This window comes from Silene latifolia, chromosome Y (genome assembly GCF_048544455.1).
Source record: "Silene latifolia isolate original U9 population chromosome Y, ASM4854445v1, whole genome shotgun sequence".
NCBI lineage: Eukaryota > Viridiplantae > Streptophyta > Magnoliopsida > Caryophyllales > Caryophyllaceae > Silene > Silene latifolia.
The window spans coordinates 45,103,750-45,175,838 of NC_133538.1; the positions used below are offsets into that span (position 1 = coordinate 45,103,750).

General features: G+C 38.1%; 2 protein-coding genes, 1 long non-coding RNA gene and 1 other non-coding gene across 8 annotated transcripts; 1 reads left to right on the forward strand and 3 right to left on the reverse strand.

Moving 5' to 3' along the window:
* Positions 1 to 14,062: 14,062 nt before the first annotated feature.
* Positions 14,063 to 19,587, reverse strand: LOC141633975 (chloroplastic import inner membrane translocase subunit TIM22-2-like). Its single transcript, XM_074446317.1, has 5 exons — positions 19,323 to 19,587; positions 16,199 to 16,263; positions 16,032 to 16,104; positions 15,888 to 15,941; positions 14,063 to 14,610 (listed from the first exon to the last, which is right to left on the reverse strand). Exons 1-5 carry the CDS (start codon positions 19,486 to 19,488, stop codon positions 14,267 to 14,269), a joined length of 702 nt encoding a protein of 233 aa, XP_074302418.1. The 5' UTR covers positions 19,489 to 19,587; the 3' UTR covers positions 14,063 to 14,266.
* Positions 19,588 to 22,262: 2,675 nt separating this feature from the next.
* Positions 22,263 to 27,024, reverse strand: LOC141634128 (uncharacterized). Of its 5 annotated transcripts, XR_012538877.1 has the most exons (12): positions 26,768 to 27,024; positions 26,437 to 26,515; positions 26,247 to 26,333; positions 26,113 to 26,155; positions 25,704 to 25,973; positions 25,477 to 25,617; positions 25,325 to 25,388; positions 25,109 to 25,238; positions 24,472 to 24,585; positions 23,857 to 23,959; positions 23,212 to 23,276; positions 22,263 to 22,652 (listed from the first exon to the last, which is right to left on the reverse strand). It is a non-coding gene; the product is annotated as an uncharacterized LOC141634128 (long non-coding RNA). The 5 variants fall into 5 exon arrangements; XR_012538878.1 differs by lacking the exon at positions 23,212 to 23,276 and having other exon boundaries at positions 26,485 to 26,515; XR_012538876.1 differs by lacking the exon at positions 23,212 to 23,276.
* Positions 27,025 to 37,208: 10,184 nt separating this feature from the next.
* LOC141627977 (uncharacterized) lies at positions 37,209 to 37,859 on the forward strand. Its single transcript, XM_074441172.1, has one exon. The coding sequence runs from the start codon at positions 37,209 to 37,211 to the stop codon at positions 37,857 to 37,859; it is 651 nt and encodes a 216-aa protein (XP_074297273.1).
* Positions 37,860 to 40,510: 2,651 nt separating this feature from the next.
* LOC141635344 (small nucleolar RNA R71) lies at positions 40,511 to 40,617 on the reverse strand. The gene has a single exon (XR_012540040.1). It is a non-coding gene; the product is annotated as a small nucleolar RNA R71 (small nucleolar RNA).
* Positions 40,618 to 72,089: the final 31,472 nt, after the last annotated feature.

Sequence of the window (72,089 nt, forward strand, 5' to 3'; positions counted from 1 at the left end):
TCCTTTTCAGACTCATTATTTACCTAATAAACTTAACCAATGGCACGATGTCAGAAGTTATAGCATTAGAGCTGGCAGGGAACACACCCCCTGATCTTTCCCAAAAAAAAAGAAAAGAAAAATAAGTATTAGGTACCTGATCGGCTTTAGTTGTTGCAACTTCAGAAGCATTAGGTACCTGATCTTTCTGTATCTCGTTGACCGATACTTCCTTCTCATGTATTGCCAAGGTAGTAGTGTTCTCGGCCTCTTGACCAATCTGTTGTACCTTACCCCCTTTAATGACATCCTCCATCATCTTTAATTCTTCTTCAGAAGGCTTGCCTCCAGCATTCATCTTTAGTAGTACGGATGCCAATAACTGAACCTGCGTGCCAAGAATGTAATATTTCAGTAATTTGTATCCCAACAATAACATGTGCATTGAACTTAAATGAAAATAATAAAATAAATGGTACCGTGTCAGCCTTCTCAGCCTTAGTCTTCCTTTTCTTGTTTTTCGGGGCAGTTGTCCCATAATATTTCGTTACTCCAACCTGTAACGGGATGCCCCTCAATCGACCTGGATGTTCGGGTCGACCGATCGCTCTAGCAAGAACGTCATCACGACCATTGGGAGTGAATTTCCCTTCTTCTACCTCCTTCAATACCTTGTCCTATAATATATTAAATAAACTTCAAATTATATTTGTGACTAAAATAATAAAGTTAGTAATGAACTCGTCTTAATAAAATAATGCTTACTATGTTGGCCAACACTTCCTCATCATATTTGTCACGCGACTGGGATCCTTTAGGCGTGTGCCCTTCTTTATAAGTTACATGCCGATCCAAGTCGGTCACTTCCTTTGCCACCTACACATTAACATGGTAACAGTTATATATGTAAATGTGTATCAAGTCCAAGTGTGATTAAAAAAATAAAATCTCACAGGGGAATGCATGCTACTTGCGAGGTTGTCTTCTATCAATCTGTAACCGCCTCGAGAACCATAACATTTCCCCTTCTTGCATGAAATGTTAGCACGATTTCTTCTGCTAACGGCTTTCAAATTATATAAAAGCGCAAGTAGATGAGATAATAAAAGATTATATAAAGAACTCATTAATTAAAAAAATGATAGGTAAATCGTTAAAAGGTGAGGATATTTAACCTGAAACTCCTCACTAGTTCTCATCGCTTTGAAAAGATCCCATTGTTCCTGACTGATGGTGGGACACTTGTTTGCCGGTGGGCTCTTACGCATCTCCCCCGTTGCCTTGTCCACATACAACCAATCCCTAGCAACGTCACACTTCCACTGCCTTAAGACACCCCCTGCCTTCTGCATTAAATACTTATCATGGCATTCATCGGTAATATCAAAGGCTTCCTTTATATGAGCCAAGTATAACTCCCCCAATTTTGGATTCAAATTTCTAACATCATCTAAATGGATAGGCACAAACTGTCTTGTGCAACATCCAATCCAACTGGATAAAAAAACCCGCATTTGGACCAGTAGGGAAACCCTTCGAGCTCCATGTTATTTTAAGCGGCTCTTTAGCGGCTATAGCTGCAAGGGCTGCAGGGCACTTCGTACCACCCCTCTCACCAGTCTTATTATCATCCCTACGCTTATTATTCTTTTGACTTCTTTTCCGTTTTTCACCCATGATAATCCTAAAACCCATGAATGAAATAGTAAATGAACAACTTAACAACGTCATGCAGAGTATTATCTAAAACCCTAAAGAGGAATGGAAATTTAAAACAACAGTTTGAGCTTCTAAAATCCTAAACCCTAATAAGAGGAATGAAGTAGATGATGCGGGATGATAAAGATAACAAAGAAGACGAAAAACTAACAGATGCATGAAAAACAAAAAAGATGATTGTCTTAAAATCCTAATGACGAAACACAAAATTAAAGTGAACATACATACCTGATGATGATGATGATAAAGAGAACGAGCAGGATGATAAGGCAAGGTAACAGAATCTGGGCGTCGAAAACTGGGCGACGGCCGGCAACGAGAATGTAGAAAGCGGGGGAGAGAGAATAATAAACTCAGGATACCAACGGTTGAACTGATGTTGTGTGTGTTTGTGTGGTATGTTGTATGTGTTTGTAAATTAGTTTTTTATTAAGACAAACTATTGACAACGGGTCCTCAAAACAAAACCGTTGTTATATGTTAACAACAACGGGTTAATAAAAGTCAACCGTTGTCATAACTTTATTACAACGGTTAAAATATACCCGTTGTAATATATTTTCACCAAATTTGCGCCAAAATGAAATATGTCTAAAAAATCATTGACAACGGGTAGAGGTACTACACCCGTTGTTGAAAATAATAACAACGGGTAATGTCACTATAACCGTTGTTGATAGTAATAACAACAGGTAATTTCAATATAACCGTTGTTGAAAGTATTAACAACGGATAATTTCAATATAACCGTTGTTATTGTTTAACACTTTTTTTTTTAAATTAATGTAATTCCATTACAGTCCAAACCTGTAACAATACATACTGTAACAGCAGAAGCACTATATAATGCAACATTATTCAGCAATTTCAACAACAGCATCCACATCTAACAATAAGATCAAGAAAATAAGACAACACCAGCATGCATGCATACTGCATATCTACAGGATTTACCATGCCATGCAAATTTGGGAATCTTTAACAATGACCATTGGTTCTATTGGCTTTTTAAAGCTACCAAAAGCTAAAGATATACAACACATCTCAAACTTGCTATAAATTCAGAAAAGAGGCATCCCATTAGCTCCCCACAACTCACAAATAAATTAAACCATCAAATTACTGGTCTGAAAATGACTCAAAATGTTGGTCTTCCATATCACTGTGTCTTGATGAATGCCCCAGGCCACATAGATATAGACAATGGAAAATTTGTTGCCAGGAGCTTTAATCCTTTGAGGAATAAGCTTATTGAGCTGGGATACTCGGTCAGCAAAGTTAAGCCACAATGGGGGGCCATGGGGATTCAAAGGGAGTCTACTCATTTAGTTTGGAACATCACCTACACATGCAGAATCAACATTTAAGCTTGACATGATGTTTCAACTCAGAAGCCATGGCAGGAACGACTGGAATGCTCCGAATAGGTCAACACTCGAACCATACCTCTGGGTAGCCACAGACTCGGATGCTGAGCTTCTGAAGAATACCGTGGACTATGTCCTAGTGCCGTATGCGACCATCATTGATGGGCAGCAGTCGGCCAGGTCATAAATCGTCGATGCCTACAACCAGGTTGTGGCTGTTTTCAAAGTAATGTACCCCTATAACCCCTACAAAATGTGTCCGTGTCTGTGGCTGAAACTTCCAAGCAACGTCGTGTGTTATTTGTTGAGTGTCAAACTGTGTGTGTCTATATTCGCCTATCATAAGCAGTGTCGTGGGCCTGTATGAAAAGGCAACTTAAATAAAGATAATGTGCAACCTTGTGGTCTTGTAAGATTTCCAGTACGTTTGTATTAAATATGCAGTTCCTTCTACTAATTTGTTCAGTGGAGATAGTTATTTAAAAAAAATAAAAAAAAAAAAGGAAGATATATATATATATATATATATATATATATATATATATATATATATATATATATATATATATATATATATTTAAAAAATAAAAATAAAAATAAAAGCTACTATTTCATTATAAGATACAGTGGGTAGATCATATGAGAACAGAGGAAGTAATAACTTACATTATGGACCATCTCAGGATCGGGGACGTTTCTTGGATGTCATAGTTTCTTCGTTAACCCAAATACCTTCACCATGGTCATCACGCATATAGATGATTTCAGTGTCCTCATGATCATTGTCAACATCGTCAAAATAAGATGTAGTGGTAGAGTGATCTATTCCCTCAAAAACGACATCTTGATCATCATCACCGTTATCGGATGGACTACTCCTTCTACTCCTTATAGACAGTACAACAGACCACTTCTTATCCATAGGATCGGTGATATAGAACACTTGTTTAGCTTGGGATGCCATTATGAAAGGATCATCCTTATTATTGCCAACCTTACTCAGATTGACCAACGTAAATCCCATCTTATCCTTTCGGACACAATGGATGTTGTTATCAACCCAGTTACATCGAAACAAAGGCATTATTAAATCAATGTAATCTATTATCAATATTTCTTGAATAACACCATAATAAAGGCATTTTCCCCAAATAGGCTTTTTATCTTTTGAAGTAGCAAAGTGCATTGCCTCAAATTCAGAACTCACACCACTATTTTGCATTGTGCTCAACTCATCTTGCTCGCGGGTGTAAAAAGTATATCCATTAATGGCAAAATTTCTGTAAAAGGTGACCATGGCATTTGGACCTAAACCAAGACGTAGTAACCTAGGAGAGATGTCATCACCAGTTTGATTCGTACACTCTAAGACAATATTCCTAAACCACTCTGCAAACGTCTTCGTATGCTCGTTTGCAATCCACTTCTCGGTCTTGTTTGGATGATCGTATTTGAGCTCATCTTTGTGTTGTTGAATATAAGGTTGCACCTCATCTTCGTTGTTTAGCACATAAGTATGTGCTAAATGCAACATTTCACGTGTCACAATTTTTTCAACCCGGCCCCTAATACCTTTTCCGATCATCCAGTCACTATGACGATTCTTAGGAACGCCAATCAACTCCTCAGGGGAGAGATGAGCGTAACAATATGAAAGAGCTTCATCTAAAATAGCGCGTTCAGCAATACAACCTTCCGGACGATACCGATTAGATGTATAGTCCTTGTAGACTTTCATCAATCTTTCGAAAGGATACTGGTATCTCAAGTACACGGGCCCAAGGTACAAAATCTCCCTAACCAAGTGAATGGTGAGATGAATCATGATAGTGAAGAAAGAGGGTGGAAAATACATTTCCAACTGACAAAGAGAGGTTACAACGAGGTCCTGCAATGAATCCGCGTCATCAGGATCGATGACTTTCTCGCATATGGACTGGAAGAAGAGACAGAATCTAGTTATAGCATATCTTACCTTTTCAGGTAAAATGGAACGAATAGCCACAGGTAGTAATTGTTGCATCAAAGTGTGACAATCATGTGACTTTACCCGGTGCGTTTTAGGTCTTGCATCGACACTAGGCTTTTGATGTTCGACGAATAACCATGTGGCACTTTAATTCCATTCAAACATGCACAGAACTCTTTTTTCTCATTCCGTGAAAGGGTATAAGCTGCTGGCGGTAAAAATGTACGATTACCTCTCTTCTGTGGTGCCAATTCTAGCCTAATACCCATCATTTTCATATCTTCCCTAGCTGCGGCGTTATCCTTTGTTTTACCGCGAACATTCAGAAGGGTATTGATAATATTATCACAGACATTTTTCTCAATGTGCATGAAATCGAGGCAATGCCTCGACCTCCAGTCGTGCCAATATGGAAGTTTATCAAAAAATATGGATCTTTTCTTATACCTACGAGTAGACAATTTAGAGCCGCTCTTCTTCCCATAATCTATCTCAATATGCTTTACTTTCTGATAAACTTCATGCCCACTCAAAATTCTAGAAGGTTGACGAAGTTCTTGTCTTCCATTGAATGCTTTCTGCATCTTGCGATAACAATGGTCATGATACAAGAACCTCCTATTTCTCATATACACATACTTACGAGAAGATTTCAAGTATTCAGACTCGATATCCTCCCCACACAATGGACAAGCCTCTTTCCCATGAACTGTGTGCCCATAAAGGTCGCCATAAGCCAGATAGTCAGATATTGTACACAATAAAATCGCTCTCAAATTGAAAGTTTCGTTCTTATATGCATCAAATACTTCTATCCCACAACAATCGCAAATCATCTAGAAGAGGTTCCAAATAGACATCTATACCATTTCCAGGTTGTTTAGGGCCGAAAATTAACAACTACAACATCAAATACTTTCTTTTCATGCACACATATGGAGGTCAGTTATAAATAGCCAACACTACTGGTCAAGTACTATGTCGGCTAATCATGTTTCCGTGTGGGTTCATTCCATCAGTGGACAGCGCTAGACGTAAGTTTCTAGGTTCATTGCCTAACTCGGGATACTTAACGTCGAACAATTTCCATTACATACCATCTACCGGGTGTCTTAGCTTTCCATCATTTATTATTCCTGTTTCATGCCAAGTTAACATTTTTGAATCATCGGGATTCGCAAAAATCCTTATGACTCTTGGTATCAATGGAAAATACCACAACACCTTAGTCGGGATCCCTTCCTTATCCTTATAACGCAACTCCAAACATTTAGGGCAATTGGTTAATTTTTGATATAATTTCCGATACAATATGCAATCATTTGGACATGCATGTATTTTCTCATATTTCATATCCACTCCTCTTATTATTTTTTTCGCCTCATATGTCTTAACAAGTAGAACATTACCATCTGGAAGCAACTCCTTTATCAAGGCTAAAAGACTAGTGAAACACGTGTCACTCACCCTATTTGCCCCCTTGATATTATACAACTTCACCACAGCCGACATTTTTGTGAACTTACAACCAGGATACAGAGGTGCTTCAGACTCACACAACTTCTCATACATGTTGTTAAGGTCATCCCAATTAATAGTGTCATCACCTACATCTTCAAAAGCATTCGACTCATCATCATTCTCTTCATTATCTATAGACCCAACATTCAACTTCTCTGTTTCCAACTCAAAAAACTCGGCAAACTCGGGATCATCAGTTGGCCTTTCGAGTACCTCAACATCATCTTCTTCAAAGCTATTCTCGTCCTCTAATGGTTCCCCATGAAAAATCCAACGTGTATAGGATCGACTAAATCTCCACTTTTCTAGGTGTATTTTAACGTCCGGAAAAGCCATATACCTAATATTACCACATCTTTCACAAGGACATGCAATACTAGAAGAACCTTTCAAATTGTTCGAAACGACTTCATAAAATTCAGCTAAACCATCCTTATAGTTGCGGTCACTCATATTTGCATCAATTATCCAAGTTCGAGTCATTTTTCTACATTCGTAATATATAGGCAACTAATTCAGAAAATCCAATAATAGGCAAACAAATAAACGAAATTCAGGAAAGCAATTAAGCTAAATTATCAACAAATTAGATAATAACCCAAAAAATTCACAAATTCAAAAATTATCGACATTCATAGGCCGGAAAATTGAACATACAATCCTATATCTATAAGCGTTGCTAAGAAATATATATACCTGATTGATAAACACGATGAGGGAGAGAAGACGGTGACAACAGTGACGGAGATGAAGACAGAGGGACGATCAGGGAGGAATGGAGGATGATAATAGTGTATAGTAGCAGTATTAGCTTGTGTTTGTGTTTTGTAGCATATAACAGAATAAAGAAATCTGTTGTTCTTAAGATTTGCATAACATTATTAACAACGGGTATTCAGTCTACAACCGTTGTTACAACCTAATAAAAACGGGTTCTAAAAAAACCGTTGTAATTACTTTTCCCTAATTTTGCGCCAAATTATTAACAACGGTTAAAATGTATTACAGATTCAACCGTTGTTATTAGTTTTTATATTAACAACGGTTTTTAAAGTATGACCCGTTGTTAAAACCAATAACAACGGTTAACAACATAGAACCGTTGTAATTAAGTTTGGTAAAATTCGCGCCATCCATTCTACAACGTCTTATGGTGATTTTCGTGAATAAGCGTTATTAAAGGACCGTTGTAGTTGCCTGTATTTGTAGTAGTGTATGGAAAGAAAAGCTATGTTAACTATGCTAAACTAGGAAAGTATTTACTAAAAATATACAAGGGAAATGAAATTACATATGCATGAATAAATCTAAGGGTTCGAAGTGTGCGGATCATTACACTCTCACCCACCTAATCTGTTGCCGCCCTCGGCAACACAAAAATCTTGAATGGTGCTTCTGTGAGACATCCACGGTGAGCTGTGGCCGTCCATGCTGCATTGAGGTTTGGCTTTCTCTTGAGTCCGGCTTGTAGATACTTCTCGGTCCACACCATGATCGGATTCATCGTCCCTTCAATAATAGATTGCATTTCCTTGACGGTGAGACTCCCGAACATCATGTCCTCCAAGTTTATCACTTGCCTGTGGTCATTCTGGGAGTCCAAGTCCTCGTTGCTCGAGTGGAAACTTCACGAGATCGTTCCAGGTGCTGGCTCCGGCGCAACTTCACCTTGTCTATCACCACTTCAGTACCTGCATTCAAGGGTAAGTGAGTTCTCCAGGATGCCGAATCAGCACTTCCGCGCGGCCCCCTGATGGTACGAGGCCTTCTTGTTTGGGTCGACTGACCCTCAAACCAGGACGTCGATTCAGCACATCAACGCGGCCCCCTAATGTCACGAGGTCGTCTTATTTGGGTCTCACGACCCTCATTGTTTACTCCCCTTTGAGGTGGGAGACTCTCATTTGGTCTCTCGGGCCACTTAGCAGCGTAGTTAGCCCGAGTCTTGTTCACCCTCGGTTCCGATGAACCATTGGGTACTCTCCAAGATTGCGTCCCCCGTCTCGGCATCGGTATCACCCTCGTTGACGAGATCCGAGGGATCCCATTATCCTCGTCCCCATCCACGGTCTTCACTACGAAAGACCCCATCAGCAGCATCGAACCGTCACTTGGCTTTATCACTACTAATGCTTTCTTAAAGAACTGCATCCCGAGTACTAACTTGAAGTCGTCTAACGGAGCGGTGGTGAAGTCGAGCTCCCCTGCCCATTCACCCACCTGAACCGCGACCTTCTTAGCCACTCCTTGGACACGCCTCATCTTCCCGTTAACTGGCTTGAGGCAGTTGTTCGTGTCGCTCAGAACCAGTCCTAATCGATCAGCTTCCTGTTTAGTCACGAAGTTGTGGGATGCGCCCGAGTCGATCATGGCTCGTGCTTTCCTCCCATTCACCATCATCCACGTACATGAGCCCGGTGGATTTCTTGGCGAGGGGTTCTTCCAACTTCCTCATCGCGCTTATCCTCTGTAGTGAGCTCATACGCGGCTGGTCTTCCTCATCACCCGAGTCTTCGTCATACTCTTGGTGATAGTCGGCCAGCGCCTCGTCAAGACGCTCTTGAGCCCCCTTTCGCATCTTCTGAATCATTGGATTGAACTCGGCCTTGTTGGGACATTCGGCCATCCTATGTGGACCCTTGCATACAAAGCACGCGAACGGTTTCTTTGTTGTAGACGCAGTTGAGTTTCCCACCTTTGAAGATGAGCTTCTAGGCGAGTTCGAACTGCTCGCCACTTGAGCTTGGCTCCCCTGTGAGCGAAACGGACTGTTCCCAACCAAAATCGAACTTGCTTGTGGCTTCCTTCCGTTGAACCCAATTTGAGGCGCAACCGTATTCTCCGTTGGTGTCACCTCTCGAGGTACCTCTCGCTCCCCGTGGAAATCGAGAAGACGCTCCGCAGCCGATATGGCTGAAGACAGAGTCTTGGGGTTCTGTCTCATTACCTCTTGTTGAGCCCACCTCTTCAATCCATTGACGAACTCGAAGGTCCTGTCCGTCTCGGTCATTTCCGTAATCTCGAGCATGCACGCTGAGAATTCTCTCACATAATCCCGGATTGATTTGGTGTGCTTTACTTCCTTCAGCTTCCTCCGAGCGACAAACTCGATGTTCTCGGGGTAGAAGTGGTCCTTCAAAACCCTCTTGAAGTCGGTCCACGATGTTAGCGTGATCGTGCCCGCTTCGATCTCCTTGTACCTAGCCCGCCACCACATCTTGGCATCGTCCACCAAGTACATACTTGTTGTGTCGACTTTCCCTTCTTCGTCGAGCCCACTTACTTGGAAGTATTGCTCCATATCGAAGACGAAATTATCTACCGCTTTCGAATCTCTCGCCCCATCGTAGGTACGAGGTGGAGGTGCCTTCACCTTATGGCTCCTCACAAATTTTCCGTCATTGGCCACCGCTTTCACGAGCGTGGCGCAAGTGTTCTCTAACATCTCGACCTTTCGGTGGAGATGGTTAATCTCTTCCTCCCGATCATCGGGGATCGCATCACTGATCGGTTGGATGCGGGTGTTCATCCCGTCCACCTTCGTCTCGAGTTCACAAACCGTCTTCTGCAACTCCTCGAGGCTCGCGGCCATCCGCATAAAAACACCTTTGAGTTTGGGAAGCTTGACGTCGATTGATTCCTCTAAGGCATCCACTCGATCCTCAATTGTTTCGCTCATTTTCTCGATCTCGATAAACAAATGCGGCGTGCATAAACCAGTCCGAAGACCGGGCTCTGATACCAAATTTCACGGTCCGGTACTTTTGCCGGATCGTGGCGCGCACCCTTGCCCGGCTCAAGGCAAGATGCAAGCGACAAGGATCTTCGTACTAGTGAAGGATCGCTCACTAGCACGATACTCGGGTCTCGGCAACACTCGACGGGATTGCAACGAGAGCCTCTAGCACTAGTGTTTGTCAAGCACTAGGCATTCGTAATCGGTCTCGGGTGTGTGAGTCGGGATCCTAGTGTCGATCCCACAAACACGACTTGTTAGAAAAGTGAAGGCAAAGAGTCGTTCACAACAAAGCAACAACAAGCAACACGAAGGCACAAGATAGGAAGCAAATTTTCATTCACCAGTACTCCCTAAAGAGGGAAATTTGATATTTACATCTGGTAGCAGGAAACATTGAAAGTGTAGAATAGCGATATACCTATTTATGGAAAGAAAAGCTATGTTAACTATGCTAAATTAGGAAAGTATTTACTAAAAATATACAAGGGAAATGAAATTACATATGCATAAATAAATCTAAGGGTTCGAAGTGTGCGGATCGTCACACAATTCATGGCCTAACATGTAGAAGTCATGAATGTTTGAAGTCTTATACCCCAAGACATAACAATCACCTTTGTTCATTTTTCCTAGACGGGTTTTTCGCGAAATTATTGATGATTAACTGAAAATTAAGGTTTTGTTTTTAATATTATCAGTAGAAATATGGCTTTTATAGGACATCTACAATACTTCCGGAGAAATGCAGGAAGTCTTCCATAATAATAACACAAGTACAAGAAACAAGGAGTAAACATCACTAAAAGGACCTAAACTATCACTAAATATAGCTATAAGGACCTCAATTTACATTGCGTGGCTTTAAGGACCTCAATTCATTATTTTTACCAAAATACCCTTGTGTATACACATGTACTTAGTTTGTAGTGTTCATAGGTAGATTTTAGTCTGAACGCACAAATTTCGTGTTGGATTATTTCCGGGTCAATAATTAAGCGGATTGGGTTATTTTAGGTCAGCTCATTTTTCAACTCGCTTTTGCTCGAGTTGGGTCATTTTGTACCTTCTTGTTTTTTAAATACAAACCAATTTTTTTCTATTCCTTTACTTCCGTTAAATTCAGGGGTTAATTCGCCGTTCATTTTAATTAAACTCAAATTTTTGTGTTGTAAAAAATTAAAGGGAGCTAACAAATGTGCTGCAATTGAATCTGTTGGAGAATATGAAGTTTTCAACTTTTTCATTTGTTTTTTGAAGTCTCAACTATTCAATAATTTACAAATTCAACTATGAAAAATAAATGATTAAAAAAATCATTAAAATAATGTGACTTCAATTTAATGTGACTTTAAATTAGCTACTTTGGATCATTTAAATCGGGTTACTTTCGGGTTAGGTGGTTTCGGGTTGGGTGATTTCGAGTCAGGTGGCTTTCGGTCGGGTCAGATACGGGTCTAGGAAAACTCGGGTTAAGTTTGGATCAGGTCGGGTTAATTCAGGTTTTAGGTTGTATTTGGGTTCTACAGCTCGGGTCTTGGGTCAGCTTTTTCAGTCGGATCATTTGGAACGGGTTGATTTGCCCGGTTACGTAGAACCCAGGTTTGACCAAATGGAGTTAACAAAGTTGTCTACTTACAATCCAATTAAATGATCATGTATTTGAACCAAATCGAGTTAACAAAGTGTCATTACTATCATAGGTACGAAAAAATAAGCTCGCCTTTTTTATGTCTTGAAATAATCTTATAATAAATTAGTGTAAAACGATCTTATACAGCTTTTGTATAAAATAATAGCGCCACTTTTTTAGGACTCGTGATAATATTTTGGTAATTTAGTTTGAAAATAATCAGCATGTATTTATTTACGTAAATTTACAAGTTATTTCTTCAATTTGTTATTTAATCTGATAAATCTGTCTGATCCGACTAAAATCTACCTACTAACTAACGTTACAAAATAAGTACATGTCTATGCACAAGGGTATTATGGTCAAAATAATGATTTGAGGTCCTTAAAACCACACAATAAAAGATGAGGTCCTTATAGCTAGCTACATTTTATGATAGTTGAGGTCCTTCTAGTGATGTTTACTCAAGAAACAAGTGAAAGAAGTAGAGAAGGAATATTGCTTATTATAAAAAGTTAATGGTATGTCCACCTATACGGCTACTGAACGCGTTCATATCAACTTGGTTGTAACAAATTCGCGCAACATAATGCATGGACCAAATAATCGTTCGGCACTATTCATCTTAAGCTTAAGACGGGTCAATTATATGTTATTTGTGTTATATACACAAGTGGTATAATACTTGACCCGCCTTAAACTTAAGACGGATAATAGAGTCTTAAATGAGAATTTGTGACCATGGTTGAGTTTAAGGGTCACTGTTTAGCTTGCAACGTCTTTTGAGTTTTTAAAAGGCGTTAAACTAGACATTCAATGCTTATTGTTCTACTCATCCAAGGTCCCTTCAAACACTATAGTTTCACATTGTTTTATTTGCAAGGATATTGACTCTATGCTTCGCATCATATCGCAAATAAGATTGTTGTTATACGTGTGTTGAACACCTCATTTGATAATTCCTTATGTTTTATTGGGAAAAAAAACTTGTCCGGTTATTTGTTATTCTTTTATTTTGGCATAAAGACCAACAAAAGAGGAGGAGGGTCAATTATTAAATGACAAGTGGACCAAATTGAGTGTGTAGTATCAAATTACTCATCAAATGCAATCCTACAATAGAAAGGACAACAATTGACTGAGACACCCCAAAATGAAAAAGGACAAGAAATGACCGGGACGGTCGGACGGAGGGAGCATTTCAAAGGCAACTAATGATTCAATATCAAGTTATCGACGTAACTAGGGGTGTTTATTGGTTCGGGACCGGACTGGACCGGACCAAACTCTTTGGACCGAAGACCAAATAAGGGTTAAGAGGTGGACCGAGGACCGGACCATATTAATATTGGTCCGGTCCGATCTGGACCATAAAAACACGTGGACCAGACCGGACCGGACCAAATATTGTTGTCATTGACATGTTTTACCATATAAAACTAGAACTCGAGAAGTTCGTAACGATCAAAATAAGCAACATTATTTTCTTACTAAATTTAACTACATAATTACACATCTAATATAATACATGTAAACAAAGTAGAAAATAAAATCAATAATATTGCAATCTTAAAAATTCTTTTCTTATATAACTTCGATCCATGATCCGGTTCGCGGTCCATTCGGTTTGGTCCAGGACCGGACCGAAGACCAAAGTAGAGTAAATAAGTGGACCGTAGACCGGACCAAATAAAATTCGGTCCGGTCTGGTCCGGACCAAATGGTCCGGTTCAGTCTGGTCTTTGGTCCGGACCACTGAGTGAACAGCCCTAGCCATAACACGCCGATTAGAGAACAAAAACTTCATATCAGAACACTGAATGGATTTAATACCAAAACTAATAGGGAAATACGACGATGTATTTGAGTGCATTATAAGTCAGGAAAAAAAAAAAAAAAAAAAAAAAAAAAAAAAAAAAATTTATACGCCCACAAAAGAGTCAAAAGGGCATTGATTGCCATGGTTGGAGGTCTATTCTCTTGCTAATCAACTCGATGAGCACCCCAAAGACGCAACTAGCACGGTTGGAGGTGGTGTTACGGCAAAAGTCGACTAACTCGACTTGCATATGAATAATTGAATACCATGCCAAAAGCAAGTAAACTAAATGGAATAAAAGGAGCAATACATGAATGGTGAGAAACAAACGGCTCATGAATTAAGGGAAAATGAAATATACCAGCTACATCTAATGCCAATGGAGAATAGAATACATTGTGAAGCTCAATACTAACATACATATACAAAAAAGGTGATTCGTGCCTGCATCATAACAGAAATCAACAAGAGCAATTGGTTCATGGATTTCCGTTCATTACAGAGTACTACAGCTACAACCATGCTAATTCTTTGGCTTTCTCAGAGATTGACAAAAAGACGAGAAATTTTCATTAAGTTCATCAGGGATTGGTAATGCAAAGGGAAGGAGTGTACTTGAGTTGCCTTGGTGCTGTCGCAAGGAACTCACCAATGCTAATTGCTCTTGTTTCCTGTTTAATCCTTCCAGAAGAAGGTTAACAGCTCCAAAAGCAGCACAATTTTCGAGGAATCCCTGAGGGACACCCGAGTTACTAGGTCTATCTTCTGCGGAATGCGCTAAAGCTGATTGTTTTCTGTTTAAGCCTTCCATTATTAAGTTGAACGCGCCAAAAGTGGCACAGCTTTGGAGAAGGGCCTGAGGAGTACCTGCGATTAAACAGCAAAATTGTTTTACATACTTAGTAGATTACAGTTTTGAAATGAACTTGTAGAATAATCCTCAGTCAGAGTGGTATTTGAAACCCAAACTCGTAGAGCAACCAACAAGTAAAGTTGGTTAGACTAAAGTCATCACTCATCAAACAGTCTTGGTATACAGAAAATGGTAATAAATTGTGAACTGAAACTTAATTTCTAAATGTGTCTTCACAGCCTATTTTCAAATGTTGTGCCTCAACTTAAAGTTACGTAACCTCCAAACCTTGACAAGTCAGTCGATCCGGTATCACCGTCAATACTCCAAAGTCTACAATGAATTTTTTAAGACCGATAACAATAAAAGTAATGATGCAAAATCATGAACGTTAAAAAAGTAGAAATGTCATGATAACATAACGGGAAAATGAAGCCGATAAATCCTGGGTAGTTGCCAATAGACGACTCTTTTTATGGCAAGGCTATGTGATAATAACAGTTACATTGACACTTCACTTGGTCATCGTGTCACATGTCTGATACGCTAAAATCAGACACACCACCAACACTTGACGACATCAAGTTGAATTTCAACGACGTCAAATAAGAGCAACAAAAAGAAAAGGCATAAAGATTTACATGTAAAAAGAAAAAAACAAAACTTTGAAGAAGAATAAAGCAGAGGGAGACATGGGGAGGCAAGGACCTGGTTAAAACAAATAGTAAAATTACCTCTTTTTTCTTTAATGCATGAGCAAGGAGAGTCTAAATTATCGGTAATAGCATTGAACTTTTAATGCTTTATTTTTAGATCAACTATTTATCATGTAACCTTTTATTTTTCCCTAATCCATTTCTTTTATTTTATTTAATTAACGTAACTGTACATTGACGGTTCCAAAGGATGATTCATGTAAGTAGATACTTATTTGACCTTTTTTGTGAGTAGCTAATTTTTCAACAGAGAGAGACTCTTGTCACAATGTCAAAACACGGTGTCTGCGAGTCTGAGTCACTTGGGATAACCAGGAAGCGATTCCATGGATACCAAAATGACATCGCGAAACTTGGAGAAAATATAGCAATAGAATAAACACTCCACTATCCAGCAACTAGGTCATTCAAAATAAGCACCAGATGACCTACAAAAGCACAGGCGAGCAAAAGGGATAAAACACATAAGAAATTTGCTAATAAACCAGCACTCGAAAAAAAAAACAACAAAATCATAAACTACAAGGTCACATGATGGATATAAGCAATTAAGCATTGTCTTCCCATATACGAACCTGGAAAGCTTAGAGCAATGCCAGTGCAACAGCCAGCCACTCCTGCATTAATGACTTCAGACAGAAGGAAAAGTGTCATTTTTAAGTTACAGCATAATTAATGGCAGAGCGATGCAAAGGACTCCAAATTGTGAGGTTCCTTACCATCATCCTTGCCTCGTATCTTCTTCATCAAGCACATCACCAGACTATTAACCCCAGATAGAACTGCAAATGTCTGTTTGAGAAAAAATACACCCCCACATAAATAAATAAAAAATAAAATAAACACTTGAAAATGGAGCCACGTCAATGGAATACTATAATCATACCTTGGCTGAAGCACCGGCATCTGCAAAAGATCCCTTAAATCCTTTCTTCTTGAACAATCCAGCACCTATACCATATAACAGTAGCATTGAAAGGGTTATTTCATGGGAATAATCCGAACTATGCCTCTTCTTCTCATATTAATCCAAACTATATTTTAACTCAGAATAATTTGACTTACGCCCTCATTTTTCTTACAATGCTCCGGGTAACCGGCTACCTATTGATCAGGTCACACTTTAGAACAAAAAATAAAAAATCATAAATCAAATTATCTCCTTTGTTCCTCACCAATTTAACTTCTTCATCAGATCACCAACCCAATTTGACAAAAATCATAACCCATTACAATTTTAAAACCAAAAACAATTTTGGTGTATATTAAAAACAGCTAGTCTTGCTTGTGACGGGCTAATCCCGTCACAAGCTTGTGACCTCTCACAAAAAGGGGAGAGGGGACAAGGTGGGGCACCCCCCATGTGCTTCCCACTCACCTCTCCATGGGCATTTTGTGAGAGGAAACGGTACCCATCACAAGTTTGTGACGGATATCGCCGTCACAAATGAGAATTTGTGTATTAAAAATTACGCAAAGTCTACTTATTGATTGACCTTCATCTCTTTTTTATATAGGTTGGCAAACAAAATGATCTCACATCATGCACACAATCTGACAAATTACCAAATCAGGGAAATGAAAGACCTAGCTTTGAAAATCACAAGCCCCAAAATCAAAACCCAGAAATTCAATTCGACGAAAAATTCAATTAAACCCTAAACCACAAAAAATGTCAAGAGAAATCATAACATTGAAAGTAGGACAATGAGGAAATCAAATAGGAATGCAATTCTGGAAACAACTTTGTCTCAAACATGGTATTAGTAAAGATAGCATTCTCGAAGCTTTCGCCACTCGGGTTTTTGAATTTTTTTTGCGAATATATGAATTTAAGTATGGTGGTGTAAATGGTTGATGAAGGGGGGAGTTGGTTGGCTGGGTTGAGATACTGGAGCGGTTGTAGACGGGTGGTTGATGATGATGATTGTTGATGATGGTGACTGTTGATGATGAAGGTTGAAGGAGGAGTATGAAGGAGGTTAAAGGGAAAAAAATGAGGTAACCGGATGGGTTACTTGATTTTGTAGGTCAAAAATAACCCAAGTGCAATATGGGTGAAGGAAGGTAATAACATGGTTTATTCTCGGTTAAATTGAAGTTTGGATTAATTTGAGAAGACGAGGTATAGCTCGGATTATTCGTATGAAATAACCCTTAATTTTTAGATAATTGTAACAATTGAAAACTAAGCAGAATCAAATGATAGGAACCCGTTTATACCCACGAGCACAATATACAATTTTAAAGTCAAGCAGTAGACAATAGATTATAGATGAAAGTTGGAAACAATGATCGTGAAACAAAGTTACAAACTGCACTCCTGCGCGTAAATCAGATCAGAAAAGAAACAGTGTTATTCGAATGAGAAGCTAAGAAGAAAGAGTACATTATCTAATGGCTATCTTGGAAAATTAACCACTGTATGTGAGCCAATGGACACACGCAATCCACAACCTCTAACCGACTTTGACTGGACTTTTCCCACACAAAAAAAATGAACAAAAGATACAAGATATCTATTAGTGAGCAGGACCATGTTCGTTGTTTCTGGGGTAACATAGATACCACAACTCCACAAGTCCACCAATAACAAAAATTAGAGGGGAATGAGAAGAAGAAGAGCTAGCGAGATGATGGTCAGTATTCCTACACCCATCTCCAAGTGACAAATCCTTGCTTGATAGACAAGCATTAACAGTTTAGTATACATATAGACTGACAACAAATCCTTCATCCCAAAGGAATTTGAGGCGGCACACATAAAAATTGTTACACGTAAAAGAGAAAGCAAGGTTGAAGTTGAGGATGTTAATAAAAATTAGGGAACGGACGGAAAGTGAAAAATGTGAGTAAGAAAAATAAGTAGATCACTAAAACAAAAAGAGCAAGGGCCTAAAATGGGAAAAGGGTAAGGAAAGAGGGGTAAAACAAGAGTAGAGGGGAAAAATCAAAAAGAAAAACGACACATACTCAGCATTCAGCAATAGGATTTCTACATTAATATAGTTCAACACCACATAAATTTTCTACAATAAGTCAAAACTGCAAGCTCCACATTATTAGGAATTAGGATTTCTACATTAACCAAACATTTTGTTGATACTGTACGTCATGTTGGCCCTGACTTAAAACTATCACGAGTACTGATGAAAACACCCGGTCAATGGAGCTCACAACTTTGTAGATAGAGTCAGTGAAATTGAGCCTATCGCCATATTATTTGACCATTACCTCCCCCATATTATTTGACCATTACCTCCAATAACAGATACAGAATATGCAGAATTTGGCACCTATACTACCCAAATGTAAACAAGAAAGCACGAAGTTTCGAGCTACTCTCTTTCCACATTATGCTAAAACAATCCTCAACTAATAATTGCTGGAATAGCACTTACCATCAATTTTTACAGCAATTTGAGCTCCTTACAAACCGAAACTAGTAAATATCCAATAACATCAATCAACTTGCAACAAGAACAACCACATTCTTGCCTCACACTAAAAAAAGCAGTACTGCTACTATCAAGAGGTTCTAAACGTCGACAAATCTCCCAAACACTGCAAAACAACTCCCATCCACTTCTAAACATCATAAAGAACCAAAATTTAAGCTTGGCACTCGAGGCAACCTCGCACAGCAACATCTCTAAATCTGAGCTCAACCAACCAGCTTGAACTTCATAATTCACCTCATCCTTAAAGCTTCTACATTTCTATTCGGCCTCGAACCCATTACAACCCTAACATAAACGAACAAAATACCAAAATCTCCCAATGCTACCATGCTTCCATTTTCACCCTCAAGATATTTCACAAATTATGCCACAATAATCAACCCAAATACGGATTACATTTCAACTTAAATCAAATTAATTATACTAAACCCTACATAACTAATCCCAAACAGTAACACCACAAATCACATTTACGATACTATGTTTAATAATTAACTACCGCAACTAAATTATCTATAAACAATAGGACAAAATGACAAGAGAGCGAACCATAGCCGAAAATTGAACCGGTGAAAGCGCCAGCAGCAGAATCTCCAGCGAATTTGAGAAGGCAGACGACAGGAGTATTGAAATTAGAATTAACAGTTAAGGAATTAGGGTTAGGGTTAGGGTTTTCGTCAGTAGTATTATCAGTAGTAATTGGGGATCCCGCCATGTTGCCTGTCGTCGGTAAGGAGTAATATTGAGTCTAGATATTTGTTTTCTTTGATTTCTTTGATTTGATTGAAAAACCATGGCTTTGTGCTCCGAATGTGCCCACAAGCCCCGGCCCATTTAAAGTGGGCAATGTAACGTTTTGACGGAACTCAAATTCATTACGCACACGTTCGGAGAAGGGGTGATTTAGCCCAATAACTCTTTACAATTGTGAAATTAAGTTCCATAACTCTCAATTGAAGTAATTTAGCCCCATTACTTAGTACAAAAGTGCAATTTGGCCCCAATTTAAATTCTCACCAAATTCTCCTCAAAATCTCAATAGCTAAATCTCAATTTCTACCCCAATCTAATCTTAACTTACTCAAAAGGTAATATATTCTTGTTATTATCATTTAAATCGTCTTATTTTGTTATTAAATTAGATTAATTAGAGAAATATTTATGTTCATTAGTTGGTATATCAATCCGTCTCATTGTAGACGGACACTATTAATCTAAAGTTGTAGACAGTGAGCCTCTCACAAAGTGCAAGTGAGAGGGCAAGTGGGACACTATCTGTCTACAGCTTTCGACGGAAAGTGTCCGCCTAAAGTGAGAATTTGTGTTGGTGTATTACTCCGTATATGGTTGTTTAATATATATAGATATGTCAGACATGGGAGTGTTTGCTCATGGCTGATACTGCTTTGATTTTTTTTTTTTTTTTTGTTACATAAGTTTGAAGAATGTATATCGTTTATGAAGAAACAATTATGTACAGAAAATGTGAAATTGTAATACGTATATGGAGAGTAGAAGTTTTTTTTCCTTATTATTTTAAGGAGAAATTGACGAGATATTAATTTCAAGGGAGATATTAGATACAATTTGAATTGGGGCCAAATTTCACTTTATGTATAAGTATTGGGGCTAAATTACTCCAATTGAGAGTTATGGGGCTTAATTTCACAATTTTAAAGAGTTATGGGGCTAAATCACCACTTTTCCGCGCACCCGTTAAAATCTTTTAATTATTATAATATTTTTTGAACTAAATCCCCTATCTACTAAAAAAATAGGTGAATCATAACTTTTCCCTCCAAAAAGCATCTTTTTAGATAAGGAAGTTATTGATAATTTAATTGTATTCACTAAATATGAAAATTAATAATCAATCAATCAATCAATTAATCAATACATATATATAAAGCAGAAACTTTTCAAGCAATATTAGAGAGTCCAACTTTTTTAGAATTTCTAACAAGAGTAGATTTCAAAACAAATTTAATAAAATTATCCTAATAAAAGTAGATTTCCTAATATTTTAATAAAGTCAGCATCCTAATATAAGTAGATTAAATTTATTTTAATCAGATTATTCTAATATAAGTAGGTGATACTCAAAATACACATTGTAACTAATGATATGGTATATTAATTATAATATAAACATTATTCATATACTATATCGAGTTAATTAGATTTTACTCCCTTTTGAAATTTACATTTTAAAAACTACTCCCTTTTAAAATATTTTACTAAAATTACTTCCAAGTTGCATTTTTTCTTAAAACTAGTTGTTGCCTCGCGCCCTACCGGGCGCGGAACCCCAATTTGGTTAATTGTTTAGAGATCGTTGTGAGAGGCATCAAAATGAAAACGAAAAATGTCTTTCACCTCGGTAGAAACGATGGTAGAATATAGTAATTATTATACTACATGTATGACAAGCGTATAAAAGAAAGATATTTACGTAAGATATTTTAAGCACGACATTAGAATAAACATAAATCGAAAACCCATGCCCAATAAGGGAGACTTGTTTTCTCTGAAAACTAAAGTACACTCTGCGAACAGGAATAGAAGACAAGATAGCAATACAAAAGCCAGACTACAACATGAGATGTTTGAAAAGTTACTCTTTCAATTTCTTTACAACAGTTTGAGTACAGGCCGCATAAGGAGAGACGGACAACAATGTATGGGCATACAACCATGTGCATAGTAAGCAGTTGGCCTTCATGTCTAGCTTCATTGGGAACCCGAGCGTAGTTTGTAGTCCAATTGAAGTACTCGGAAACAAGTCGAGTTAATATTTGTTGACACACTTACCGGTAGAAGAAATGCCGATAAGAGCATAGACAGATCAAAACTAAAAGCAAACTATTGTAGCAATCGATTGATAGAGCATTCTCGGTAAAAAAAATAAAAATAAAAAATAAAAAGAACCTCATCATGGTTTAATTATGGCATCAAATAAACCAAGTCCGGAGTACTCACCAAGCATATCATTTGTTGCCTCGTTCAGCTTAAATAACCAGAGTACTGATGTCCCAATCTTGTGCATTATGAATTGGGTCTTCCACAATCCCACTTATTTCCGTCATTCACCTTCGACAAAACCTCCTAAATTTTAATCTATTTCGCCTCCAGGTTCCAGTTCCTTAGATATATTTTTAGGATTATTTAAATAATAGTGGGGGTTTCAAAACAATCATCCCAGATAAAATAGGAAGATAAGGGTCATTAATTGTATCTAACTCTGACTCTGAGATCATACTAATCATTGAAAGTCGAATAACAACTTGACTTGCTAAAGAAAATAACACAACAAAACCATTGCTCATGCAAAATATAGAAATGTGGTGTCACTGGTGTGTATACTAACCACTAAGCACTCACTTGTGTAAAGCCTGTCACGCAAGTACTACGTCAAGTTAATAGCCTTGAAACCTCAAATGGAACACCGACGGTTTGATACTCTTTCGTGGGCTGAACAATGAACATAGAATGCAGAGACCAATAACAACCTTTCTTAAAATTACATATGTTCATAAACAACTTATCGGTCAACAACATTATGCAAGATTACAAGGCATGAACACATTTCTCATAGTAATCATCTAGGGGTATATAAAAACACCGCTCTTAAAATAATGAAAAGTTCTTGTGTCCTCTGAGAAGACCGTACTCCTTACACCTAACCTATTATAACATTCCATTTGGTGGATTAGCTTTAAGTGTAAGGAGGACGGCCCTTCCGGAGAGCTAAAGATTTTTTTCTAAAATAATACACTATTCTAAAAATTGCATATGTTTATAAAACTTTCTTCGAGAGACCTTCAGGTAGAAGAGGGTTCTCCTATCAGGATGAAAGGCTACTCCCCGTACTCCTATATCCTGCAAAACAGATATTGCCATTGCAGCAATGAGAAATTAACAGAACAATATAAGCATGAATCGCAGAGAATAAATCTAGGCAAATTGAAAAAAGAGAATACTACTTCCTTCATTGTCACAGATCCTCCTTTTCTTTTTATAAACCGCGGCATAGAGAATTGCCAGGAAAGTGTTGTGTGAGGTCATGGTAGTAAATCGTTGTTTTGAGACTTAATCAAATACTAATTGACAATTTGACATGGCTTAATCTCTGTCGTTGCAAGAATAATTACGGTTGATAATGATTCAAAACGTTGCCTCAATAACCTTCAAAAACTTTTATAACTCAGTTTATATTGCAGTATCGAGGCCAATATCTTGAACCATGTATGGGGATCACTCAATTTAAGTAAGTGGGACTCATCCTGGGGGACATTGCAAATAGCTTCTCTGCTTCCACATGAATCATTCTAGCTCTCGGTTTTCTGTAGGTTACAGGATTACAGCCTGAACCCACACATGCTTAGAAAAAACTGCTACTGTATTAAAGAAGATGTGGGACAACTAAAAGCAGTAGTACTTCAGGTTTAGTAGACCCATTCATCTCAAAAGTTTCCATGAATTTAACAGTTTTATCCGCCGAACCTGGAGAGAGGTCCATATAATCAGGAGACAGATGGCTGAAAGTCATCAAAATATAAGAAACAATGCAAAATCACTGCATCTTACACCATACAGAGTAGATAAAGAATACGGTCGAGGATAATCTTTGTACTACTAATAATATTTTCGAAAAAGACTTCGAAGTACTTGCCAAGTATTAAAGAGTAAAGACTATGGAGTTTGGAGTATGGACTCAAAATTAACGTAAGTTTCTACTTATCCATCCTTTAGTATATTATACATATTAGTTTATTGCAAAAATTTTCTTCACTAATACTTGAGATACAACAATTTTAAACAGACGGTTTCTAAACATGAATGTATGTACAAAACACCAAGTAAAAAAGAATTAATTTGTGTTTCAGGTAGTGTATATAATTTTCTAACTTGTATGGATTAAGAGTCCCAAGACTATAACACACAAAATGAATCGATCTCACTTTCATAGAACAGTCACTGGTTATCATTGAAAATTATGTAGGACACCTATTTACGGTGGAGGTTCTTCTGAATACTTGATAGCACTCTAGCATTTAATGAATTTACTATATAAGCAGAGTACCTGTGGCCATAAGAAACTCAAGAGGGTGGAAGTCGATTGATCTGATATGACCATTGTACAACTTTATATCATGCAGCAACTTTCCAGCTATCAAATCCCATATCTACGCAGAAACATAAGCACTTTTAGTTATCAAACCCTAAGACTCTCCAAGCCACCTCAGCCAATTATGAGTAAAGAGTGGACACCTGGCAACTATCATACCTTTGCGACATTATCAAATCCACCCGAAACAACCCATTGGCCATCGGGTGAGAATTTGATACTCCCTCCGTACCAGACCAAAAGTAACATTTACTATAAACGGACGTCCACACCAAAGGTAACATTCCTTATTTGGCTATTAATAGATTGAGTCAAATTTGATAGTCCCTCCGTACCAGACCAAAAGTAGATGTTGATACAAAGCATTACTGTACCAATTAATAGATTGACCCACTAAAAGCCGAAATTAAACAATGATTGCCCATCAAATGAGTCAGCCTCATTATAATCTTATAATGAGACCGTCTCATATGAGAATTTGTGCTCATTTTTATCCGTTATTTGTGAGCTACCAAGTAGACCATCAATGAAGCAGGTAGGACAAGAGAAATAAACAAACTGCCCTTTTACCTCTTCCCGATCCCACAACTTAACAGTACCAGAAGCTGCTCCATAACCAACGTCTCTGCTGAATCAAAGGCCAAACTCTCGACTGGAGTGTTGTGAGTTGTGACCACATAAGCTCTGGAAATCTCAAGAGCAACGGCTATGATAAATCAGAAATGAGAAAAGAGAAATGCCATATAACGAAACAAAATTTACAAGTTGAAAGAAATTTCATCGATATGTTTTTCTTTATTTTTTAGAAAAAAAAATGATGGAATTTTGAAGAAAAAATTGGTTAGATCTTTAGATGCACTAAAGACAAACTTGAAAAAGGTTAGATCTTTGTGAGAAAATTAGATGGAAATTAGTGAAAGATTGAATCTTTTTGAGGAATATAGATGAGCAGCGCCAATGGGCTGTAATTAGATATTTAGATGCACTAAAGACAAACTTGAAACTTTCACAAATTTAGGAAAATAAGCATGTACATGGATATTCTTTATATCTTTATCATCAATATTTGACATTTGATATGCAAACAATTTACTAATTTAGGCAATATACTTTGACATATAAAGAATGTAGATCGGTGAAAGAGGCTGTAATTGGAAGCACCAAAGACGAACTTGCAACTTCATAAATTTAGAAAAGTATGACTTACAATCCACATAGAAAGATTCCGCATAGGGCAAGATCAGCATATACCCACTTAGCAAGGATGCTACCTAAGTGCTGGAACCACCAAAATGATTGTCTTGCAGATCCGGAATCGTTATGCTCATCTACTACACCTGCAATCCATTACAACTGATTATAAGTGCAACAAACGTGAACGTTGTACAGTAGTGCTGTTGCGGGACACCTGGTGCACTCTTACCGCTGAACTTCAGACCATGCGTCGGAACCGCGCATTCACAGGGCACTACCAAAGTAAAGGACACCTGTAAGTAGCGTGACATAAACTGTTTAGTATATACCGAGTAACATAATCATCTGTAGGTAGAGTGACATCATCAGATTAGTATATACCGAGAAACATAATCAAGCACATTTCGGGACAGTCCAACGGGTACCAAGCCACGGTATACCCAATATGCATGGTAATCCTGGTGCTAATGGTAAAATAGCACGTTGACCTCTAGTTGTGCCTGGGTTTGCACCTAGAGTTAGCTGTAAACGGAACCTTAAGAAGCTTAGAAACTTGTAGTAGTCAATAAAACCGAAAGAGAAGAGTAATAAACGAGCATAAACGGTACCCAGGTATTGCAAAAGCCAGCAGGTTCAGCAATCCTAGCCAAGCGACAAATAGAAAACGGCTAACGCCAAACCGCGCTGCCACTGCAGCAGTAACCAGATGTATGTGCAAGCCGAGGGAGGTGATGTAAGGTAATAAGGGAGCAAACAAAAAGGTTCACATAAACAAATAAACTAAAGGATCACATTCAGCGACGGGCCAACACAGTCAGCTAAATAGCTCTAATCCGCCACAGGTGAGCAGGAACTTAAAGCTTGGACACCATGAATACCTGTAGACACAATATCAATTCAGGACACAGCTGCACATCAGTTTAAGACGCAATAACTGTACTGCAACAAGAATCAAAGCATAACCAGAATCAACAAAATCTAACATAACATTCAAAATGAATGTCCTTTCAGTGATACCTGCAATCCCCCATAACCAAACGGCAGCCACATTTCTCAACACCTAAAATCACCAAAAACAAACTTAAATTTATATGCAAATCAAAACAGCGAATAAACTTTACTACCAATGGAAGGCTGAAACAGCAGGATACCTTTAACAAGCAACATGAACAATTAGAAATTGTTGTACATATCGATAACCTGAACTCAAGGCTGATTTTCGTAGCCCTTACAAACAACTGCAGCCACACCTCCAAAAAGTCAGTTATGAGCAGCGGCAAAATCAAACAAATCTTTAGCTATTAAATAAACTCAATCTAAAATATAAAACAAGCGTATAACCTCGTAAATAAATATACAAAGAGAGCAGTTCTACAGTGAAACCCTCACCAATTACATTTTAGCCAATCTAATTTCAACCCTGGGAAATAACAAAATAATAAACAATAAGAACGAGCTGAAAACTGCAATATAAGAACAAAATATAAGATCAATACTCACATCACTCAAACTGATAGTCATTCTAAAAAACAAGATAAGGGAAGCCTAAAAGAATGGCCCTGACATCAATCAGACCCTATACCAGAAAACGATGATCAAATTGAAAGTGCTAAACCCAAAAAATAACAGAAAACAAAGCAATTAACAGCGAGGAGCAGAAAGACGATGTAACCTTAAAGCGTTGCCATCAGCATCATCGGAGGTTGTCCCGTCGTCGCCTACTCACCATTAAGACTGTCATCGCCATCACGCAATCGTCAATTGTAGTGTGATATTGAAGGGGAAAGAGGGAAAGGTTGTTATCAAACGTGCGTTGGATTTAACGGAACATTGAGATGGTGGAGCTATGGAGTAAAAGGATTGAGAGGGTTTTTTTAGAGGGAGATGGAAATAAGCAGATGAGAGTTGAGACTGATGACCTAAATTATTTGTGGATGGGAGTATAGAAGAGATGGAAGGTGGAGATCAAAGGTGGAAATCCAACGGCAGGAGGGGGTTTTGGGTGGTACTATTCATTGCTACAGTACAATGAAGTTCCCTCTTTTTAAAGGTAAGGATTATTTCAAAACTCCAATTTAAGTGACCTATTTCGTCTGTTTTTGAACTTATTCCCTTTAAGCCTTAGCCAATATGTACTTTGAAAGGTATAACAATGTAAACAAATGGAGGGAGAGTTCAAAAACAGACAAAATAAATCACTTAAATTGAAGTTTTAAAGCAATTTTAGGAAAAATGCAACATAAGGGAGTAATTTTAGCAAAAAATTTCAAAAGGGGGTAATTTTTAGAATGTGGATTTCAAATGGGAGTAAAATATAATTAAATCTACTATATCTTAAATTTCATTTATCATACTAACTGAAAAGTTAACTGAAACCTAAAAATGTAGATTAAAAGGTAACTAAAAATTAAGAGCTGATAATTTAATTGGTTAAGCCAAAAATATTTGGCAAACTAACCGAAATGTAGCTGTTTTTTAGTAAAATGATATAAAAGAACATAATAAGTTCTATATATTTCATATTATAAATTGAATGAATAATAATAAAAAAAAAAAACAAGTAACTAATTTCTTTGAAATAAAACCTAAATATGAGATTTTCATAATCTCCCGACCTTTCTCATATCTAATTAATTACTTGTTGATGTTTTTTTTGCCAATATTTACTTATTTTAACCCTGTTGTTAGTAGTTGATCGTAAGTTCCATTTTTAATTTTATAATCTTCTTTATAGCTATTGGTTCAAAATGAATATTAACAATTAGGCATTGTAACACAAGGTACATATATACTCCAAAATCATGAGGAACGGAATAAATAAGTAATTGGCTCAAAATAAATGTTAGCTTTCTACATAAGAATTAAAATTATTGTTAGCTCTATAATAAGAAAAAAAGTAAATTAATTTGATCAAAAAGGAAAATCTATCACAAGTGTCCATCTATATCAAATTCGTCTTGGATGTAGCGAATATAAATAAAGTGTTGGACTCAAATTGAATTTTAAATCGTGCCAACCACGGGTGTTATATAAGGGTAAAATAATATCATAATTATTGAGAAAGTTATAGAATAGACAAAGTTGAAGCGGTTATGTTTTTGAAAATTTTTACTTGCGACAAGTAGGGGCATGTAATTTTTCTATTAAATACGGGTATGAGAAGGCCTACATTTGTCATGTCATATCCCCCATTTGGCATCCTTACTTTTAGGCATCGCTTTATTTTCATTATGCGAGATTTTGTCGGGCATTTTAGTTCGTGTAGACTTTGGGAGTAAGATTCACTATCTTTTAGGAATTTCACACTAAATGCATTTCATTTCATTCGCAATGATCTTCCGTATTGCTTTTACACAATTGTTAATGCGGAAGTTTGATCATAATTTCGACATATTAATGGTCAAAGTTGTAAAAGTTTGACCTCTAAGAAGCCAAGTGGAAGAGTTTAAGAAGGGGAGAGTGTATACATCGTGAATTTTTTTAATATAACTCATCATAATAATATGCTCTACCAAATGTGGTATGCCGGTTACGTAATTGTAGAGGAACATTAATTTCGTAAGAGGATTACCTAACGGGACCTGTCTTATTATCAATCGCCCAAGAAAATACATAGTAGAAGGGAAGATACTTACGGGTTCCAAAGTCGCAAACGGTATTGAACCCGGGGATAGTGATGACTTCCTCAGATACAAATATTCTTTTCGTTCTTAAGTAGAGACAATATATACGTTGAGGTCATGCTACGTAGACGTGACAAATAGATCAGCTCGTGTCGGGTTCAGGTGTCACATTTAAACGGGTCACGAACTCTTCAAACCAAACCCGACCCAATTAAATCTCATGTCGTGTTCGTGTCAATCCAGTTACATTAATAGGTCATCAAAGCTCAACCCTAACCCGTGAATTTCGTGTCGTGTTTTCGTGTTTTGTCATATTTGGAAAGTGTAAGTATATTTATGTGAGGATCAAGAAAATTAGGGATTAATTTAATAAATAAGTTATGTGTGCCGGGTTCGTGTGTAGAGTGCTCAACCCAAACCTAACCCAATTAAATCTCGTGTCGTGTTAGTGTCGACCCACTTGCATAAATGGGTTGTTAAATGTCAATCCAAACCCGTTAATTTCCTGTCGGATTCTTGTCGTGTTTTCGTGTCGTGTCATTGTTTGCCGACTCTAATGTTGCGCCATAACAATAAACAAGAGCTGGGACAGTTACTAAATCATGTTGAAATTTACCCTGCCGAAACCAATTTTTATTAATAGCCAGCTTTATGTAGTTTCAAGAACAACATCATCCGAGAGATTAAGATTTTACATCGATGATAGAGACCAATTGTATCAAGTCCACAAGAAGGACATTGTTTACAAAGAAGTTTTCATAATTTACCAAATTAAGACGTCGTATTATATATTTTGCATGGAGATTTTAAGGATAAGTAATCAAAGACTATTTCGTTAAAAAAATAGATGGTGCTAAGACAATAAGAACGGTAACTCTATAATCCAACTATATCTCTGAATGTTGGTATACAACTGATATAGTTAAATACCAAATGCAACAACGCTTTCGTTTCTTTTTTGCTATAGGAACTGATGATTAATCTGTCCTCATCTAAATCAACCCCCGAGATTTTGTTTGCTTCCATTTGTAGCATAATTTGACTTTTTGTTAAATTTAATAATTTTCTATTACCAGACCATGGTAACGTCAAATAACGTTTTTAGCAGTGCCATAAAATATATACTACTAACTAACATTATTATACTAACTTGGTAACCCAACTATTTTAAAAAATGACATAAATTACTAACTGATATTGTCACAGATAATACTACTAGGTGCCCGTGCATTCTATGTAATAGAATCCAAGATATTGCGAGATGTCTATAAGGAGCAGATACTCTTAATTGTAAATAGTCAAGGTAAAATTATGTTGTAAGAGATCTAATATTTTCTCTCAACGCACTAAATATATATAATTATGATAACTGCTGTTTTTTGTAACATCATTCAGTTTTATGTAGTTGTAAAATAATTTGCAAAACTAATAAAGATGTCTCCGTTATTAAGGGTTCATATTGGTGATCATCTCCACCATGTTTATAGAGAAAGCCTTTTGTATTTAATTAAAAATCGGTTGTGTCTGTAATAATGAAAAAGCGAGTGACATACTATAACCGGTTTTTAATTAAATACAAAAGGTTTTCTGTATAAACATGGTGGAGATGATCACCAATATGAACCCTTAATAACGGAGACATATCTTTATCAGTTTTGCAAATTATTTTACAACTACATAAAACTGAATGATGTTACAAAAAACAGCAGTTATCATAATTATATATATTTAGTGCGTTGAGAGAAAATATTAGATCTCTTACAACATAATTTTACCTTGACTATTTACAATTAAGAGTATCTGCTCCTTATAGACATCTCGCAATATCTTGGATTCTATTACATAGAATGCACGGGCACCTAGTAGTATTATCTGTGACAATATCAGTTAGTAATTTATGTCATTTTTTAAAATAGTTGGGTTACCAAGTTAGTATAATAATGTTAGTTAGTAGTATATATTTTATGGCACTGCTAAAAACGTTATTTGACGTTACCATGGTCTGGTAATAGAAAACTATTAAATTTAACAAAAAGTCAAATTATGCTACAAATGGAAGCTAACAAAATCTCGGGGGTTGATTTAGATGAGGACAGATTAATCATCAGTTCCTATAGCAAAAAAGAAACGAAAGCGTTGTGACATTTGGTATTTAACTATATCAGTTGTATACTAACATTTAGAGATATAGTTGGATTATAGAGTTACCGTTCTTATTGTCTTAGCACCATCTATTTTTTTAACGAAATAGTCTTTGACTACTTATCCTTAAAATCTCCATGCAAAATATATAATACGACATCTTAATTTGGTAAATTATGAAAACTTCTTTGTAAACAATGTCCTTCTTGTGGACTTGATACAATTGGTCTCTATCATCGATGTAAAATCTTAATCTCTCGGATGACGTTGTTCTTGAAACTACATAAAGCTGGCCATTAATAAAAATTGGTTTCGGCAGGGTAAATTTCAACATGATTTAGTAACTGTCCCAGCTCTTGTTTATTGTTATGGCGCAACATTAGAGTCGGCAAACAATGACACGACACGAAAACACGACAAGAATCCGACAGGAAATTAACGGGTTTGGGTTGACATTTAACAACCCATTTATGCAAGTGGGTCGACACTAACACGACACGAGATTTAATTGGGTTAGGTTTGGGTTGAGCACTCTACACACGAACCCGACACAAATAACTTATTTACTAAATTAATCCCTAATTTTCTTGATCCTCACATAAATATACTTACACTTTCCAAATATGACAAAACACGAAAACACGACACGAAATTCACGGGTTAGGGTTGAGCTTTGATGACCTATTAATGTAACTGGATCGACACGGACACGACACGAGATTTAATTGGGTCGGGTTTGGTTTGAAGAGTTCGTGACCCGTTTGAAAGTGACACCTGAACCGGACACGAGCTGATCTATTTGTCACGTCTACGTAGCATGACCTCAACGTATATATTGTCTCTACTTAAGAACGAAAAGAATCTTTGTATCTGAGGAAGTCATCACTATCCCCGGGTTCAATACCGTTTGCGACTTTGGAACCCGTAAGTATCTTCCCTTCTACTATGAATTTTCTTGGGCGATTGATAATAAGACAGGTCCCGTTAGGTAATCCTCTTACGGAGTTAATGTTCCTCTACAATTACGTAATCGGCATACCACATTTGGTAGAGCATATTATTATGATGAGTTATATTAAAAAAAATCACGATGTATACACTCTCCCCTTCTTAAACTCTTCCACTTGGCTTCTTAGAGGTCAAACTTTTACAACTTTGACCATTAATATGTCGAAATCATGATCAAACTTCCGCATTAACAATTGTGTAAAACCAATACGGAAGATCATTGCGAATGAAATGAAATGCATTTAGTGTGAAATTCCTAAAAGATAATGAATCTTACTCCCAAAGTCTACACGAACTAAAATACCCGACAAAATCTCGCATAATGAAAATAAAGCGATGCCTAAAAGTAAGGATGCCAAATGGGGGATATGACATGACAAATGTAGGCCTTCTCATACCCGTATTTAATAGAAAAATTATATGCCCCTACTTGTCGCAAGTAAAAATTTTCAAAAACATAACCGCTTCAACTTTGTCTATTCTATAACTTTCTCAATAATTATGATATTATTTTACCCTTATATAACACCCGTGGTTGGCACGATTTAAAATTCAATTTGAGTCCAACACTTTATTTATATTCGCTACATCCAAGACGAATTCGATATAGATGGACACTTGTGATAGATTTTCCTTTTTGATCAAATTAATTTACTTTTTTTCTTATTATAGAGCTAACAATAATTTTTATTCTTATGTAGAAAGCTAACATTTATTTTGAGCCAATTACTTATTTATTCCGTTCCTCATGATTTTGGAGTATATATGTACCTTGTGTTACAATGCCTAATTGTTAATATTCATTTTGAACCAATAGCTATAATGGAGATTATAAAATTAAAAATGGAACTTAAGATCAACTACTAACAACAGGGTTAAAAATAAGTAAATATTGGCAAAAAAACATCAACAAGTAATTAATTAGATATGAGAAAGGTCGGGAGATTATGAAAAATCTCATATTTAGGTTTTATTTCAAAGAAATTAGTTACCTGTTTTTTTTTATTATTATTATTCATTCAATTTATAATATGAAATATATACAACTTATTATGTTCTTTTATATCATTTTACTAAAAAACAGCTACATTTCGGTTAGTTTGCCAAATATTTTTGGCTTAACCAATTAAATTATCAGCTCTTAATTTTTAGTTACCTTTTAATCTACATTTTTAGGTTTCAGTTAACTTTTCAGTTAGTATGATAAATGAAATTTAAGATATAGTAGATTTAATTATATTTTACTCCCTTTTGAAATCCACATTCTAAAAATTACCCCCTTTTGAAATTTTTTGCTAAAATTACTCCCTTATGTTGCATTTTTCCTAAATTTGCTTCAAAACTTCAATTTAAGTTACTTATTTTGTCTGTTTTTGAACTCTCCCTCCATTTGTTTACATTGTTATACCTTTCAAAGTACATATTGGCTAAGGCTTAAAGGGAATAAGTTCAAAAACAGACGAAATAGGTCACTTAAATTGGAGTTTTGAAATAATTTTAAGAAAAAATGCAACTTGGAAGTAATTTTAGTAAAATATTTTAAAAGGGAGTAGTTTTTAAAATGTAAATTTCAAAAGGGAGTAAAATCTAATTAACTCGATATAGTATATGAATAATGTTTATATTATAATTAATATACCATATCATTAGTTACAATGTGTATTTTGAGTATCACCTACTTATATTAGAATAATCTGATTAAAATAAATTTAATCTACTTATATTAGGATGCTGACTTTATTAAAATATTAGGAAATCTACTTTTATTAGGATAATTTTATTAAATTTGTTTCGAAATCTACTCTTGTTAGAAATTCTAAAAAAGTTGGACTCTCTAATATTGCTTGAAAAGTTTCTGCTTTATATATATGTATTGATTATAAATATACTATTAAAATCAACTCAAATACAATAACAACAGTATTTTTAAGATAACGTCTTCTTATATCCACCCACCATTTATAAAACATAGAACAATACCATAATTCATGGTATGTTATTTATGAGTGAATTTTATCCCACCATTTTTAAAACATTGTGATTTAATTGAATAATATTTCTACATTCCATTTTTGGTGTCCTACTTTCTATTTTGGGAAAGTTTTAAGAAATAAATGTAAAACTACTACTCTACCCCTTTATTTGGGAAGAAGAGGTACAATGTTATTTTGATGGAGGGACTTATAGTTTATGGGTAATAGTGGTAGTCCACAATTTTAGCATACCAAATTTAGAAATGAATAATTAATTTGGAATAAATTTTACAAAAAAGAGTATAATAAAAGTGGAATGGAGGAAGTAGCAAGAAAGACATACTAAGCTGATAATGAAACAATTCATGCGACTGCACAAGAAAGAGGACCAACGTGAATGACAAGTAGTTCCCTCCAAAGAGGTACATGGAGTACACTTGAAAGTTCATCTTTCTAACCACTAGCAAGTAGTTCGCTCCAAAGAGGTACATGGAGTACGCTTGAAAGTTCATCTTTCTAACCACCGCCCTAAATGATCACAAGCAACCTAACCAATACCCACTAAAAGAGAAGTAGCGCAAAAGGAGGCGGCAATAATGATCTTGTGCCATGGATAATTAGGAGAGCCTTAATAAATTCGATTGACAGGTGTCTAAGGGCGGCTTTCAAGAGCGTTGGCAAGAGACTATGAAGAGCAATGAAAATGAGTAATAAAGCCACTACGGGTCAAAGGAGTCTAACACTAAGTTACCAAAGCCACCAAATGAATAAGGAGAAAATATGAAAGTAAATTAAGACGAGTTGGAGTGATTGAGGTTTTGAAAGAGTGTAAGCTGAAAGTCAAATTAAAGAAGAAGAAAGTAAACGGGAGCTGACAAGAACCCTACGTACATATTGTGAAGTGAAGGAACGTCTCACATTATGTGGATGGTACTTTTTAAGTGATGGTGACACATGCTGCAAGAAGGTGAAATAGGCAAACCCCCGGAGGAGAGGGTAACATTAGGTAGGAGTACATCCCACCTATAAAGTCACAAGAAAAGAGAAATATGGTGCTGGTACGAGTAGACCACAACCACTTAAGGTTGCCAAAAAAATAAACGTAAGGTGAGTAGACCTGAAAAACGGGTCAGGTTCGAGTTGTTCGGGTCTGGCAGAATACGGGTTGGACTAGGTCGAGTCGGGTCATTTTGCGTTCAAGTTATTTTCGGGTATGTTGTTTTCAAATTAATTATTTGGAGAGAATGGTCAGTTTGCGATAATAAAAATTCGGGTCGGATTAAATAGGGCGGACCAATTTAGGTTTTGGTCATATTTGGGTCCTAAATTCGGGTTCAGGTCGAGTTTTTTTGGACTGGGCCACTCGGGTCGGTTTAGTTTTGCTAGGTCTAATAATGAGGGTAAGAGCACTCTTTAGAATAAGAGAGGTCTAATGAGAAACTTTTGAAGGAGGGCAAGTTAAACGCATTGTCATAAACGTTCTAAGAGCCATTGACTATAATGGAGGACATCAAACACGTGTTTAAGGTGGGGAGGAGAGGTCCAAAAAGAAAGGATCTAAGAAGTCCAAGGGTATACAGTGTACCACATATATATTAGTCAATGTCAAACTTTAGTTACAAAAATGCAAAGAGAGAAAACGAGTACTGTGTACATATTGTATGTAAAACATGCAATGTTAAATTAATTAAAAATAAAGATGAATTGTCAATTTTTATTTTGTTTTATCAATAAAACCTCTCAAAACTACTATCTAAAGAGAAAAAAAGTGTTATCGAAATGTTAATTAGTTTACCTTATGAAATCATATGTTCAATCAATAATGATCGTTAATCAAATTATAAAGCAATAAAATTGTTCTACACTCTCTTTACACAAAAAAGACTAAAACGTCCATACACATTATAAATTTAGCCAATTATTTAGAATATGTGCAACGCACGGGCAATACAAGACATTAAAGTATTTATTTAGCTATACTTTGGAAAGTACTAATTGCAAATATATCAGTGAGTTGCACAATCTTAGGTACCGGTTAATTAATCCTACGATCAATTGTTTTTAATAAAATTAGTCTAGACCTAATCGAATTTAGAAGTAATACCTATAAGCTATCCTAATATCTAAGAAATAAAACATTTATTTAGTAATTCTTTCAGATATAAACATATATCAATATACTAGACCTGAAACTTTAATGACTCATATCTCCATACATGCGCACGAGGATAGTGATGACTTCCTCGGATACAAAAATCTCTTTTATGCTTAAGCGGGAACAATATCAATCGTGGTCCTGCTACGCCATGATGATAAATAAGAGTCAGGGCACTCACTTAATCATGTTGAAGTTTATCAGCCGAAACCAGATTTTAGTCATGACTAGCTTTATGTAACAACGTCAAGAACAATATCATCGACAGATTAAAATTCTACATTGATAATAGGGAACTTCTTTACCCGGACCACAATTGATTAAAGTTTTGTTGTTCCAATTTTCAACATAATTGAACTTTTTTTTAATCAATTTAGCTAACTTCTACATATTACCAAACTATGGCCATGTAAACCAATGTTTACGTATAATTTGTTGTTCAAAAAATTATTAGGAGGTTCAACATGCATATATATATATATATATATATATATATTGTTAAAAATTTTCATTAAAATTAATCTTTTCATCAAATTAAATAATTTTCACTAAAGACTAAATTATAATATTTTAGTTAAAGTATAAATAATATAAAACTATAAACTATTAAATCTTTTATTGATGCTATTATCTGAGAATTTCTTGACTAATACTATGTATAAACAAAATTATAAATAGTTTTGACTACTTTCATAACAAAAAAAAAAATTTGAGAGAGTGGAATCATTATTATTTACAAGTTTAATTTTACTCAGTTTTCTTGAATACTTTTACAATTTAATTTTTTTCTGATATCAAAATATAATGACGTGAAATATGAAAAATTAATGAGGTGTTAATTTAGCATGATTAAGTAATACAAAAATAAAAACTCTATAAACACCGCGCATTCATTGCGCGGGATCTAAACTAGTTATATTTATTTAATTAAAATAAAATAAAATTACGGTCGTCTTCTTGTCTCCAGCTCTCCAAGAGTCCAGTACAGCAATACTCAAGCTTCGTGCTTCCGCTATTCGTCTGATTTCTTAGTCAGTTAGCCCATTAAATCATTAATCAAGGTGTTGTCACTCCATTATCTACTTTTCTATTTTTATGCCTTTCTTGTAATATGATCCATTAATCCGATTCCTAGTGTTTGTATGTTTGATTTCTTAGTTGCATTGTATCTTGTTATTGTTGTACTGTTGTGTGCAATAATTGTGAAATTTGATGTTGCCTAAAAAATATTTATCCGGAAGTGAAAAAAGGAAAAAGAGAAAACTTGTTGAAGAGTTGAATAAATCACAACAAGATGTTATTGACAAATTTCTTATTATAAATGTGGTTGTGGTTCATGAAAATTTATGTGACCCAAATGAAAATTTAGGTGACGATATTGATGATAATAATTTAGGTGATGATGTTGATAATAATAATGAAAATTTAGGCAATGAAAATTTAGATCAGCCAAGGCCAACAATTCCTACTAATAATGACATCGATGGAGAACAGACAATTCCTTCTATTGATATTTATAATCCTAGAAATCGGACTAATCTTGGTAATAAGATAAGAGACTCTATAATTAAAAAGCGGCCTTTAAGAGAATTGAATCTTGAATTTCCATGTGATGATAACAATAGGTATTTTAAATATGCTTATTTTTCTAGAAAGTTGAATAATGGTGAGATTAGTGATACAAAATGGTTAATTTATTCTAAACATGCTAATAAAGTATTTTCTCTTTGTTGTAAGTTGTTCAAATCTATCAATAACAAAATTTTGTTAGCAAATGATGGTTTAAGTGACTGGAAACGTATTATTGACAAGCTCAAGCATCATGAAAATAGTAATGAGTATATGAATAATATGTCTACTTAGAAAGAAACGAGAATAAGGCTAGATAAGAATGAAACAATTGATAAAAACTTGCTCGAAGCTAAAATTATATTAAAGATAAAGACCGATGGAGGCAAGTGTTAGTTAGAATATTTTCAGCTATAAAATGTCTTGTCACTCATAATTTGGCTTTAAGAGGATCAAATGAAAAACTATATCAATATAGAAATGGTAATTTCTTAGGATTGATTGAAATGATTGCGGAGTTTGATGTAATAATGCAAGACCATGTTAGACGCATTCAACATTGGGATTTTATCATCATTATCTTGGGCATAGAATTCAAAATGAATTGATGATTTTTGATATGTGTTTATTTGGTCATAATTCCCCCTTCTTTTCTATATATTTTGATCAATTTGAGACGGTTTTTATACCTATTACTTGCATTTTGTTTCCCTATTTCTCGTTCTATTAATTTGTATCTCATGTTGTAGGATTTGAGACGGAAAGGAAGAAATGGGAGAGAACTAGGTCGTTTTGAAGATTGCATAGGAAAGGAGAGGAGAAAAAGCTGAGAAGAGTGCCCCAGGCGGTTGACCGGCAGTCGGTAGCCAAGGGAAGAAAAGAAGCAGGGGACTCCCAACCAGGTAGAGCACCGGGCACCGGCAGCCCGGCTGTGCACACCTGATGACTTCAAAGATTGAAGGAAAACTACAAAAGACTCCCAGACGGCCAGCCCACCGGCAGCCGGCCCACCGGCAGCCGGCCCACCGACTGGGAACATCTGATGACCAACAGGGATCTCCCAACCGGGTGGTCCACCGGCGGGCAGTCAGCCTGCTCAATCCCCTCGGCTGAATATTTCCTTCTTTTGTAATTTTTGACCTAAAATTTGGTATAAACTATAAATACCCCCTCCCTAATTCATTTTAGACACAATACCCTAGATCTGAATTTTCTCCTAATTTTATGCAAGTTTTCTTAGTCCAAGTTTTAATCTTTCCCTAATTAAACCTTAATTACTTAGCAATTTATCCTAGATCTAGTTTAGTTGAATAGTTTACATTTGAGTATTTGGCTTGTAATAGAAGATTGTTGAAGAACTTTTTCCAATTATTAGTCAAAGACTCAATCTTTCCTCATTGTTGGTACAATTTCCTCTCTTTTTAGTTTAATTCTCAATTATTTACATTTCCATTTCCTTTTTAGTTGTTGTTCTAATTAGTATCATGTTTATTACCATGTTTGCATGTGTTTCTCCAATTGTTTATATTTGTCTATCAACTATGTGTGAGTAGACCCTTTTAGGGTTTAGGAGGATCTTGAGTAGGCTTTGGGTGATGATTATGTGTAGTTGACATTTAGGTTTTGGGTAAAGATTTGGGTTTCACATGTATGCACTTAAGGTATTTGATGAAATGTGTGAGTGAAAGCTCATTCCTTTTGTTGATTTTTGCTTGATGTTTCCTTACATGAAAGTGATAGGAGATGTTGATAATGTATATGTGAAGGGTTTGAAGCAAAGTGAAGACTTTGTGGAGGATTCTTGGATGTTAAGAAATTGGCATCTAAACCTAGACCGAACCACTACCCAAGACCTAGTCAACCCAAATTTCTCACCCATCCTACTCGGTTGAGCTCAAAGACCTTAATTTTCCCTTAATAGATTACACATCCTTTGTTTGATTCGCTCTAGTTTATCTTAGTTGTTAGTAAAAACCTCCACTTTTATTTACTTGGCTAAACTTCGACTTAAACGAATTAAGTACAACTCCACTCCATCCTCGTGGTTCGACCCCGATTATACTACTATAATTGGGAATTTTATAAATTATTTTTGATTTAGAATTAACGACTAAATCTAACCATCAAAATGGCGCCGTTGTTGGGGATGGCGTTAGATTGTACTTAGTTAGTTAAGAGCCTTAGCTTTAGTCTTTGTGTCTTTTGTTTGCTTATTTGAATAGTGCTTTGTTTCTTGTAAAGTGATTGTCTTATTGCTTATCCCTAGTGCCTAAAAACACTAGGAGACTAACGATTTATTAAAGTGTATGCCTAGAGGAAACGGGAATTCTTTGCTTAATGACCTGGAACCGGAAAGACTTTTTCGAGCTCTACGGAGTAGGACTTTAGCAAGGGTTCGTATTACCTCTCAAACTTCTTCAAACCGAGCAACAACAATCAGCCAAACACACCTTGAAACCATTATACAAGAGAAAAAAATCGTCACCATTGATCCATTCGTAAAAATTCTTTTCCATAATCTCCAAATCCCAAATACACCACCTCAAACACCACCCAATACACCTCTTATAAATCCTAGAATGGCGGCTCTACGAGACCATAACCGACCAAACCACGATGACACTTCCGCTCCAATTAATTTCGGCACCTTAGTCCCCAACAATTTTGAAATATATCCCGCCCAAGTTGGTCTAATTGAGAAGGATAGCTTTGGTGGGCACATTGATGAGGATGCATATGCCCACCTTAGAAAGTTCAAGAGCAAGGTTGCAATGATGAAGCGCAATAGAGTGCCCGAAGATACTTTGAGATTGATGTTGTTCTCATTCTCTCTATGGGACAAAGCGGATAGTTGGCTAAACGTTCATGCACCAAACACATTCACAATGTGGGGCGCCTTAGCCAAGGCTTTCCTAGCTAAATACTACCCATCCTTCAAGACCGCTATACTCCGGAACGAGATAACTACTTTTCAACAAGAAGATGGAGAGTCTCTAGGGGAATCTTAGGATAGGTTTCAAGACCTCCTTACACGTTGTCCACATCATGGGATTTTAGCTTGGTACATCACCCAAACGTTCTTTCAAACATTACTATCAAGGACTAAAGAGATGGTGAATGTCTCCGCTGGGGGAGGATTCGATCATCTAGAAGATGAAGAGGGTTCGACCCTTATCAAAAAAATGGTTGACTCGGAGTCTAACTATGGTCAAGATGTAACATGTTGAGAAGAAGTAGCCGCTATCCTCAAGAGAACTCTTCTAGCTCAAATGCCGAAACCAATGCTAAAATTGATCTTCTCACGAAGAAAATTGAGCAAATGCAAAGGAATCAAGTGTACCAAGCTAGTGCCTCCCATGATCCACCAATGAAAGAGGTCATTCCTAATCAATCTTGTGAGGCATATGAGGGAGTAGGATATACTTTCCATGTGTGTGCCAATAATGCTTACAATTTGGGGTATGATGAAAATGTCCAAGATGTCAACGCTTTTCAAAGCTACAACAACAACATCCGGGCAACCAAAGCAATTACAACTCAATTCCAACTTTTATCATCCGGACATGAGGAATAGTCCACTCTTAAGCTACAAGAGCACGAATGTGTAAAATCCGCAACACATTCAACCACAAAACACCAACCCACCCGGGTTTTCTCAAACTAGGGGTGGAAATCAAAATCAAAAGAACAACTTCGGGAATCAAAACCAATTGTCAAACAACAAGCAAAACCAAAATTTTGGAAACCAACCTCAAGGGTATCAAGATTTTGGGGGAAACCAAGGGAATCAAAGCTTCTACCAAGGAAACCTAGGAAATCAAGCTAATCAAGGGTTTGGCCAAGGGTTTGGTTATGGATTTTAAGAGCAAGGGTATAGCCAAGGGCAAGGCTCAAACTACAATAACCAAGGGCTTAGAGGAAATTATCAAGAAGAACACAACAACAACAATCAAGGCTCCAACAACCGATCCAACTATGGGTTCCCTCTACCTTTGACTAACCAACCATTCCAAGAGCCAACTATGGAATCTCAACTTAGTCAATTAATGAAAGTGGTGAAGAATATGCAAATATCACACCACCAAGAAATGAATAACTTAAAGAATGCCAACCACGAGAGATTAAGGACATAGAGGCCTGGATGGCATCCCAAGCATTATCCAACCCCATAAGACCCCCGAGAGGTTTCTTAGGGTAAGGGCAATCATCAAGAGACCTTGCAAAAGTTAAAGATGTGATGCAATTGAGGTGGAAGAATATCATGTGTCACCTACTCTAGGTGAGGATTCAATAGCAACACCCTTAGTGACAAGTGAAAAGATTGATGACATATTTGGTTCAACCACTACCAAGTTTGAGGAAGGAAGAGGTTGTGAAATTGAAGATGAGTTTGTCCTTGAAGAGATATTGGAAGCACCAATTGAGAGGAAAGAGACGAAATTTGATCCGGAAGAAGGGGGAATAATAATGGTGGAAGATGACCCGTCGGTCGAGCAAGAAGAGGCCAAAAACAACTCAAGATATGAGAAGTTCATGAACTTAGTAAAGAAAATGGAAGCCACCTTTCCATCACGGAAGAGATGCCTCTTTACTCCGATTTCCTAGCGGAAGTTGTGGCAAGGAAATAGAGTAAGGATGACCATGAGCTTGTTGCTTCAAGGGAGGAATGTAACTCGGTCACAACAAATGAGGTGCCCGTCAAACTTGAGGACTCGTGATGTTTCTCAATTCCATGCACCGTTGGCAACCAAAAAGTGGACCGTGCGTTGTGTGATTTGGGGGCAAGTGTTAGCGTGATACCTCTTACGATTGTGATGAAGTTAGATGTTACAAACCTGACCCGCACTTCCACTAAAATCAAGCTAGCCAACGGGACAATCAAACCGCCAATTGGGATTCTCACGGATATCATGGTAAAAATCGGCAAGCTCTCCATTCCCACGGATTCACTACAACAAATTGTCACTTGCGCCACGAATTATGCCACGAGAATTTATAATTTGTGACTAAATTCTGTTTAGCCACGGGAAAAATTTATTCATTATTTTGGAAAAAAATTTATGCCACGGGATAACTTTTCCCGTGGCAAAAAGTCACTTGCGCCACGAAATAGGCTACACCCGTTGCAAATAATCATTTTAGCCACGAACTAGGTCACACCCGTGACGAAATTTTAATTAGCCACGAATTGTTCCGTGACAAAAAAAAAATTTAGCCACGAACTAACAAACTCCCGTGGCGAGTATCTTTTCCGACTTAAATTAAGATATTTTCATGTTAAGGCAAACTTAAAATCTAAAAGAAATTTAATCAAATATAAATAATATGAAAATGCATTTCAATATAAAATATTGCAAACACTTTGATTAATTTAATTAATATTTTTTTTATTTTTTATTTACTTTAATAAGAAATTTTAAAATTTTATAAACTTTTATGCAAGCAAAGAAAAGTTTATCGTCTAATTTTTTTTATTCTTTTAGTAATCATAATTACGTTTTGTAGGTTTTTCAAAACATTTCTATTTTATGAAATTTGTTTTAATATATAATTCTGTTTATTACAGTCGTGAATTTCTTTTAATTTTTTAATTAAAACATTATAATCTTGAATAACAATCTTAAATATCGTATCACATTTAAAAACATAGCATATAAAATTACATAAATAAGTTATTTATCATCTATCTTTGATAAATCTAAAATTAACATATTGTCAAATTGGTTCATTCAAAATTTGATTTACAACTTTATTTGTAAGATATTTATAGAAAAAATTTGAATTTGATATAAAATTTAACTTGGTGAGAAAAAAAGTTTTGGAAATTTTTTTTTAGGGGTGAAAAAAAAAACGACAATTGGATTACAAAATTGATTAAATAAAATAAGTGCGCTGAGAATAGAAAGAAAAAAAATGATATTCCACAAATCAATTAAGAAAAAAACATATCGGAAAAATTATCAATATAAAAAATTCAAAGGTTAATTGATAAACAATACCAATATAAGGACCTTTTTTCATAATCAGTACCAACATAATCAATAATTAGTAATCAATACCAAAATATTAACTTTTTTCTATGATCGGTACTAAGTCGCCTGAAAATCTAATCTCAACCTACTTGAAAAATTCCAAAAAGCCATCATTCAAGTACAAATCTCCACTCACCCACTTCCAAAATCCTTCTCTTAGATGAAAACACCTTTAAAGTAGGAAAAAAATTAGAGTAAGAAGGCGATTTGGTACTTATCGTAGAAAATAGTTCATATTTTGCTTGTGATTACTAATTATTGATTACGTTGGTATTGATTATGAAAACGATGACTAAAGTTGGTAATTTTTATCAATTTACCCAAAATTCAATATGGAAAAATTTTTTTCATTGAAAATGAGTACATCACAGGGAAAATATAGAAATTATAATAATTTAAAGTCACATGTGCAAATAATGTGAAAAATTTGAGAAAAAAAGATAAATCATAACAAAGAGAAATCGGTTTAAGAAAATAAGCGATTCTGTTGTACGATAGTGTTTTTCATGTTTTCTGCGTAAAAAGTGACTACTTTTTGGTTAATAGTGACCAATTTGGGGGGGGGGGGGCCTTAAGTTATAAAAAGTGGTCATTATTTTACCAAAAAATGGTTAATTTTTCATATCGTATGTACGACGGTCATACAATAACATTTGCGTAAAAAAAAATATACGAAAAAATGAGTACAAGAGAAATGAAAATAAGAATGTCGATAAACTAAAAAAATAAAAAAAATGTTAGGAAAACACGATTAAGTTTACTTTTTAGAGAAAATGGTTTTGCTAACTTGGGCAAAAAAATGATGTCAAAATCATTAGCCGGGAGGGTAACATCGAAAATTTGATTGTTTTGGCCAAAATAATGTTTTTCCCGCAAAAATTCATAAATCATGCAACATTTTTGTAATTAAATAGTACTAAAGGTAAATTTTGAAAGGAAAAAAAATAAACTTAAAAGGATTCAAAGTACTAATTATATCAACAAAGTTAACTTTCAGTTTCGGTAGCACATCAAAAGAACTCTACAGTTAAGCGTGCTCAAGTGAGAGTAATGTTGGGATGGGTGACCTCTTTGGAAGTCTCTTTGATGCGTGCGAATGCATAACCGGTGAAACCAAAGAACGTTCAAATGAATCAAGTTAACTAGCGAAACCAGTACCGTGATTGTCATTATTCCATATATGATAAAAAATATCGATCGTGAAAAAAAAATTTATTTAACATTTTATTTATTTAATTTTCATATATAGTTTTTGCCACGGGAATTACTTATTCGCCACGGGAAATTTTTTGGCAACCGGAGTTATTAGCCACGAGAGAATCCATGACAAAAAATTTAATAATAGCCACGTTCTTGTTTTTCCCGTGGCTATCTCTTCGCCACGGCCACTTGCGTCATGGAAGATATTCCCGTGGCCAAATGATTTAGCCACGGAAATTTAACACTTGTGCCACGAATTTAGTCGTGGCCCAAGTGCTCATTTGTAGTAGTGATTTCGGGGTGATGGACATCCCTATGGGTAGACGCTCCCATATCATCCTTGGTAGGCCATTTTTAGCGACGGGAGAAGCTATCGTTGATGTTCAAAGGGGAAGTTTGTCATTTGAAGTCGGGACTGAGAAAGTGGAGTTTAAGTTACCAAATGCTTCTAAGAGGGAAGTGGTTAAAGACACGTTTGCTTCGGAAACATTGGGGCATATCTTATGCCAAAGAACTCATGTGCAAGAAGATGACAAAAAGTAAAACCGAGTATGGCTTGTGGATGATGAGAAAGGAAAAGAGAAATGTCATGTCAAGAGTGGAATGAATGACACCAATGCCCCTAAAACCGAGTCCGTCTCCACCGCCTTGGGTCCGAGAATGAGTTTTAAGATTGAGGGCGTGCAAAAGTCGAGGAAGTTGAGAAGGAAATTTCGCGGAATAGGAGAGTGTGACAATTATCATGCTAAGGATAAAGGGTTTGACGATAGCAAAGTGGAGCTTAAAGAAAAGAAAGGGCGGAAATGGCAAGAAGTACATCGAGCCATGAGTGAACTACATAATGAGTTGGCAAGAGCGAAATGTTCTCTTTCCTTGAGCAAGTTCAAGTCGAGTTCCAGTGACAAAAGGACGATGGAGGGACACAAAGGGGGTGATCCCGGCTAAATGAATCTTCTCATCATGATAGGTTTGGTGGAGTTCCTCAAGAACCACCTTTTTTGTAAATATTGCATGCATATTAGATAGAACATGAGAGCATTTGGAACAATTTTCATCTTGCACAAACTTGGATTGGGTGACGGGATGTCACACCAATATCATTTAGGAAAATGTCGAACACAAGCATACCCTTCACTTAGCGTAGTTCCCGACATGATGCGTCGGCTTGAAAGTGGAAAACACGTAAATCGAGGCTAAGTGAAGATGTTGGGATTTGAAATTGAAAAAGAAGAGGAATACACGAAGAGAGGGATACCCAGCCGGCTGGGAACCTTCTGATGATAAACTTAAAAAATTGGTGAAATTTGATGAAGAGGAAGTCTCAGCCAGTCCACCGGCGGAAGGTACCCCAACCGGCTGGGAATCCCCTGTAAGTTTGTTGAAAAATTTGAAGATTGAAGTGGGGACGGGGGGGGGGGGGGGTTGTGAGCGATGGGCAGGCGTGCTTGAGCATCCATTTGCTAGGCTACCCACTACTACAAATACAGGCAACTACAAAGGCACTTTAACAACGCTTATTCACGAAAATCATCAAAACACGTTCTAGAATTGATTCCGCGAATTTTACCAAACTTAATTACAACGGTGCTGTGTCGTTAACCGTTGTTATTGGTTTTAACAACGGGTCATACTTGAAAAACCGTTGTTAATATAAAAAATAATAACAACGGTTACATTTTAACCGTTGTTAATAATTTGGCGCAAAATTAGTGAAATGAATTACAACGGTTTGTTTAGAACCCGTTTTTAATACTTTTTTACAATGGTTGTAGACTAAATAACCGTTGTTATTAAAGTTATGAAGATCTTAAAAACAACAGATTGCTTTATTCTGCTATACGCTACAAAACACAAACACAAGCTAATACTGCTACTATATCATCCTCTATTCCTCCCTGATCGTCTCTCTGTCTTCATCTCCGTCACTGTTGTCACCGTCTTCTCTCCCTCATCGTGTTTATCAATCAGGTATATATATGTTTCTTAGCAACGCTTATAGATATAGGATTTTTTGGGTTATTATCTAATTTGTTGATAATTTAGCTTAATTGCTTTCCTGAATTTCGTTTATTTGTTTGCTTATTATTGTATTTTCTGAATTAGTTGCCTATTATTACGAATGTAGAATAATGACTCGAACTTGGATGATTGATGCAAATATGAGTGACCGGACCTACAAGGATGGTTTAGCTGAATTTTATGAATTCGTTTCGAACAATTTGAAAGGTTCTTCTAGTATTGCATGTCCTTGTGAAAGATGTGGTAATATTAGCTATATGGCTTTTCCGGACGTTAAAATACACCTAGAAAAGTGGAGATTTAGTCGATCCTATACACGTTGGATTTTTCATGGGGAATCATTAGAGGAAGAGAATAATTCTGAAGAAGATGATGTTGAGGTACACGAAAGGCTAACTGATGATCCTGAGTTTGCCGAGTTTTTTGAGTTGGAAGAGTTGGAAGTAGAGAATTTGAATGATGGGTATATAGATAATGAAGAGAATGATGATGAGTCGATTGCTTTTGAAGATGTAGGTGATGACACTAGTAATTGGGATGACCTTAACAACATGTATGAGAAGTTGTGTGAGTCTGAAGCACCTCTGTATCCTGGTTGTAAGTTCACAAAAATGTCGGCTGTGGTGAAGTTGTATAATATCAAGGGGGCAAATGGGGTGAGTGACACGTGTTTCACTAGTTTTTTAGCCTTGATAAAGGAGTTGCTTCCTGATGATAATGTTCTACCTGTTAAGACATATGAGGCGAAAAAACTAATAAGAGGAGTGGACATGAAATATGAGAAAACACATGCATGTCCAAATGATTGCATATTGTATCGGAAATTATATCAAAACTTAACCAATTGCCCTAAATGTTTGTTGTGGCGTTATAAGGATAAGGAAGGGATCCCGGCTAAGGTGTTGTGGTATTTTCCATTGATACCAAGAGTCATAAGGATTTATGCGAATCCCGATGATTCAAAAATGTTAACTTGGCATGAAACAGGAAGAATAAATGATGGAAAGCTAAGACACCCGGCATATGGTATGCAATAGAAATCGTTCGACGCTAAGTATCCCGAGTTCGGCAATGAACCTAGAAACTTATGTCTAGCGCTGTCCACTGATGGAATGAACCCACACGAAAACATGAGTAGCCAACATAGTACTTGGCCAGTAGTGTTGGCTATTTATAACTTACCTCCATATGTGTGCATGAAAAGAAAGTATTTGATGTTGTCGTTGTAAATTTCCGGCCCTAAACAACCTGGAAATGATATTGATTTATATTTGGAACCTCTTCTAGATGATTTGCGATTGTTGTGGGATAGTGGGATAGAAGTATTTGATGCATATAAGAACGAAACTTTCAATTTGAGAGCGATGTTATTGTGTACAATAACTGACTATCCGGCTTATGGCGACCTTTCTGGGCATACAGTTCATGGGAAAGAGGCTTGTCCATTGTGTGGGGAGGATATCGAGTCTGAATACTTGAAGTCTTCTCGTAAGTATGTGTATATGGGAAATAGGAGATTCTTGTATCATGACCATTGTTATCGCAAGATGCAGAAAGCATTCAATGGAAGACAATAACTTCGTCAACCTCCTAGAATTTTGAGTGGGCATGAAGTTTATCAGAAAGTAAAGCATATTGAGATAGATTATGGGAAGAAGAGAGGCTCTAAATTGTCTACTCGTGGGTATAAGAAAAGATCCATATTTTTTGATAAACTTCCATATTGGCCGACTGGGAGGTCGAGCATTGCCTCGATTTCATGCACATTGAGAAAAATGTCTGTGATAATATTATCAATACCCTTCTGAATGTTCCTGGTAAAACAAAGGATAACGCCGCAGCTAGGGAAGATATGAAAATGATGGGTATTAGGCTAGAGTTGGCACCACATAAGAGAGGTAATCCTACATTTTTACCGCCAGCAGCTTATACCCTTTCACGGAATGAGAAAAAAGAGTTCTATGCATGCTTGAATGGAATTAAAGCGCCACATGGTTATTCGTCGAACATCAAAAGCCTAGTGTTGATGCAAGACCTAAAACTCACCGGGTTAAAGTCACATGATTGTCACACTTTGATGCAACAATTACTACCTGTGGCTATTCGTTCCATTTTACCTGAAAAGGTAAGATATGCTATAACTAGATTCTGTCTCTTCTTCCAGTCCATATGCGAAAAGTCATCGATCCCGATGACGCGGATTCATTACAGACCTCGTTGTAACCTCTCTTTGTCAGTTGGAAATGTATTTTCCACCCTCTTTCTTCACTATCATGATTCATCTGACCATTCACTTGGTTAGGGAGATTTTGTACCTTGGGCACGTGTACTTGAGATACCAAAGATCCTTTCGAAAGATTGATGAAAGTCTACAAGGACTATACATCTAATCGGTATTGTCCTAAGGTTGTATTCTTTGAACGCGCTATTTTAGACGAAGCTCTTTCATATTGTTACGCTCATCTCTCCCCTGAGGAGTTGATTGGCGTTCCTATGAATCGTCATAGTGACTGGATGACCGGAAAAGGTATTAGGGGTCGGGTTGAAAAAATTGTGACACGTGAAATGTTGCATTTAGCACACACGTATGTGCTAAACAACGAAGATGAGGTGCAACCTTATATTCAACAACACAAAGATGAGCTCAAATACGATCACCCAAATAAGACCGAGAAGTGGATTGCGAACGAGCATACGAAGACGTTTTCAGAGTGGTTTAGGAATATTGTCTTAGAGTGTACGGATCAAACTGGTGATGACATCTCTCCTAGGTTACTACGTCTTGGTTTAGGTCCAAATGCCAGGGTCACCTTTTACAACAGTTTTTCCAATAATGGATATACTTTTTACACCCGCGAGCAAGATGAGTTGAGCACAATGCAAAATAGTGGTGTGAGTTCTGAATTTGAGGCAATGCACTTTGCTACTTCAAAAGATAAAAATCCTATTTGGGGAAAATGCCTTTATTATGGTGTTATTCAAGAAATATTGGTACTAGATTACATTGATTTCACAATGCCTTTGTTGCGATGTAACTGGGTTGATAACAACATCCATTGTCTCCGAAAGGATAAGATGGGATTTACGTTGGTCAATCTGGGTAAGGTTGGCAATAATAAGGATGATCCTTTCATAATGGCATCCCAAGCTAAATAAGTGTTCTATGTCACCGATCCTATGGATAAGAAGTGGTCTGTTGTACTGTCTATAAGGAGTAGAAGGAGTAGTCCATCCGATAATGGTGATGATGATCAGGATGCCGTTTTTGAGGGAATGGATCACTCTACCACTGTATCTTATTTCGACGATGTTGACACTGATCATGAGGACACTGAAAGCAACTATATGCGTGATGACCATGGTGAAGGTATTTGGGTTAACGAAGAAACTATGACATCCAAGAAACGTCCCCGATCTTGAGATAGTTTGATGGTTTAATTTATTGGTAAATCAATAATTTGATGGTTTAATTTTGAGTCATTTTCAGACCAATAATTTGATGGTTTAATTTATTGGTAAATCAATAATGGTCATTGTTAAATAAAAATTCCCAAATTTGCATGGCATGGTAAATCCTGTAGCTTAGATATGCAGTATGCATGCATGCTGGTGTTGTCTTATGTTCTTGATCTTATTATTAGATGTGGATGCTGGTGTTGAAATTACTGAATAATGTTGCAAAGATATGGTGCTTCGCTATTACAAAGATGTATATATTGTTACAGGTTTGGACTGTAATGGAATTACATTAATTTAAAAAAAAAAAAAGGTTCAACAATAACAACGGTTATTTTTAAATTACCCCGTTGTTAATACTTTCAACAACGGTTATAGTTACATTACCCGTTGTTATTAGTTTCAACAACGGTTATAGTTAAATTAGCCGTTGTTATTACTTTCAACAACGGTTGTAGTACCTCTACCCGTTGTCATTGATTTTTTTGACGTATTTCATTTTGGCGCAAATTTGGTGAAAATATATTACAACGGGTATATTTTAACCGTTGTAATAAAGTTTTGACAACGGTTGACTTATATTGACCCGTTGTTATTAACATATAACAACGGTTTTCCTTTTAGAACCCGTTGTCAATAGTCTGTCTTAATAAAAAACTAATTTACAAACACATACACACACAAGTACACAATAAAGCAACACCAGTTCAACCGTTGGTATCCTGAGTTAATTCTTCCTCGCTTTCTACATTATCGTTGCCGGCCGTCGCCCAATTTCCGACGCCCAGATTCCGTTGCCTTCCCTTATCATCCTGCTCGTTCTCTTTATCATCATCATCATCATCATCATCATCATCATCAGGTATGTTCACTTTAATTTTGTGTTTCGTCATTAGGGTTTTAAGACCATCATCTTTTTTCTTTTTCATGCATCTGTTTGTTTTTCGTCTTCTTTGTTATCTTTATCATCCCGCATCATCTACTTCACTCCTCTTATTAGGGTTTAGGATTTTAGAAGCTCAATCCGTTGTTTTAAATTTTCATTCCTATTAGGGTTTAGGGTTTTAGATAATACTCTGCATGTACGTTGTTAAGTTGTTCATTTCCTATATCATTCATATTTGGGTTTTAGGATTATCATGGGTGAAAAACGGAAAAGAAGTCAAAAGAATAATAAGCCTGAGGATAATAAGCCTGGTGAGAGGGGTGCTACGAAGTGCCCGAAAGTCCTTGCAGCTATAGCCGCTAAAGAGCCGATGGAAATAACATGGAGCTCGAAGGGTTTCCCTACTAGTCCAAATGCGGGTTATTTCTCCAGTTGGATTGGATGTTGCACAAGACAGTTTGTGCCTATCCATTTAGATGATGTTAGAACTTTGAATCCAAAATTGGCGGAGTTATACTTGGCTCGTGTAAAGGAAGGCTTTATTATACCCGATGAAAGCCATGATAAGTATTTAATGCATAAGGCAGCGGATGTCCACAGGCAGTGGAGGTGTGACGTTGCTAGGGATTGGTTGTATGTGGACAAGGCAACGGGGGAGATGCGTAAGAGCCCACCGGAAAACAAGTGTCCCACCATCATCAGAACAATGGGATCTTTTCAAAAGATGAGAACTACGAGAAGTTTCAGTTTAAATATCATCGCCTTTTAACGATTTACCTATCATTTTTTTTAATTAATGAGTCCTTTATATAATCTTTTTATTATCTCATCTACTTGCGCTTTTATATAATTATTTGAAGGCCGTTAGCAGAAGAAATCGTGCTAACATTTCATGCAAGAAGGGGAAATGGTATGGTTCTCGAGGCGGTTACAGAAAGATAGAAGAGAACCTCGTAAGTAGCATGCATTATTCCCCTGTGAGACTTTATTTTTTTAATCACACTTGGACTTGCATTGATACACATTTACATGTATAAATGTTACCATGTTAATGTGTAGGTGGCAAAGGGAGTGAAAAAGGTGGATCGGCATGTAACTTATAAAGAAGGGCACACGCCTAAAGGATCCCAGTCGCGTGACAAATATGATGAGGAAGTGTTGGCCAACATAGTAAGCATTATTTTATTAAGACGAGTTCATTACTAACTTTATTATTTAAGTCACAAATATAATTTGAAGTTTATTTAATATATTATAGGACAACATATTGAAAGAGGTAGAAGAAGGGAAATTCGCTCCCAGTGGTCGTAATGACGTTCTTGCTAGAGCGATCGGCCGACCCGAACATCCAGGTCGTTTGAGGGGCGTCCCATTACAGGTTGGAGTAACGAAATATTATGGGACAACTGCCCCGATAAAGAAGAAAAGGAAGACTAAGTCTGAGAAGGCTGACATGGTACCATTTATTCTATTATTTTTATTTAAGTTCAATTCACATGTTATTGTTGGGATAAAAATTGCTGACACATTACATTCTTGGCACGCAGCTTCAGTTAATGGCATCCGTACTACTAAAGTTGAATGCTGGAGGCAAGCTTTCCAAAGAAGAAGTGAAGATGATGGAGGATGTCATTTGTAAAGGGGGTAATAAGGTACAACAGATTGGTCAAGAGGCCGAGAACACTACTACCTTGGCAATACATGAGAAGGAAGTATGGGTCAACGAGATTCAGAAAGATCAGGTACCTAATGCTTCTGAAGTTGTAACAACTAAAGTCGATCAGGTACCACCTAATACTTCCTTATTTTTCTTTTCTTTCTTTTTTTTTGGGTAAGATCGGTGTGTTCCCCAACTCTAATGCTATAACTTCTGACATCGTGCCATTGGTTAATTTTATTAGGTAAATAATGGGTCCGAAAAGGAGATGCAACTTGAGAAGACGATCGATGGAAAACAAAGATACATCCCCTTCAAGTCGGTTCCCTGTTTTCGAAAGGAATGCATTCATGAAGTGTTTAATTAGTTAAGTTTATATGAATTCTATTAAATTTTGGGATATAATAATGTATGTGTATATTCTTCAGGCCGTAAACAAGAGGGTACTAGTTATTCTTGCTGACCCTAAATTCGAAAATCCAAATGTGCGTGTTGGTCGGGGTCTCGTAGAAATGCACACCAAATCGCAGCAGAATCGTAGTTCATGGCGAAAAACTTTTGCCGAATCATAGAAAAGTAGAGATAACTACGCTCTTTCCAGGCCATGAAAACTTTCAACTCGCTGTCCCAGTCAGAATGACATTACCATTCTCGGGAGATGCGGTTGGGAGTTTCATCCAATGGCTCTGAAACTCACATCTACTTGGCTCGGTCGTCTCCTCCTCAAGAACAAAGCGATTGGGGTTAGAAGAAATTCCTTTATATATATGTTACATTTTTAATTGTTGAATGTTTTTATATGTTAAATTTATATGTTATTTTTTTTTGTAGGGAACAAAAAAGCCGGCTTTGGCGGATAAGCCTAATGTCCGGGGACTTGATGAGGTATTTAATTAACTTCTCCATTTTTAGGCTAAACTCGAATTATTTTAGGCTGCATCACCCCTAATTAAACATTAATTTCAGTAGTTACCCAAACTGCATGGTAAGAGGAAAAACAATTAAACTAATTCATAATAGTCTTCAAGTCTTGTATGAGATTGTTTTACTAATAATTGTACCAACAAAATATCTAATGCTAGAGCTCTAAAACCTAATCTTCCTAATTGCTACCTTTAATTCATTTTTTGGATACATAAGAGGAAAGGCAAGGGTAATGGAGAAAGAAGGAAAATGAATGAAAATGGATACAACAATGACGTTCTCCCTCCAAAGCTTTTTTTCTCTTTCTAAAGATTTTAATTATCCTAGTAGAATGAAAATGAATCTTTCTATTTCTATTCCTGTAAAATCCTCCAATTCTTGTGATCTTACTAATGCCTTTACAGCTGCGTGTAGTCGTATACCATATACGTAACCCTCTCTTCCGTGACATTATGAATGCAACAGTTCAGAATCTTGGGGATGTCATACTGAATTGTTGTTATTTAGTCTCAAAGCATTATGTATTGTTGATCTTTGATAGTCCCGGTCACACAGTTCAGTAAGAAGAGTCCAGTAAGAAGAGTCATTCGTTAAAATTTTATCTGGAAGATTCATAAGTTAAATACTCAAGGAAAGTATTTGTTAATCCTTAATTATGATTAACATCAGTGGTTATTGTGATTCTTTAGTAGTCAGGTCTTACAGTTCCTTATATTTTTATGAAAACCTCCCTTTAATTTTTTTTTGTTTCTGTATTTCTAAAAATTAAAGCATGGAAATTTTTTGTATGTAGGGAAAAGAAAAGCCGGCTAAGGCGGATAAGCCTAAGTCCCCGGACATGCCAACTACCTCGTCCAGACAACAACTTGATGAGGTATTTAATTAACTTCTCCATTTTTTTAAAAACCTCGCTCCCTTATATTTTGTCTGTATTTCTAAAAAGCATGCATGGTAATTTTGTGTAGGGGACAAAAAGACCGATAAGCCTAAGTCCCCAAATCATACTCGCTACTACTACCTCATCATTGAAAGAGCAAGTTGACGAGGTATTTAGTTAAGTACGCTTTTATTTTTATTACTCCAACTAGGATATGTTACCTTTGGATTTTTTATTATTTTAATTATCTACATGTGTAGGCTGGTGGTAGTAGCACAAAATCAAAGAATCATTATTTCCCCGACCTGAAATAAGTTAGGAGTTTAAACTCCACACAATATACTGGGAAGGATTACATGCAAAAAGTAAGAACGGCGACGATGAGGAAACTGCATGAGGAGGCTTGCCGTCGCATAGCAACCGAGCAATTGATAATTATTCCGCTCGAGGAGGATATTCTAGGGGTTGAGCGCGAAGCACTTATGTCATGGGATATGCTAGCCATTTGGGCTGACCTAGACCAGATTGATGTGGCACACCTATTTGTTTGGATGAAGTAAGTTTCTTAATAAATAATTTCATATTCTAATATTCTGACTACTAGATAGTGTTTTAATTAAATACCGGAATTAATACCGTAATAATGTAGGATATTGAAATTGAGAGTGATCCCCGAGAAGAAGATTCCATCTGATCAATACGGATTCCTATGCCCCTATGTTTTATCTTTATTTATTCCTAATACTCGCTCAAGAACGGGTAGATTATATTGCTCAAAGAATTGGCGACAACCAAGAAGCTGATTTTTGCCGCTTATAATGAAAAAGGGTAATAAACAAATTAATATTACGTTTCCCCCTATACAATTGCATTTTCATAACTAATATATGTACTTGTTAATAATGATGATGTCTCTTGATGTAGGACTCATTGGGTGCTAGCAGCCATCATGCCGACAAAGAAGAAAGTTTTTTGGTTTGACTCTTTACATAATCCACCAAGCGAGACTTTTAAGCGCTTGATTAATAAGTAAGTTTACAATACTTATTTATTTATAATAACATTAAGTTTCAATTTTTATTTATAGCAAAAAGCTCTTTTTTGCCCCTAAAAAAATGAGTGTCTGCCTCTTTTTTTTTTTTTTTTTTTTTTTTAAAAAAAGGGAGAAGAGAAGAGCTAACGAGCAGGATCAACCCACGAAAGATTCTGATGATGGCCCTGATTTTATTACGATAACAGGGGTACGTGCTCAAATACAATACATTAAGTGCAAAAATCTGTGTTTAATACTAATACAATACCTAAAGTTCAAGATTCTGATGTGAGCCTTCTCTCGTCTGTTTGTTTTTATGTAATAATAGGCCCCTCGCCAGCCGGATAGCATACAATGTGGATACTAAGTTTGTCGGTTCATGTTGGAGATTATTAGGCGAAGATATATCCTTATTCCAGAAAAGGTTAGTAATTTAATAATGTGTTTATTACTTTTTTAAATTAGAGTGATGTTGTCTTGCTTGTCGCTATACCATGATGTTGCTATGCAAAGATTTGATGTTGTTACAATAATGTCTTGTCTTTGTTTTTTCCGCAGATGTAATCAACCCGTCACCGGAGATTCAAAGAAGACTCAAGTGTAGATATAGACGAGGTAAGGGACATGTTGGGCAAATATGTCTTAGAAAATAGAAATGCATGATACTCAGAGTTTAGATCAGCTTATTAGTAAATTTTTTGTTGAAGTTAGGGAATGCTGATTAGTTCATGTAAATTTAACTCCTTGTAAGTATATATATATATATATATATATATATATATATGATGCTGTTGTTGTGGTTGAATTAAATCTATTGAGTTTTGATGAACCCAGCTGTGATTTATGCTGGTGCTGGTATATGGTGCTGTTGATATATGCAGGTTTTTGAATGGCATGAAACAAATTTAATTTTTAAAAATATTAGGAGTTCGTAATAAAAACGGTTACTAAAAATAACCGTTGTCAAGACCTTTAACAACGGTTACTAAAATAAAACCCGTTGTGAATACATTTCACAAATACCGCGCATAATATTCAACAACAGGTTTTAAACGAAGAACCGTTGTTAAAAGTCTTCACATTTTTGGAGGGACAGTTACAACAACGGGTTATAAACTAAGAACCGTTGTTACTAAAAATTTCAACAACGGGTATATAGCATATACCCGTTGTTACTACAAATTTCAATTTTGGAGGGAAGGTTACAACAACGGTTTTACATAAGACAACCGTTGTTATATTATTCCCACCAAATTTTTGAAACACTTTCCACAACGGCTTACACGCAACAACAACGGCTTTTAACCGTGGTTAATACTTTAGACAACGGTTTATGTAAATAACCTAACCGTTGTAAATACCTTTTATAACGGCCGCTTTAACAACGTCCGCTTTTTGTTTTTACAACGGTTTTTACCCGTTGTTATAGCCTGTATCTGTAGTAATGACCTCCCATTGAATAAATCAAGTTATATTTGATGAGAGAAGAGCTCCCAGCCGGTAGGCCGGCAGCCGGCTTACTGGTTGGGACTCCCCTATGAAGTCAACACGATGAAAAGAGAAGAGAAGAGAGGCTCTCTTCCGGTGGGCCGACAGCCGGTCCACCAGCTGGGAGCACCCCTATGAAGAAAAAATGAGATAAAGGACGAAGGCATGGACTCCCAGCCGGGCCACCAGCGGCCCCCCTACCGGCTGGGTGTTCCCTGATTATGTTACAATTTTTTAGAAAAAATTCAAAAAGGCTTAGACTCCCAGTCAGCCCACCTGCGGCCGGTGCCCTGAGTGGCTGGGAGCCTTCTGATTTCTATTAAATGCACGACAAACACAAAAATCCTTCATAATTTTCCCATTTCCTCTTCTGTCTAAAACATTTTTTCTCCCTCAAATCTCCATAAATCCTTCACAATCAACCACCCACACCATCTCAATCACTAACCCTCTTCTACCAACATCAATAATGTCACCAAAGAAACGGGTTTGTCAGGGTGATTTGGCACTTGTTCAAGCCGAGATGGTGGCGGTCGCGCCTTCGGATACGAGTCTCGATCCGGATTTTCTGGGACTTTAATTCGTTTCCTTAACTCAAAAAGGTAAATTCGTGTTATTTAAACAACGTCCCCTTCACCCTACCCGTTTTATCGATCGACCATCGTTAAGGGATTTTGGTTTAGACTAAATCGCCCTAGAATTGTTCAAGGGAGTCGGGATGAAGTATATGTTTGCCCTCGTCTCACTTAGGAGTTCTTAAGCTCCTTTAAAATTGATAAGCACAAACAGTCGGGAAAGGTAGCTTTCTACCACTTCCGACTCATGAATAAGGACTATAGTCTAACCTTGTCCGACTTTGCCAAAATTTTCGGGCTTGATGCGTCACCGTCCCATAAGGCGCCCGAAAATTTCGACCATGATATGGTTTGGAAGGCCATTTCCGGCCTAGATGATTTGAAAGGTGTGAAGAGGCCGGCAAATTCAATTCATAATGTGGCGATAGGAATTTGGCATAGGTTTATGGGATGAACTGTTTTTGCTCGGGATGAACCACATAATGTCCAAACGGAGGAGCTAGAATTATTGGGCTCCTACCTCTACCGAAACCCCAAACCCTTCCAAATATGTATTGCGCATCACATGGCCCTTCACCTCATAAATTGAGTAATTCTTCGGGTCAATTGAAGCCAATTTATGCGGGTGGCATCATCACCCTAATCGTCAAAGGTGTCATACGGGCCTTGAACATGAACACGGTCAACTATATTGTCGGGGACACTACCCTCTCTAAGGACTACATTCAACACACCCTTAAATGGATTATGAGGAACCCGATTGACCGTCTTGATTATTGGCAATCCGGGTTATAGGAATTGACAAGAATGCGGTGCCACTCCCAAATGCACCCAAGATGAAGATAGTGCCGGGTCTAGAGCACTATTTGCTAGAACTTAAAGCGGAGGAGGAGAATGTTGATCCTCCGCAAGATCAACCCATTGTCTATGAGCGTGATCCTCAACAACCCACCCAAACGACCATTCATTACAACTTACCCCCTACTTTCTTCCAAACCGGTCCCTTCCAACAACCTCCACCTTGGTCCTACCATCAAGGGGAGGGTTCATCAAGTCAACAACCACCTCCACCACAACAATTCACTTGTCCCGGCTCACTTGTCAAGTTCATGAACAACGTGAACTTGAACCTTCAAACGGCCGCGAGTGAGCGGCTAGAGATGCAAAAAAGGTTGGACCATATTTACGTTGACCAATCAATTGGTCAATTCCCCCATGTATGACGACTATCTGAGATGGGGATATAGGTATTCATCCGGTCTTCACCATTCCTACTACCTTGCCCCGGATGGGGGGGGGGGGGGGTATGGTAGTGAAAGCGGGGCCATCGTTTATGGGGACATAAAACTCTAAAATGACTACTTTAGCAACGCCGCCTTCCCGACTCCGGGAGAGGGCCACGATGCTACATGGTTTGGAGGCATGCCCTCTATTTTTGGCGGTGGTGATCCAGTGGAGCCTCCGGTTCGGGTGGTGATTAAATGACGGGGGGTGGATTCGTGTCGGGTGAAAACTCAATCCCGATGAACACGGATGACTTAATTCGGGAGGAGGAGGAGTTCGGGGATGACATTGAAAATGAAGAATCGGGTTTTGAGACCGATGCCTATGCGGCCGAGTGGATGGCTTGCCTTACTCCCTTATCAATCCAAAGCAAAAATATGACTCCTTAAATCCAAATATCTCATGCATAACTAGAATAGCTTGCATTTAGTTTACTTGTAATATATTAGAAATATTTTTATATAATTGCATTCATATAGGATTGTAGATACCTCATTTCTGCACCTCCCGCCAGCCACCCGGTGATGATTGGGCCGCATGTTTGGTACGCGGAACGATTTATGATAGTTCGTAAGTTTATCGTCAACTGATAGCTCAAATACTTGTGTCTACCCCTTGGTCGTCATCTACGTGCCAATATGGTCATTTCGACAGTAATTAGAGTTCATTTGGAGTCCGGGTCAAAAATTGCTTCATTTTCTAAGAAACCGTTTAAAATGACGAGTCGGAATATTCCGGATAAATTAAAATTATATCTTTTGGTAAAATATATCCCGAAAATCTTGTTTTAAAGAATAAGGAAGTAGAGATCCACCGCAATTCCATAAAAGAAACGCGGTATTCTTTCTTCCGCAGGAGGAAACCTCTTGGGAAATGACGCAGCAGATGCTGCGCCTCTTCCCCAGCCCTTTTCTGCATGTTTTCAGATTTTTTCCGTGATTTGTTTCCAAAGTTTGAGTCATTCCATAACTCTCCATATTTTTTAGTATAAATAGGGACCTTCGTTCCACATATTTTTCACGCGAGTGTCCGCCCTTCTCTTCTCCCTTTGCATTCTAGGACCGTGCTCTAAGCTTTCAACGCCTATGTGATTGATCAATCTGTAGACATGGCCCACCTGCAAGCCCAGCCGATCTGTGGACATACATCGGTCTTTTGAAAGCCACGCTCGGCGGCGTAAAAGTGCTTTCGACCGGATCGTTTTAGATCGGTCGGTTTCGTCTCGGTAAGGGTCTCGAAACGATTAGAGATGTTCGGAGTCGCCACCAAGCATTTGTGGGATGCTTGGAACCCGTTCAAATCCACTTTATACCTCGGTCAAACGAAGCACAAAGCAGTGTTTGACATAGGTACTAAAGATAAGGAATCGTCCCTCTTTAGCATCCTATCTCTAGAATGACTCTCGTACGCCCTGGATAAGGTCGTCCAATATCCAAAGTTTCTGAGTAAGAGGTGAAGGTACGCATTGGGAAGCCCTTTAATCAGACACCCAATCCAGCCCGCAGTAGCGGCCTCTACTGATCGATCTTGGTTGGTTGAATGCAAAAGTTGATAAAACGGTTTAAATGCATGAATGCGCATCCAATAATTTAAACCTAACATGTGAGAGCTTTCTAAGTCGGTTGATTTAATCCAAGTATCAAGTATAAGATGTCGAGTTGGATTAATGGTTGATTTGCATGCAAGACGGAAATTAAACATCCATTTACCGTATTAGGTTTATGGTGCATAACGTGATCCATTTGTCTTAATAAAGCATTTTGCAAATATGATCTTTGAATGAGCAAATAGTCATCCGATCCGTCCTATATCCGGGCTAACTGGAGTCGGGATCATCCTAGACTAATGCTGAAAAGGGAACATGCCCTGTGCCAGGCGGCCATATGAGGCGCGAGCATGCCGGCGATGTAAGGGGGCCTCCCCTGGTTTTGGAAATAAGATAAAAGGGGCCTATTTAGGCGCGGGTCAACCAACGGTTATATGCCGTGTTCTGACCATTTGGAAAACGTTTATAAAACGTATTAAAAAATGGGTATTTGACCCGATTTGGTTTGAAAGGGTCGTTTAGACCGCATTTGTTAATTTGAGGAACAAGACTCGAATAGTCATCATTATTTTGATGATATTCGGTGTCGGGTTCGACTTGACAAGCTTGACATGAATAGTTTTGAAAATAATTATGAACTAATTATTTTAAGTTCATTTGAATATAATTAGTCAATACTCATCATCGTCCCCGGGTTAAAATCCGGCAAGGTATGTGGAACCAAGGATGACTTTGTGTTGGTGACTAATATGTTTATTTTGAAAATATAAAGAAATGATGAAAGGATTTAAAATACCTCCCAAAATGTAAAGAAATGAAATAAAAGGCTTTAAAATACCTTTTAAATGTAATTAACCAAATATTATCACCGAAACACGGATTTAACCGTCATGGTATGAGGAACCAAGGGTGAAAAATGTTTTATGGTTAAAAACAAATAAACTAAAATAAAAAAGGTTTGAAAATATTTGAAATGGTAAAAACCGATTACAAATATGAAAATGAATTAAAGGGGAAAGATGAGAACAAACACGGTTGAATTCTGACCTGGGCACCCCATTGAGGCGCGAGCCTTTGTGCACAATAAGGGGCTTCCGCCTCAGGCCAAAACTCAGTTTTGGCTCGTTTATCCCATGTTTTGGATCGTGTTATGCATGTTTTAGCATGTTATAGTCATAAAACAAATGAAGACATGATAAAAGAAGTATTTTTACATCCTCATACTTACATGTTTGGTTATGGCGAGAAACCGACGTAAGTGTAACAACTCGTTTGGTCAGAAAAGACTCGGTTTAAAACCGTTTTGGTAAGTAAAAAGAGTGTTTTATTAAGATTAGTGACGGTGTAGTGGTCGAAGTGCTCGGTCAAATGATTTAATGCACGATGACGGTACCAAACAATGTGTAAGGCTTGTATTTACGATCGGTAGGTCGTAAATACGCGTCGGATTGTGACTTAAGAAGTCAAGTCGAGAATTTTAAGGGAGAAAAGAGGGGACGGACACTCGCGTAAGTTCTCAAATGGGGGCATTTGAGGGGTATTTATAGGAAAATGAGTGGTTGTGTGAGTTTTGAGCGACGTGGCCACCTGGGCTGCTCAAAGAGGCACGAGCCAAGTCGCGGGTCTTCGAGTTGTCCTGTCACTTTCACACAAGTTCAATCATGATTTGTTCTATCCTAGGATTTGTAGTCACATGTTTGGTACTTGACCATTCATGAATCCGGGAAATCTTAGTATAGAAGGCTTTGAATGTTTTGTTTTTCGTGGTTGACTCGGTTTGACTCGTTGTTGGAGTCGGGATTTGAATTTTTGAGTCGGTTTTTGGTCCAGTGTCGGTTTTGACTCTAGTTAGTGTCATTGCGACCCTGTCATCGTGCATTAAACACTCCAGGTACTTTTGAAAAGTTTTGAAATATTTTATTTTCGAAATCGTTTTAAATTTTCCGACGTAAAGTTGTACACAAACTGTCGATCAAACGCCGCGATTCCAAAGCATATTGTAGTCCGATAATCATCGGGTGTTTGTTGGAGTCTCAGCAGATAATGGGTATCTACAGAGCCCCCACTTTGACTGAGGCTTGGACATGGCAAAAGTCAAAGTAGAGCCCCCAGGTCAATCGAAGATTACAACCTGGAGACCCAAGCGACGTCGAGGCGGCTCGAAAGGATTCAGGCCAAGGACCTTCCGTCGGGAAGGGCGACGCCAAGGCGACTCGAGGGTACGAGCCAATGACCTATCGTCGGGAACAGTTTAGAGTCTGTCGACTATCCGTGCGGGTCGTTTAAAGTCCGTTAGACTACGTACAAAGGCTCGCCAGCCGTAAGAAGGAGTCATACCTGAGGCATCTTCGGATACGTCCTTGCATGTTTGCGGACAAAGGCTCGCAAGCCATGGTGCGTATCTGAGGAGGGCTCGCCAGCCGCGACGCGTAGTAAGGCTCGCCAGCCATGGTGCGTATATGAGGAGGGCTCGCCAGCCGCGATGCGTTGTAAGGCTCGCCAGCCATGGTGCGTACCTGAGGAGGGCTGGCCAGCCGCAATGCGTAGTAAGGCTCGCCAGCCGTGGGGGGTCGGTTAATTGACCGTGATAATAGCCGCGTCGAATGGGCTTGTTTTGAGAGTAACGGACTCATGATACCGCCTTGAAAATAGTGAATTTTGAATTTCCACTATCACTGTTTCTGAAATAAGCGGGTTCCGCGAAGAAGCCCCCTGTTGACATTTGAAGGAATAGAGAATTTTGAACTTCCACTACTCGTTTGTTTGAATTTTTTGAAGAAAATAGCAAATTTTAAATTTCGCTATTCTGACTGAGGTGACGGTTTATGCGCCGCCGTTGACATGTAATAGAAATAGTGAATTTGGAATCTTAACTATTATTTTTGAAGTGACGGTTTATGTGCCGCTGTTGACATATGAAGGAAATAGTGAATTGGGAATCTTCACTATTACGTTTGAAGTGACGGTTTATGTGCCGCCGTTGACATGTGAAGGAAATAGTGAATTGGGAATCTTCACTATTACGTTTGAAGTGACGGTTTATGTGCCGCCGTTGACATGTGTGGTGAAAATAGTGAAATTTAATTTCCAACTATTATTTCCAAAATGACGGTTTTAATTGTCGTCGTCTGAAATTTGAAGAAATAGTGAATTTTTGAATTTTTCACTATTATTCTTGAAATTAAAAATAGAAGAAATAGTGAATTTTGAATTTTCCACTATTATTTTGTTTTTGAAATTGACGGTTTTAATCGCCGTCATGGTAATTTGAAGAAATAGTGAATTTTTGAATTTTTCACTATTATTTTGAAAAAATGACGGTTTTAATTGTCGTCGTTTAAATTTGAAGAAATTGTGAATTTTGAATTTTTCACTATTTTTGAAGGGAAAATGGCGGTTTTGATCGCCGTTTGTTTGAAATTTTGAAGGAAAATAGTGAATTTTGATTTCACTACTTGTTTTTGTATTTGCAAAATGACGGCCCTTAATATCATCATTGAAAACTTGAAGTTTATTACGGGAAATTGGGCCAAAGCCCAAAATTTCGCTGAAAGAGCAGGGAACACCTGATTGAGGCGCGAGTTACCTGGCGAACCAAGAGAGCTTCCCTATTTTTCTGTAAAAGACGCGAGGTTGGTTCGCATGCCATTCCCTCATTTCGTCTTCAACCTTCGACGTAAACACACCAAAAACCGCCATTGAAGGTCTCTAGCTTGCTTCCATTCGTGCTATCATCAACAATGTCATCTCAAGGTATGTATTCCCTCTTGAATCCATTTGAATTTGTTGGTCTTTTAGCTAAATTGAATTAGGGTGAAAGTTTTACCCTAGAAAATCGATTTGGGCATTTTTGATTGAGCCCATTTCGAGTGAAATTGATGATTGCATTAGGTTAGAAACTCGTTTAGGAGTATAGGGGGGCTTTTAGTTTTCATTTTGGTCCCCGTTCCCGCTCCTTATGTTCGAAAAACGTGAGTGAGGTGGAGAAACCGCCTCATCTCACAATGCCAAGTTTATTTGCTTGGGTAATGGGTCCCACTAGGTTGCATTGTAGTCGGGAAAGATCGTATTTGCCATTGTGGACCTTTGTTGGGTATTGTGGGCAAAGTTGGAATTTTTGCCTTTTGTGACGGTCTTATGTCTGACAAAATGAGCGCCGGTTTGGGCTTGAATTGAGTCAGTTTGCCTTGAAATGGACCTTATTGGTAGTTTAGGTCGCCTTGAGGCGTGATAAAATCACGTTTAACTTTTTGCGGTCGTTTTTGAATTTTTGACCGGTTTGTGCTCAAATTGGCGTATAAATTGCCTTTTTGAGCCGTAGAAAAATTCCTCATTGCATTGGGAATGTACTTTGGTTTGTTGGCGGACCTTGTATGGGTCTTGGGGTGCCGTTTTTTTGTTGTGGTTGTTTCGACTCGTCTTTTGCTTGAAAAGAAGGGCGAGTCGTTTTTTTGTGAATTGTTTTTGTTTGTTTGGTTGGATTTGGGCGAGACTACCCTTGTTCTGCTTTGCAGGTTTTTTTTAGATTTGTCCAATTTACGCCGTCGTAATGCCGAAATTTCGGCTGACGTTTTTTGTTTGACCTTGACTGCAGAGGATCATTTGGGAACTATGGGGTCCGTCGTGGAGGCTTTGGAAGAGGAGGATGATCCAGGAGGAGGAGAGGCGACTGTTTTTTTTTACAGGCTTGGTTGTGTTTCTTCCTGGCGGCCTTTTCCCGGTCAATGATCGGGTATCGATCATTGGTCGTTGTCTGCAGAGGTTCGGATGTCCGATGAGTGGGGTTCAATACGGGCGTGTTATCCCATGTTGCCACTTTTGATCGTTGTCGAGTTCTGGTGATTGGGAGTCAACATCGGGTTAATGTCCATTGCCATGGTCCTCTTTCACTCTTGAATTCTGCTGATTGGAGGTCAACGTCGGGGTAACGTGCTGAGTTATGATCCTCGATTGTCGTGTAGTCCGAAGTCTGCCAGGCATCATTTTTCTTTTTGTTATGGAGGAGGAACGTGGTGTTACCGTTATGGTAACCACCCCTGCTTCCGTTGTTGCTCCTCTGTTTCTTGTGTTGCTCCCTTTATTTTCCGAGCGAAAGGATAGGGAGTGCTTAGTTCGGTAGGTGGCGGATAGCCCCCAGTTCGTTGGCTTAGGCCAGTGTCTGTATGGTAGGTGGTTGTTTTAGGCCAGTGTCTGTATGATAGATGTCTGTACTGGATCCTGTTTGTATGGTCAGTAGTTCGTATCAAACGTGTATCGATGTATTTTGCGTGAGGCGGTTTGTATATATGTGTTTTTGGATTGTGGTTCATTTTGTGATTTTTGGCTTTTTGTGTTGTGTTTCGGAGGAGCGCTGTCGGCTGTCAATTCTCCTTTTTGCTTTGCCCTAGTTCCTGCATCGTTAGCGTAGAAAACAGGCAACAGGTAGCACATATGCATAAACGTAAACACGTAAAAGCATTTGATTGAAAACAAAATTAACCAAGATGACTTGAAGTTCAAATTGAATTTTGAAAATTGAATGAATTTTGAAAAATTCCGCGACAAGTCGTCACGCTTGGACTCCCAAAAGGAATTAATTTGAAAATTAAGCAATTAAATCGTGTCTTGAATTAAATTGTGTCGAAATTGTTGAAATTTATTTGTCACTCGAAAAATTTCAAACTCAATCCGTCAGGGAAGAATTTTAGAAAAGATTTTTACGAGTGTATTTGATTTGATTTTCGTGAGGTCAAGACTCGAATTTGTGAGTGCCTGAAGATTTGAGGAAAACTGATGTCGTGTTATCAATTTTCGATTTTTATTGTGAAAAAGCGAAAAAATTTCGGAATTTTGATTGACATGGAAACGATCCGTCGCGGATCGGGGCGACTAGCCCTTCCCCCCTTAAAAAAAGAAAGAAAAACCCGTATGTTTAAAGCCGCGTCATGGAAACCGTGTCGGATTTCGTAAAACGCAAAAATAAGGAAATGTGAGTGTGAGGAAGCACAAAATGTCCTGGATCATCCCGAAGAAGCGCGAGCGTTCTGGCGGGAGGTTTGAGGTGTCAGGAGAAAACACAAGTTGAAAGAGACAAGTCAAAGCGGGAATCCTGGGGGAGGGCCTAAAGAGGCGCGAGCAGCCTGACGATGGGAGCCAACTCTCCCCTTTTTTCTGAAAAACGTGCTGATTGTTTTGTATAAATAGTGATGCTTGCGCTTCATTGTTTCATCATCCGAAACACAAAAACATCTCTATAAAACCTCTTCTTCTTCTTCCACAAAAAATATTTCATGGATGCTTTTGAGAAAGCGTTGCAACAATGGTGCCCGGATTTGTCGCCTCCCGAAAAGTATCAACTTATTTGCATGAGAGTTGGTCAATTGTTAGTGCTCCATCAAGTCAAGGTGCAATCCTCATTCCTCGAAGCATGTTCTCGGTTTTGGGATTCGAAACACTATGTTTTCGTTTTCCGGAAAGGTGAAATTTGTCCTCTTGCCGAAGAAGTTGGAGCCATTGGTGGGTGGCCGGGTTGTGTTCCGGTGCTTCCTACGACTCGGTCGTGCTACAAGGAGAAATTCCGTTCCATGTTGGGTTTGTCGACAAGTCAAGTCAACTTCCTCCTTGTTCCTCATGGTGTGGATATGTCGGCTCTCATCAACATCTTTTCCAACCGATTAGATACCAATGTTTCGGAGGTGGCTAGGAGAAGGGCTCTTGCCTTTTGCCTTGTCCATGTATACCTATTTGTTGATGCTTTGAAGAAGGAGGGGCCGAAATGCTATGGTAGCATGACCCTTGTACATGTGGTTGAGCAAATGGAGCATGGTAGGGATCCATCATGGTTGGTGCTTGGAGAGATCATCTAAGCTTTGGACAAGGAAGGCTCTTGTGGAGAAGTTCCTTCATTTGGGTCCCCAAGGATCCTCCAAGTGTGGCTATTAGAGAGGCTAAGGTATGTAGAGCCTCCGGTTGATTCTGCTTCTTATTCCTTCCGTCACCTTACCATGAGGAAGAAGTTGTACTCGGATAGTTTTGCTTCTACCGAGGCTTATTGGGCCGCAAGATTGGCGGAGGAGGGTGGTCCTCACATCCGTTGGGTGGTGCCATGGTGGCACTTAAGGTCCTTCACGGGGTTGCCCACTTCGGGTGCTAGTCCTCGTTCTTTGATGGCGGTGGGTTTGAAGGTTGCTTCCTTTATTTATCCCGAAAGGCTCATGAGGCAAATATGGCATCAACAAAAGGTGCCCGCTCAAGATACCCTTGTCCAAGAGAATGTTTTCCGGAACTCCGAGCTTGTGGAGTTCTTCGAAAGATGGTGGGCCATTCGGCCGTTTTGGGAGGTACCGGACCCCGTTGGCACGACATGGGTGACTTTCGCTTATGTCAAGTGGTCACGTGCTCCGTCCTTGGAAGAGAGGTCCAAATTTCATAAGGACGAGGTCGTCGACTTGAAGTATCGAGAGGTTGGCAAGGCCAACCGTGTCTTCTTCGAGGAGTATGTTGATGGAGCTAGTCCCGATGTGATGAGACCACCAAAGAGGAGAAGCTCGGGTCCCAAGAACATGGTGGGCCATGTATAGGCTCGTTTTGGGCCGAACATGGGGTCTTGTGCTAGACCGGAGGCCGTCGCTGTCTTAGATCCGTTGAGGATCCGCTCTGAAGAGGAAATCCATGCTAGGCGGGCCAACAAGAAGAACAAGGGGAAGATGTACCCCGAGGGAAAAGGCAAGGGTAGAATGGAAGAGTGAAGACCTCCATTACCCACTTTATTATTATGTTGTATTATTGTTGTGAGTTTTTATTATGTTGTACTAGCTAGTTATTGTGTCTTTTGTGCTAGTTTTATTATGTGAGGTGTTTTAGTTGACACCTTAGCTTTGACAAGTTGTAGACTCGTCGAGCTTTATTTGTTGTTGAAATTGTAATCCCTCCCATTATTAATTAAATAAGAGGACTGCTTGTGTCAAAAATTGTGAACGCTTGTTTCTTCCATCCATTTTGTAAAGGAAACTCGGTTTGAATCGTCCTAAACGTTTGCACTTGGGAAAGTGGGATTTTTGTAGGAAGGGAGAAAGGCTACTTTTTGTATTTTTGTGGGAAAGAGAATGGTTTTCCCTTTTCTTTTTTTTTGATGGGGATGTTTTTTTGTGTGGGTTTTTTTAATTATGGGGATGGTTGTATCCTTCTTGTGTAAGAAAGGACTGCCTACGTATCCACCTGAAGAGGTAAAATCAAACCATGATCGTAGTTCGAAATGTTTTGTAAATTTTGATTGGGTTTTGTGGTTGTATCCCTCATGTATAAGAGGGACTACCTATGTATCCACCTGAAGAGGTGAAATCAAACCATGCTCGTAGTTCAGGGGTTTTTGTTTGTTTTAGTGCAAATGGACGCTGCCTTTGACAGATCAAAGGACATTCGAAACGGGTAAGGTGCCGCAACTTAGACTCGATAAAACATGCAATTTCAAATCAGAATGCGTTTGAGGAACTTGACTTGAAAAAGGTTAAGGTGGATGCTAGTTGTAAAATTAGGCTTGGATCGTTGGTTGCTATGGTTCAAGGGTAGTATTTCTTGAGTTGGTCTAGGTTGGCCGGGTTTGTAAAATCCTCCCCATCTAGGTCACTCAGTCTTACTGCGCCCCCCGGAAGTATTTTCTTGACTAGGTATGGCCCGGCCCAGTTGGGTTTGAATTTTCCCCTCAGATCAACGGGTAGCGGTGCTCGGACCGACTTGAGGACCAAGTCACCCTCCTTAATGTTCATGGGTTTGACTTGCGTGTTGAATGCCCGTTGTATACGTCGTTGGTATAGTTGGACGTTGTGCAAGGCGTTGAACCGCCGTTCGTCTAGAAGAGTGAGTTGTTCGTACCTTCGACGGGTCCATTCCGCCTCAGGAACTTGACTCTCTAGTAGGATGCGTAGAGATGGGACCTCTAACTCTACCGGTTGAACCGCCTCCATACCGTATGCTAGGTGGAAGGGTGTGATGCATGTCGGTGTTCGATTGGAGGTTTGGTATCCCCAGAGTGCGAATGGGAGTTTGCTCGGCCAATCGCGGTAGTTGTCTTGCATTTTCTTGATAATGGAGACAAGAGTTTTGTTAGCTGCCTCCACCACTCTGTTGGTTTGGGGACGGTAGGGGGATGATCGATGTCGTTTGATCTTGTATTTGTCTAGGAAGTCCTGAGTTTCCGCCCGGAAGTGAGAGCCTTGATCGCTGATGATTTCATGAGGTACCCCATATCGGCAGATGATGTTGTTCTAGATGAACTTGGCCACTTGTTTGGCGGTCAAGACTGCATATGACTGCGCTTATACCCATTTGGTGAAGTAGTCGATGGCGACGAGGACGAAACAATGTCCCTTGGTACCCACCGGGTTAACTTTCCCGATGATACCGATGCCCCAGGTTGAGAAAGACCAGGGTGACGTCATGGTGTATAAAAAGGATGGTGGTATATGTTGTATGTTGGCGAAGATTTGGCAATTGTGGCAATGTTTGACGTAGTTACGGCAATCGGCTTCCATGGTGGTCCAGTAGTAACCTAGTCGCATGATTTTTCGGGTAAGCATCATTGCGCTCATGTGAGGGCCACATTCTCCATCGTGGACCTCTCCCAGGACTCTTTTGGCTTTGTGATGGTCAATGCAAAGGAGGAGAATCCCTTGGGGTATTCTTTTGTAGATTTGGTCTTGGTTTATCATGAATTGTGATGCAAGTAAACGGACGGCTCCTTGTCCTCTTTGGTCAGAGTTAGGGGGGAATTCGTTTTTGGTTTTGTAGTTGAGGATGGCTTGGTACCAAGGTTCATCATGGCTTTCCTCGTCGTTGTTGATGGCACAAATGTGAGCTGGCTCGCTCCTTCTCTCAACATATAGGGGCATCGACGTCATGTCGTCAGGTATGTTGACGAGTGCGGCAAGTTTTGCCAGGGCATCAGCAAATTGATTTTCCTCTCGTGGCAAGTGGAAGTAGTCGACTTGGTCGAAGAACTCGGCCTCTTGATTGATTCTCGCTCGGTAGGGAGCTAAACTGTCACTTCGGATTTTCCATGATCCGGACACCTGATTGATGATGAGCGAGGAATCGCCGTGGACCCTCAGTTTTTTGATGCCAAGTGTGATGACTGCTTGCAGGCCGATGAGACATGCTTCATATTTAGCGACATTGTTGGTGACGGCGAAGTCTAGTTTGACCGAGATCGGAACGTGCTCTCCCTCCGGTGATATTAGAAGGATTCCTACCCTGAAGCCTCTCATATTAGATGCACCATCGAAGTATAGGTCCCATGCGTCGGAATCAGCACAAAGCATGTCTTCGTCCGGAATTGACCAGGTATCAATCGTTAGATCCTCGTTGACGGGATTTTCTGCCATGAAATCGACAACTGCTCTTCCCTTGATAACCTTGAGGGGTACGAACTTGAGATCAAACTCGGACAGCATGAGTGTCCACCTAGACAGCCTTCCGTTTAGTACGGGTTTTTCGATGATGTATTTGACCGGGTCCATCTTGGAGTAGATGTGGACCGCGTAGCTGAGCATGTAATGCCGCAGCTTCTTTGTTGACCATACTAGGGCAAGGCATGTCTTTTCCAGTTGGGTGTACCTTGTCTCGTACTCAATGAACTTTTTGCTGATGTAGTAGATGGCTCGTTCTTCGCCGTCGACTGTTTGTGCTAGCATTGCTCCCATGGTCGTGTGCAGAATAATGTCGGTATTGGGATAAAGGAATCCCTGGTTGAGGTGGTATGAGGACAGGTGGTTTGGATAGGATTTCCTTTATCCTGTCGAAGGCCTTTTGACAGTCGTCGTCCCAATCGGTGTGATCGGAGGCGCGAAATTTCTTGAATATTGGTTCACAAATCATGGTGAGCTTGGCAATGAAGCGGCTGATGTATTGGACCTGACCGAGAAATCCCCCAATCTCCTTCTCGTTCTTAGGCCGTGGCATTTGTTGAAGGGCTTTGATTTTGGTTGGATCAGTCTCAATGCCTCTCTTGCTGACAACATGTCCCAAGAGTTTTCCGGAGGTGACCTCGAATGCAACCTTCTGAGGATTTAGTCTCATGTTATATTTCCACAGGCGAGCGAAGAATTTTTGAAGGGCGTTGATGTGGCCGTCCCGTTCTCTCGATTTGACGATCATGTCATCGATGTACACCTCTACCTCCTTGTGCATCATATCATGTAGGAGAGTGGTAGCGGTTCTTTGGTAGGTAGCCGGCGTTGATGAGACCGAAAGGCATGACTGTGTAGCAATATGTACCCCACTGTGTAGTGAATGCGGTTTTGTGCATGACTTCCTCAGCCATTTTAATCTGGTTGTACCCGGCATACCCGTCTATGAATGATAGGAGAGCATGTTCGGCAATGTTGTCTACCAGAATGTCAACATGTGGCAAAGGGAAGTCGTCCTTTGGACTCGCCTTATTCAGATCCCTGAAGTCGACACAAACCCGAATTCTCCCGTCTTTCTTCGGTACAGGAACAATGTTGGCCACCCAGTCAGAGTATTCAGACACTTTGATGAAACCAGCTTTGAATTGTTTATCCACTTCTTCCT

Coding starts and splice junctions, on each gene's coding strand:
- LOC141633975 (XM_074446317.1), bottom strand. CDS start 19,488: ATGGCGGGATCCCCAATTACTACTGATAATACTACTGACGAAAACCCT. Junction 16,264..19,322: donor CGGTTCAATTTTCGGCTATG/GTTCGCTCTCTT, acceptor TATATGGTATAG/GTGCTGGATTGTTCAAGAAG. Junction 15,942..16,031: donor GATACGAGGCAAGGATGATG/GTAAGGAACCTC, acceptor TTCTGTCTGAAG/TCATTAATGCAGGAGTGGCT.
- LOC141627977 (XM_074441172.1), top strand. CDS start 37,209: ATGTTGCCTAAAAAATATTTATCCGGAAGTGAAAAAAGGAAAAAGAGA.